At 34.9% G+C, this 62994-nt stretch overlaps 1 protein-coding gene across 3 annotated transcripts; it reads left to right on the plus strand.

Annotated features, from left to right (window-relative positions):
- The first annotated feature begins 11080 nt into the window (after positions 1-11080).
- On the plus strand, positions 11081-51618 carry LOC126972796 (probable cytochrome P450 49a1). 3 transcript variants are annotated; one of them, XM_050819848.1, is made up of 10 exons: positions 11081-11276; positions 15497-15672; positions 24074-24207; positions 31339-31430; positions 38201-38311; positions 38914-39066; positions 46673-46882; positions 48812-48959; positions 50038-50277; positions 50980-51618. In XM_050819848.1, exons 1-10 carry the CDS (start codon positions 11245-11247, stop codon positions 51295-51297), a joined length of 1614 nt encoding a protein of 537 aa, XP_050675805.1. In that variant the 5' UTR covers positions 11081-11244; the 3' UTR covers positions 51298-51618. The 3 variants fall into 3 exon arrangements, with proteins under 3 accessions (XP_050675805.1, XP_050675806.1, XP_050675807.1); XM_050819849.1 differs by having other exon boundaries at positions 46676-46882; XM_050819850.1 differs by having other exon boundaries at positions 11081-11270.
- The last annotated feature ends 11376 nt before the right edge of the window (positions 51619-62994 follow it).

Consider the following 62994-nt stretch of genomic DNA (forward strand, 5'->3'; position numbering starts at 1 on the left):
CTACATTATGTTTTTCTTTTGTTATTTATTTCTATTTGAAATATCTTTTTTCAAGTAAAACTTCTTTACGCACGCTTCACTTGAGGAGTACGCTGGTGAATACGTGACGTTATGAACGTACGCTAGCGTTACGCGAACGGTGATTTCTTCATTATTTCGTAATTTAATTTCGCTCTTGAACAATTATCAAGAAAATAATATTTTGCTTTTCTTCAGTCGTGTAGTCTAAATCTCACTTGTTTTTTTTTAACATAAATATAACTAAACTTAAAATAGACGATAATAATTTTTATTGTTTCAACAATGGTAGAGTTATTGAAAAATGATTCAGTTATTACAATAACCAAAAAAAATAATGAATGTCGCAAACATGAGAAAATTCCGAACACTTTTTTATATTATTTATTACATAAGTAGTAACAAATAAACATATTGTACACTTGGAGATTTTCAAAATATATTACTTTTCAATCTTAAACAATTTTTATAAAACTATTTAAAGCCATTACGTTAGAAGCTTAAAAAATGTTTCGAATGATTTTTTTCTGACGGAAGTTACGTTACGCAACGAAGCGGCTTAGGGCCGGTTGTTTGAATAATAGTTAATTTTTACTAATAGTTACAGTAACCATTAGTTAGTTGACTATAGTTAACGCCTTAACCAGTAGTTAAAGTAGATGTACGTTGTTTCAGCAAAATTTTGACTATGGTTAAGGCTTACTATAGTCAATTGTGTTGCTATACAAATAACCACGGGGAAAACGTCAGCAGCAGCTGATCCAAAGCGCTCACTGCATGATTTCTGCAACATGAAATAAAAATTGAGGTTACTTTTTTACTTTACATAGATTGTTCAAGTTTAAATAAGTACTTACATAAATAACCGTAGGTAGGTACTTACCTATTCGTTTGTCCTTCCACTGAATCCTTCACTTCAGCAACTATCCAAAGTACCGTACTTTTGGACATCCTATACCTTTCGAAAAATGTCTACGTCTGCCTGTAGTCAATTTTTTTTAACTAATAGTTAAAATTATAACTATAGTTATCATTACTATAGATTGAAAAACAGAATTTCGTCAATTTTAACTAATGGTTACTTTAACTATCGAATTTTAACTAATAGTATCCTTAACTAGTGATCAAACAACGGGCCCTTACTCTCTCATAAGACGTTATCACTTCAAAAACAGACAGACAGACGGTCAAATATGAATTTTTGTGTTCAACTCTTTCACCTAAAATTGGTTTTTTAGAAAAAAACTTAGACTATTTATACGTCTAGATAAACTCTCTTGCTGTTAGACAACCGATTAAAACAGGCCAGGAATATTAGTTGAGTGTGCGTGACAAGCTACGTCTTCGCGATTTATATGAAATTTTGTGTTATGTGCGTGTATTGCTTAAAATAGCGGTTAGTGCTTGACTCAAATTTTTCGACGTTTTCACAGCTGTCATAGTCTATCTAGATGTATGATTGCTCTAAGGAAAACATATCCAATGTGCAGGATACGTTGAGTCCATCGTTTTATTATAGAATAGATGTAAGATACCTAGTAATACACCACAATTTTTGTGGCTACCAGTTTGACCTTTAGATTTATATATATATATTTAATATGCAATATTGGGGTTGAGCAGGTTATCAACTGTTATATAGATGGAGCCACAACCGGAGAGTTGAACAACATACAAGACTAACTGACCATATTGCGGTGTTTCCGGGACGATACGACATCCTTAAAGACCGGCAACACTGCTATGATTCCTCTGGTGTTGCAAGAGAATATGGGCGGCGGTGATCACTTAATATCAGATGACTCGTACCTACGCTCGTTTGTCCTCCTTTTCCATAACAATATAAAAGAGTACGTCACTCGAACGGTTGGTTCAGTTGGAAGACCGCTGGGATGGAACCCGAGCGGTCGCAGTTTCGATTCCCGCATCTTGCATAAATTTTGGTCACAAATATACATTAATTAATCTCAGAAGTGGGAGATATCACATTAAAAAATAACAAATTTCTTCAGACTTATAAACAAAAACTCACAACACTAAATCAAAGAGTTTATCAAAAAGCGTTTCAAAATAATTGAAATTAGTCGGTTGGAGTTAAGCCTAATTAATGAAAATAACGAAAACGTAATCCATCAAAGTAAAACTTTTAGATTCCAACAGCTTGAACAACAATAATCTACTCAGTAGACAGGAAAATTGGTGCGGACTGAAAGAAGGTCAGTTAACAACTTTTAGATGAACACGAAAGGGAATTACACTTTTGAACATTACACCAATTAAGATTTATATGGTTCATAAGTCTTTTACAATCTCTTATACTAATCAAAATATTACGATTTTTTTATGAAAATAAGGGACGAGACGAACAGGACGTTCAGCTGATGGTAATTGAATCGCCCTGCCCATTACAATGCAGTGCCGCTCAGGTTTCTTGAAAAAAACCCCGAAAATTCTGAGCGGCACTATGCGCTCGTCACCTTGGGACATAAGATGTTAAGTCTCATTTGCTCAGTATTTTTTCTAGGTACGGCGCCATTCAGACCGAAACACAGTAATGCTTACACATAACTGCTTCACGGCAGAAATAGGCGCCGTTGTGGTATTAATAATACAGCCAGCATCCTGTTGAAGTTAGCCTCCACTGCTTTGAATCGATAAATGTTTTTTAATTAGGCTGCTTATTTTTTTTAATTTTCTATAATAGCCATCAATGTTTAATATGAGATATTTACTACACCTTTGCCCCGTTTTCAAATCTATTCGAAGCTTTTTCCTAGAAGGTGTAGTATATTGAGTATAAATAGTTTCTTTTTACTTGTGTTTCTAGCTACTAGCTTCTGCTACTAACTTCTAGCTCTACAGAGTTTCAAAACAGACAATGTGATTGAATAAGAGTTTTATCCTTAATTCTTATTTCAATAGAATCAGCCACAGTCTCCGTTTTGTTGGAACATTTCAACACCAGTGAGAGTCATTTATTCTGCTTTTGTCGAGTTACGATTCTGACCCGGCCCTTTCTATGTCATTTTTTTTTCACGAAATAACTGAACGCATTTATCAACACCCTTGCGTGTCCTTCGGCTTTTAGCCCTTGGGGCTCTTCAAGTTTTCTCGATATTATTTCGGACGTGAATGTGAAAGCGTATAATAGGACTCTGCAACCAAAACTGAATACTTTTCTCAGAAAAGTTAACTGACAAAATCTATATTTATTTTACCAGTTTTACAATAAAGTGAAATGTACTTCTTAACGAGTGTTACATTTTACTCAGAATGTATTAAATGCAGACAACTTTATATTATAGTCAGACATAAGTAGTCTACATTATATATATAGGTATATATATATATATATATATATATAATTGTAACAACAAAATAAATATCACAGGTACATCAAATGTTTTGTAATGACTAAAGAAACAGAGTTAATGCACACTATCTATGAAAGTAAATCTTAATTTTTACAGTGTACTATTATGCAGACGTCTGGGACTAAACTTATGACAACTAAGAGTAAATTATTTATATTTCCATATCCAAACTGAATCGACAATTGCCCACATAAATTAAGTAAAGAAGGAATGCCTAAGATATTCTAATGTCTCGTATGTAACTTTGTAAAAAGACCGGACAGAAAAATGTGTCAATAGAGTAAGTTCCATGTAACGATTGCATATTACGTAATATCATACGAGTGATCATATTATAATAATTAGCACTTTTCGCATTTATAAGTTCTGATAGTATTAGTTCCTTAGATACAATTGAAATGTCAGTTCACAATAGAATGAATTGTAACTCCATTTGTTAAGCTGCTTCCGAGAGAAGCTGATTTGTTCACTCCCCGTCGAGATTAGTTTCTGACCCGTCCTTTTCTATGTCACTCACACATATGTCACAGGATAGCCTCCGTTTGTCTCGCAGTTTGTGTCCCCGCCCTAGCTAGTCATTTTTTACGCAGCATAAGAGAACAAATTTATCAACATCCTTCCTGGTCTATAGGGAGCACCAAAAATTGTGCAAACAATCCATTCCAGGAAATGCTGATACGTAAACGAGTGTTGCTACAAATAGGTGTAATTTATATTACAGAAACTCTGTTGATCCGCGGAAACGTTTTTGACTGAACGTTTAAAGAATAACTTTTTGTAGATCTGGAAGATAGATTGCAAATTTTATTTCTTTAAATGTTTTGTTTTAGTTTAAATGTCGAATCTGACAAAATGTTTGGGGTGAGCGTTGCGTTAAGTATTTTATCTACACCCATGCTTTAAATCCTCTATTAAAGATTTTAAAACAGTTATTACAGCTTATTGCCAACATTAAAACACCCAATGTCCTTACATTACATCATCCAAACGAGTGTTGTAATAAAATTCAGTACAACATTACATCATCCGTTTTCATAATATGGTTACTAGGACTGGCTTTTTAATGCTAGCAGTAAGCTAACTGTTTCAGAATCTTTAATAGATGAATCATATTATGGGTGTAGATAAAGTCTTGTATGGAACTGTTGATAATTACGTATTAAAACACTCATGTAATACTATCAACCCAACATTCGTGTTTTAATAGCCCTTATTACACAACAGTTGCATAAATAACTAAAATCGATAATGTAATGGGGATTGTTATCTCAAGTACCTCAACAGATCTATTTTAAATACAAAAGCGCACCAGTGGGAGGTCTCCTTTGCACCGGATGCCGGCTACATTATGGGTACCACAACGGCGCCTATTTCTGCCGTGAAACAGAAATGTGTAAACATAATTGTGTTTCAGTGTGAAGGGCGCCGTAGCTAGTGAAATTACTGGGCAAATGAGCTGAATGAAACGTCCTGCTCGTCTCGTCCTTACTGTCATAAAAAAAATTCAAATTACTTCTATTAATTGAGAAAAGTGTAAAAACTTCAATAAAGTAGTAGCCTCTCTCAACAAAGGGACAATAAATGACCCTCACTGAAATTGAAATGTTCCAACAAAACGATGTGTTTTATTACTCAGTTGACGTCTCAATTGTTTCTGAATAATAAATTGTTTTACAAACGCGACAAGGAAGTAATATGCGATGATCGATGTCGTAGTGCGTAGAAGATAATCTATTTACCCTTGTTGGGTTACATGGGACAAAACATTATCAATCTACCAGCTAAGACAATGACTATCGTGACTCATCCATTTCCAAGAAAGGACAGGATGTCTTTACCCTTTAGTTAAGTTGGGTATAAAAAGTTCAAATTACGTCAATTACCATTTCACTCTTACTGAAAACGGAATTCTTTTTTTTTTTTCTAAAAATTCGGGACGAGACGAGCAGGACGTTCATCTGACCTTAATTGATACGCCCTGCCAATAGGCAATGCATTATAATAACAATGCAGTGCTGCTCCGGGTTCTTGAAAAGCCCAAAAACTCTGAGCGGCACTACAACTGCTGTCGTCACCTTGAGACATAAGATTTTATTACTCTAGCCCATTTGCCGTAGCCCTCCAGTCTCACTTGCCCAGTAATTTCACTAGCTACGGCGCCCTTCAGACCGAAACATAATACACATTAGTCTCGTCCCTTATTTTCATTAAAAAAAAAGATAAATGTTCTGTATTTAATCTACATAGGTTAGAATTAGCTACAAAGTGCCTAGTGCATAGCTGTGCTAGTATGCAGTGTTTGGTGAAAAATGATTTTTAATTAGCCTGTAGTCTGTACGGTCTTTGACTTATTCTTGTTTTATGAAACCTTAATTATAATACAAAAATTTAACTAGCGAACTATATAAAAAAACATATAAACATCAAAGGCTTCACAGGACAGTGTCCAACATTTTACGGTGTTAGTGCTTTTTATGAAGGTACAAATGTCATTTTAACCTGACAACTTCCAAGATAATTCATCCCACAATTTTGTTGTATGTGAAAGAAAATTCATTAAAACAGCAATGTGAGAAAATCCCGCTCATCTAGATGGTGAGGATGGTATTTGAATGGAATTTCGCGACAGGAACCATGTTAAAAAGTTTATAGAACTCTATAAACTTGCATACATTGAAAGCCGTGTAAAGCATATTTAAGATGTATTTGTTGTCTGTTAAGAGTGGAAATCGTTCAGGTGTGTGTGCTAACAATAATTACGATATTTTTATAGCTGATAGATGTGACAATTATGATTTTTCCTGCAATAAAAAAAAATAAAAAAAGCTTCAATAACATATTTGAAATTTGCTAATCAAAAATTGTAAGGCGTTATAATATTAGGTAAGCGAGTCGTTTTGTAACAGTTACTAGTTCTAATAATTATTTCATGTATAGTCAGTAATTAAATTTTTTTTTTCATAGCTATTTTTAATCTCATCTGTTCTGCTCCTCTGAGTACTGTACATAGTAAACGCTGTAGAAGATGCAGAGTGAACCCACATATCTAAACAACGCCAAAGAATCAAGCTGATCGGTGATAACTTGGTCGGCGATGATTCGAGCCGCCAACAAGGATATTATCCCCACAATCTGAATGTGTGGCGATCCTCCACAGTCCGTTGTTCAAGAAGCTTTCTCCCTCGTACTACAAAGCTGCGGAATAAGCTTCCTTGTGCGGTGTTTCCGGGACGATACGAGTGGGTATCTTCAAAAAGGCGCGTACACCTTTCTTAAAGCCGGCAACGCTCCTGTGATTCCTTTGGTGTTGCAAGAGAAGGTGGTGATCGCTCGTTTGTCCTCGTTTTCCATAAAAAAAATATTTCAAAAATTATTATCAAAATTCAAAATATAAACTATATAGCGGAAAGAATCAGTAATTCCAAACCATAGTACAGTTATACTTTAATGTTCCTAACAAGCTATTTAGGTACATATTGTCCCTTTCACAATATGAAGATTTACTTATAAAGCCAGCCTAAGTAAAAATTTTTCATAAGTCGAAAATCCTAAATCACGACTCTTTCACGTCTCCCTTGAGATCCGACTTGCAGAGCTTCTACTCTTTTTAATATTTTAACGGGTATATTTGTGTTCAAATGATGTCTGAGTCCTTAATAAAAGCATAAACTAAGTAAGTATATTGTACTAAATATATCATTATCTTGTAAACCATGACACAGGCTATATATGCTTTACTTGGGGCAAGATAATTTGTGTGAAAAGTGTGTCAATATTATGTGTCAATATTATAAGGGCTTCTATTTCCTCAAAATTGATTCCTTTTATAATTCTTTTTGATGTCATTTCTAATACTACTATATTTTAGCTGAACTACAAGCGGCATGATCAAAAAAGAAACTTATGGAGTTAATTAATAAAGTCAACTTTCCAGTATTCAAATTCAAATAAAATTCACAAACCACAGCGAGTTGAAAAGCAACTAAATTAGATTCAAGTTTGGCGAATCGTTACGGCCGCAGTACCAACTTTTACAATGAGAGCTGAAAAGTAGACGTTTTAAATTGCATTCTCTTTATCCCAGACTTTCACAGCAAAATAAAGATATTTCGGTGCATTCTATTAACAAAAAACAAGTGATAGTAATTCTAAAAGTCGTTTTCTCTATACTAAAACGAATTTGTATCTTTAAAAGCGAAATGACTAGAACTCTAGTACAACGAGATTTACCCTGTGTCTGTTTACTATCCCGCAACAATAGAATAGCAATAAGTGTTAGTTAATGTTAATATTTGAATTTGTACCTAACACAAAAAGAAGGAATGGCACGTTATATTTATAGATTAACTAGCCATTAGAAAGAACCATCTAGGATAATAATTCGTCGCATCGAATAGTGGTAGTTTCATGTCAATACAATCAGTGGTTTAGACATGAAAGAGCCTCAAACAAAGACCATTTTGATTATAAATACATAGATAGAAGAATAGAAGTTTTTATATAAAACATAACAATCCTTATAACTAAGTTTACAATTATTAATATAATGGAGGAAGTGTAACAAAAATACTAGCAGCATTGCTGCATTGGATACCTAGCTAGGTTGATCAGTTGGTTTATATTACTCCAATAGTAACTCTATTGAGACACGAAGTAAAATTTTTGTTCCATCTTCTCACCCCTCGCACTAAGAGGCTGGAAACCAAACGGCACTTAGTAAAGACTCACTGAGACCGACATATTTGTGACGTTTGCAGTCTCCGAGAGCCCCTGTGTTTATTTCGAATATTCTAAAAAACGCCTCTAATATTTGGATACATTTTTGGACTTAAGGATTTTACATTGTAATTTTACTATAAATTACTATTGTTGGTATAACGCCGGTTGTTTGGGAATTGGGAAGCAAACTGGTCTGGAACGCGGTTACCACTGACACTGGGTCTTTCTCATGTACATGTACAAACTACTTTCGTTTGTACTGGCTTTTATAATAGTATCTGTACGACTGTGTTTTTTTTGATATATTTCTGTACCTTCTGTTATTTTATTCCTACGACAAAAAGTTTTATATAAAACTCGATTTTAGAAGCTTGTGAGTTACTTGATCGAAAGTGACTACCATCACTCATGTTCATCAGAAAGAGTGCAAAATCATTGGTAACCATTGAATGACTGAATGTTAGATATTTTGAAATTGTAGAAAACCATATCAATGATACAGTTACAAACAAACAAAAATACATACCAAAATCATTAAAATAAGTTAGACTACTTAATTTATTGCATTATCCTTGTCCTTCAAATTAATCCGACATTTTGACGGTCTAGTTCATTCAATACCCTCAAACTAAGTGCTGAGCGCGCTTAAGAAGTCTTAACTTCAAAATAGTGTTTAAATATTATCGCATATAAACACTCATTAGACCATAAAACCACACGGGACACTAACAATTTAGCTTCAAATTAAAAAAAAACATCGAATCATGCCATTGACCTTCACTGTCTAACAAGAATCGCATTTCTAAAGCCTGAAGTTCCATCTTCTAAAACTTTTCAACCTTAAATACAACATAATTTTGTTTGCTATCTGCCACAGCCAGACGTTGCCGCCTATTTTAAAAGAAGATGGCGTCGGTTAAACCTTGGGCTTAAGTAATAATAAAGGCTGAACTTTACGGATATTTTTACATTTTAATTACATATAGGTAGCATTCATATTATTGAGTCTTTTGATTCCTCTCCGGGTATATTTATAACTTAACTTCGCGCCTTTAGTTAACATAATAATAATAGTTAATAAGTATTAGATTCGAATAATAAGCTACATATTTGTATTTTGTTTGTATCTACTTTTATAAACTCAACAAGTCGATAAGTGAGCACAAGTTTATACTAGATGAAATAATAGGTAAAAATGAGTAAGAAAATTAAATAGGAAAAATCAAGAGATACGATTTTTAAAGTCATTTGACAGGCTGCAATATTAGTTTACTTTGGAAAAGATTCTTTTGCCAGAATAGTTTGAAAATCCGTAGTATGGAATTTCAAACTAAATTTGGGTTGACTTGAGATATTGCTCTTGTAAATCTAAACAATTTGTTATGTTTCGAAAGTGATAACCCTCAATTCTAGGATTAATACACAAATAAAATTTCAAAAACAAAATTTTTTAATCGATGCGGGACCCGAACCCACGACCTCTGGCGTTCCGTGCCAGTGCTCTAACTTATTTTAAATAACTTAAATATTTTGTAAGTTAATCGATTGAAATACAAAGAATCACTTAAATGTTACGGGGTTCTGCGACAGTAAATTAGAGAAAACCATTATTATTTTAACTGTTTCGTGGACAGAGAGAGTGACAAGCGGACGAAAATAAAAAAAATATATTTTTTGGCGACGGTCACATATGAACAACATGTTTAAATTAAAGGAAAAAAATTTGGAAAAAAAATATTAATATAACAGACATATAACACGTTTAAAATTAAATGATAATATTATGACGTATAGATTATATATTCTGCGAGAATATTTACAAGTGAAAATAAATAAGGTAGAAAAACATTGGATACGAATAAATATATAGTATAAAATATAAATAATAGCATGGAACAAACTGCAAACGCAGGAATTTTGTACTCTGGAGTCTGGACCTTGAGGATTCATTAAATGCAAAAACGTAAACAAAGACTTTGGTTCAAAGTCCACTACTAGTGATGCTGTAGCGTTTATCGACATGTGTTTGAAATATTTAATATTATGTTAATAATGTTATGTTATGAAAATGTATACTTAATAAATAATTATAGTCCAAGTTATTAAATATTCTTAATATTCTTATTTTAATCCTTTTAATGTTTTAAAAGTGTTTTGTTTAAATGTGTAACTCTCGCTTTAATCAACGAAAATACTATTCTTACTTAACTTATTTAAACATAGAAATAATACTTTCGACCTTTTCATTCATTTTGTATTAGTATTACTAAGTTTAAAGTAATTAAGTATTACTGATTTATAACATCTTTCATGTTTTATAAGGCTTCTAGGGAATTATAAATATTAATTGTATTTATTCAACACTATATTCAAATACAATAAATTTTAATGGAAAAATAATAAAAAAATAACTGAATTTTATCATTAACTTTCTAGATTATAATGGTCACATTAGCAATCCCCGCAGTCATAGATAGAACCATCACGGCGTTTCTTAAATAATTAATATTTAAATTTATTTAAGTCATTTGAAACTATATGAAAACAAATACTGCTTACAAACTATAGTAATAATCAAATGTAATTGCAGAATATATCCTTTAATTATTTATTTTAATTTTATCTTATTTGAATATATAAATATATATTTTTTAATATACTGGGTTACTATGTAGACTTCTTTGTTAACGACTAACAATTATTAATCATAAATTACAACAGAGACTATTGTGTAATACTTAGTAAAATAATAGTAATGTACTATGTTAAAACATTTCACTTGCATCACGTATAAATTAAAAAATGTAAGCATTGCAATATTCGATAAGCAATTCATTCAAATAATAAACTAATTATTGCACAGCAAACAATTATCGACATTTCATATATTGACACGTAGTTTTATCGACAGTGTTTTGTTCGCGCCCATCACTATGTGTTCGAATTAAATAATAAACTCAATTCAACGTCGTAACTCGTAGTTCCTTGTACACAAAACGTGAGCGTCTTGCACCGGCCACTACATTATCGTGTTTATAGACGTTTGTAATATAAACTGTATTTTTAAAAAAGTTAATGTGCTGTGAAACAAAATGAAGGTCTAACAGTGTGGATTTTGTGTTTATCTACGAAAATGGCGAACTCAGTTCTAATGAGAAAGTGCGTGTAAGTAAAAAACTTGTTGTGATAAATAAATGTATAATATTAACAAACTTATATTATTAATAATATATATACTCTAAGTATAATCGATCTAAAACAATTAAAGTGTGATACAAAGTTAAAATTTAAATTCTTTATTATCTATGTAGGTAATGTAATAAATCTATAAGATGTTTTAAAAGCAAAAGTAAGTAGGTAGTTTAACTATAGGTAAGATACCTATGATCCTATCTTTTACAATCTCATAAATTGATTGTCAATAATGCTTTAAAAATAAATTTAAAATTGTTAAAATACTTAGTAAAAATATCTTAAAACAATATTTTTCAAAATCCACGCAGAATTATCAAATGATTTCTGTAGGAATCTAGTAATATTATGAGGCAAACGGCTTAATTGAACTACACTTGATTGCATACTATACATTAATTATAAGCAATATCTTTATATTTTTAATATTAAATTTAATAGTTTGGAAGCCCCTTAGGAATTACCTACCACCATATCCTTTAATACGACGGCATCGAGTTAAAAACATTAAATTGGTTTATTTATTTCTAGCAACCCTAAAAATAGTGGTCTTCGCTCTCTCGACCAGTTTATTTTTAGCCTTATCTATATAAACTTCTGTAGTAGATAAAAGTAGTAAAACCAGTACCCAGTTAGAACAAAATAACGCGCAGTCGGGACCGGTCTGAAATTCGCACGACAAAAGATCGTAAAAATATGACTTGGGTGAGCTAGTCAGAGAATGAGTTCAAATTCGTTCAAATAATCGTAGTGTTTATTTGATTCCCAAACCTACTCAGATCTGTGAGAAAAATTACTGGAGTTTTTAAATCTGCGTGTATTCTTTGAAAACGATCTGTTTTTAAAGTGACAATTATTGTTGATATTGAGCACATTATGTTGCGGGTATCGAATGAGATGACCTGTCCCGCGGCTATGTTCGTTCGGGTAAAATCAACTAGGGGAGTGCGATCAGTCGAGGCAAGATTTACCAAACTAGTTCTACACAATTATAATTTTCATGGAAACAGAACAAATATAAAGTTATTTGTATAAAGTTTCCACTTTTAGTCATGTGGGTCAGTAAGGAATACTTTTAAATTTTTTATTGAATTCTCCTCACGTCATCCCAATTAAAAAAAACTGACGTATAGCGAGCAAATGTGTGTGAATTGAAAAAGCAGCTTATACAGCATGATATGAATCACACCTTCGATCACCCTCACCATCAGTTCAATGAACTGCCTAAATCTTAACGGTACCAATGCACAATGTATACAAACCTTTTTTTATTCGCATACATCTCAAGATGTACGTTACACGAATGTGAGATGTATCTAACATAACAGAATCTGCTTGTGTTATGCTGCTTATGGTTAGGTTAGGTTACGATCACATGATAGTTATTTATGCAACTGTTGTGTAAGACAGGGTATTACAACACGAATGTGGGTGTCACTCGGCTTCGTCTCGTGTGATAATAGTATTACATGAGTGTTTTAATACCTAACAGTTGCATACAATACTTTATCTATACCCATAATATCAATCCTCTATAAAAGATTCTGAAACAGTAAGCTCACTGCTAACATTACAAAAGCCAGTCCTACTAATCATAATATCATCCAAAGAAGTGTTATTATGAAAACGGATGATATAATGTTGTACTAAATTTCATTACAACACTCCTTTTGATGATGTAATGGTTATTAGGACATTGGGTGTTTTAATGTTGGCAATAAGCTTACTGTTTTAGAATCTATAATAGAGGATTTAAAGCATGGGTGTAGATAAAAATAATAACAGCCGCCTCATGCCTGCTTTTTTTAGATAAAAGAGGAATTAGTTGCAAATTTCACTAATACCGTTTTTTTGCAGCTCTGATGAGTATTCTTTATCAAGATATCAAGCGATCTATTGCACTAGTCACTTTCGAACGTAGGGTGTTAAGTCATTAGCCCAGTAATTTCACTAGTTACAGCGCCCTTCAAAGCGAAACACATTGGAGCTTGCAATACCACAGAAAAAGCTACCGACCTAGCCGTCGTTCTGTGCAAAAAATCCTCCCACTGGTATTCATACCATGATACGTCATAGGTTTTTTTATGACAATAAGGGACGAGACGAGCAAGACGTTCAGCTGATGGTAATTGATGCACCCTACCCTACGCCTCTCATGACACCCTTGGGTCTGGAACTTCCCTATTCTTTTTAAGCCCCGGGGAAGCACAGGGCAAATTAGAGTCTGAGACTAAGACTAAAATTTAAAACGAGACATACAGTTCTTACACTTCAAAGTGCCTAAAAGAATGCCACAAACAATTTACTTTTTCGGGTAATACATGTACAACTCATACCAAAATCAATAGAGAGCCTATTATTGAGTTTTGAGCGAGTGTTTTAGGATAATAGTGATTGGTATGGCACAATACTGCCAAAATTATAGTTACCTTTTGGTTTTTTTAAGAATACTTGTAGTTCCTAAATTGTTATTAAATAAATATGTTCACCGTTTTCCTATTTTGTAATAAAATGTTAAAAAATCGAAATTTTTCATTTAGATTTACGGATTTCGACAAGAAAAACAAATTTAATTATTGATATAAATTTATGTGTGCGTCATATTGTAACATCAGCTGGATGTCCAATTATAAATAAATAAATAAATCCAGCTAGATACAGATAGTATAGCTAAAAAAAAAGTTTAATACATATATGCAAAAAGTATTTTTTCTCGACTAATAGGTAAACTAATGTGTAGAAAATAGATACATTATATTATGCTACGAATAGGCTAATATATATAAAGGCTTTCACTTTTATGTAACATACTTTGCTGAGTCCTAGATGACTTTCTAACTGTGCGGAATTCATGAGTGTTTTTGTTGCTTTGAACATTGTGAATGTTCAAAGCACAATTTCCAGTCAACTTACATTGAACTAAAATAAAGTGCACAAAATATTAACTAGGTACATCAATCTTGAATTTTTTTACCATTTATGAATTAGCAATGACAATCTGAAAAATTTGCTATTTTTAATTGATTTTCCTAAATTCTGGGGTTGAATAAATACATTTTTAGAGCAGGTCGTTGTAAAGTTGCTGTATTGTATTTCTTCTACTGCATTTGTCACGAAGAGTGTTGTAAAGAGCTGTTTGATCTGTTTGCTACCGCCGAAATCCACCTTTGCACGACACGTCACAAATTAGGATATCATCCCCACCATTTGTATCTCTGCCGATCCCCCACAATGCGGTTTTGAGGGAACTTTCTTCCACGTACAACCAAGCTATGGAATGAGCTACCTTGTGCGGTATTTCCAGGACGTAACTACATAGGACCAAAAAAAGCGTGTACACCTTTGTACAGGCTGACAACGCTCCTGTGATTCCTCTGGTGTTGCAGGAGAATGCTGGCGGCGGTGATCAAAGCGGCAAGACGCATCAATTATCATCAGCTAAACGTCCTGCTCGTTCCGTCCCTTAATTTCATTAAAAAAATGAGGTGTCGAAAAATAAGCCATCTGGGAGCTTTCAACGAAAACACTCTAAAACCTTTGTGATATAACAAAATAATGTATAAATGTATCTTATTTAGGAGTACAGAAAAATATATGCCATCGTGGGATGGCATATATTTTTTTGCATTGACAAGAAAGCGTTTGTCGGTTCAGCTAGTATTTTTATAAATGTAGTAAGTTAACTAAATAAACAAATAACATTCCAAAGCCTCAGCTACATGCCTTTGTATAATATTATGTATTCCTGGCACCGACCAATACGAAGCCCCGATCAATGAGTCATGTGCAACTTGCAATTATAATTATTATTGTTGTTTTTCTTCATTGCCCTTGAACTTGAGTAACACGTGTATATTGTCAACATCAATTAGTATTGAATGCCTTACAGCGTGTTTGACTTGATTATTCATTTAGAAAGATCTGCATTTTTTTGCAACAATTCTATTTTATCTGATTTAACTTTTTTTTTTTAATATCCGTGAGTTCGCAGTACGAAAGTTACAGTGTAGTTCACTTACCTAGCTCAAATGCGATTCATATACCTATTCAAAAGTACTCGTACTATTGCGATATATCAAAAATATATTTTGCCGTGTTTTTCAAATGTACATGGTCTCAATTTTGTTTTTATGATTCTTTCCATTAGCTATGCAATAAGTTTAAAGGTAAGTTAAGCAATATCTCCTCCCCAGGCTGTCCCGTCCTTCTCGACGGAACATCACCTCTTCGTCACCTCGCAGAACATCTACATCACCACAGCGATACAACGTCGCTGCACCGGTGATCGCATACAAACGGTTCGAGGATATACCTGGACCCATCAAGCTGCCTCTAATGAAGCACCATGAACATATTCTGCCGAGGATAGGTAAGTTATGTAGAGCTGAGAAAGAAAGGAAAAAATATTTAAAACATTAATCAATGGTTTCAATACAAAGTTCTGTAAAGCATCAATACAACTCGGATACAACCTGTACCAGAATACTAACGGCTATATTTCACCGAGACACCACAGTGGCCCAACCAGTCGCGCCACCGTGGTGTCCATAAGATCCCACATACAGATACTAGAGTCATGTCGCGTCCAAGCTGGTCGCGCCACCAAATTGGTTGCTCAACCAAACGGACACTAGGTTACTCATAGGGAGTGTGAGCTGTATATATTTTGTTGGTAGCGGCTACTGGTTGCGCCACCGTGGTGTCTCGGTGAAATATAGCCCTAACTGAAAAGAAGCGGTGTGTTAAAATCATACGATAGACGATGTTTAGATGATGTCTATCATCAAGACGAGCATATTAAAAAGATTTTTTTTAAATTCTATATTCATTACTATCTTTCGTAATAATATTTACAATAACTATAATCTTTACTAATGGAGAGCCGTTTACTTCGGTTCATTCATCATCTACATCAGCCGGAAGACGTCCACTGCTGGACAAAGGTCTCCCCCAAAGATCTGCACCACGACCGGTCCTGCGCTACCCTCGTCCAACATATTCCGGCGATCTTGACCAGCTCGTCGGTCCATCTTGTGGGGGGCCTACCAACACTGCGTATTTCGGTACGTGGTCGCCATTTGAAGACTTTTCTGCCCCACCGGCCATCTGTCCGTCGAACTATGTGCCCTGCCCACTGCTACTTCAGTTTCATAATCAGTCTGTCTATGTCAGTCAGACTTTGGTTCTCCTGCGGAGCTCCTCATTTCTGATTTGATTTCGCAGGGAAACTCCGAACATAGCCCTTTCCATTGCCCTCTGATTTACTTCGGTTATACTGTGAAAACTACTGAACCTATCGGGACAATATTTAAACCATAAAATGCAGCGATTTTCGGAGACGATTCTGAGTATATGTTCGTTAGCGATTACTTATCTGGAAATACCTATAATATATTCGCAATACAAATCAATCAATGACGTTTCATTACATATGACAGCGGGCGCGGGGTACTTAATTTTTACAGGCTAGCGAAACTCTCTAAGAAAAAAGCGATTCACTCGATTGTATGAAACATGCAGTCATTGACAAATTGATTGATGAAGGCTATAATCTTGTAGAAAAGGATATAGCCGAAATCCACTAAGTTATAAGCAAATGTTCACTTTCAAACTTAGCCGAATTATACTTCGTAGCCAATCGCGATACTGTAATTATGTAACTACTATTTCAAACTTATGTCAAATGACTGCACGTTTCATACTTAACCAAATTTCAATTTATTCTTAGGCAGTCTCGCCTCTTATTACGTAGTATTTACATCCTCTTTGAATTTATATGGCAAAACATAGTTTGCCGGATTAGCACTAGTTGTCTATTAATTTCTCTAATAAAGCTCTGTTTGCGGTCCCTTAGCCGACCTGAATAACTAACAATAAACTACTTTAAAAGCGGAAAAATACTACTTAACAAGTACAGAGCGATCCTATTATATATTGAACTGACAATGTGTATTCACTCAATTCAGTAATGGCGGGATGCAAGCAATTTGCATTCGAACCCATTTCGAATACAATTTGTAACAACGAGCTTCAATACCCAACCTAGGCCATGTATACTCAAATAAAATACATTGTACACTTTTGAATCAAACTACATTTTTTATGGAATATTTATATCTTTTATATGCGCAGATAAAAATCTATCAGCTTAAATGTATACATACGTATATAGCGCATCTGTATTTTAGTTCACTTATATCGTGCATTACATGCTTTTTATATGACAAAATATAAGTATCGGAATAAAATTTAAACATATATGTATATTTAAAAGTAAATGAGAGTATTCAAAATTGAACTAATTCCAATTAATAATAATCTGTAGATCTTTCTAACATAATACTTGTATTTTGATGAAGTTTGATCAACTGCGTATAGATTTTAATTTTTCTGTGATAATTTATGATTTGGATTATAGTACCAGATATTATTTCTGTACACTTGAAGAAAAAATGTCTTCAAAAAATTGAATATTATTATATATTATATTTATACCCCATAAACGCTTAAATGTTTCCCCTGCTTTTTTAGCACTCGAATCAATCAATTCTTATCCAGGCCCTTTTCGGCACTTTCTCGATCTGATCGTAATTGCATAATTTAAAAAAAAATGTATCAATAAAGTTTGAAGCATTATTTTAACATTTTCAAGTACCTTTGTGAAAGGTTTCAATTATCTCATTTGCCTTTTCAATTGTAAACATTATCCATTTCTAACGAATGAGTTTTTAATTTTAAACGAAAACGTCATGAATGTCACCACTGTAAAATAAATGGAGGGGAGACTTGTCACAGCGAGAGCAGCAGCCATGTTGAGTGAGGTGAGCCATTATTGGTTGGACGGCCGAAGTGAGCGGTTGTATATCGAATAATAAAGGATAATGTGTGATTTGTACTTGTCTGGTGTTTTATTTACAATTACTATTGGTACTTATTGACTACGCTTACAATTGTGACTCCCATTTGGATTTTTATTTTAATTCTTAAAAATTTCGTTGAAGAAAGTTAGTTTTGATATTATGCAACTCATACCTAGGTAATACTGAAAATGTTTAGAAAATAAAAAACTGCTTAATGTCGAAAACTGCCAATACTTTTATTGTTTTTCGAAGTAATCTCCGTTTCCCTCTACACACCGTCGCATTCGATGGAACCTCTGAGAAAAGCAGTGGCCCATTCTTCCTTAGACCCCTAAGACTATGACATTTTCGTATGCTTTCACCGCATCTTCAGGACTCGTAAAGCAAATACCTCGAATTTTATCTTTAGTTCTTGGGATTAAATAAAACTCGCATGGCGCCAGGTCAGGACTGTATGGCGGATGACTCATTATCTCGACACCTGCCATAGTTAAATATTTAACAGTCCGTTTTGCGGAGTGCGCTGAAGCATTGTCGTGGTGAAGGAGGATCCAGCTTCGAGGGCGCTGTTCTCGAATTATTTCCAAGAAAAGAGGCAAACAGCGATTGACATACCTGTCTGCAGTAACTGTTCTTACATCTTCTAGCACAACTGTCGCGAAATGACCTTTCCGACCAAATAATGAGGCAATCATCTTTTTTCCTTGACTTCTGCCTTTCTTTACTTTAGTTGGCCGATCCTCGAACGGAAACACCTACTGAGCTTTCGTTCGTAGCAATATATACAGCTTTCATCACCTGTGACGATGTGAAATACAGCGTTTGAGTCACCGCAGTTGAACTTATCTAACATTTGGCGACACCAGTCGATGCGAAGGTGTTTCTAAAAATGTTAATGTTTGACACTATTAGTATTTCTTTTCTTGGATTCACAATCTTACTCAGTTTGAGTATCAAAGATAAATAAACTTTTTTTTCACTCCTGTCGCATCCTCGTTTGAAATTATGTGCTCATTTTTTTAGGTCAAAAGTTGAATTCAAATTCAAATATTTTTATTCAAAATAGGATGTGACATCACTTATTGAAAGTAAAAAAAATTAACACCCATTCCAAAATGAATGCCTCAGGCCTAAGAGGAACGGCGCAACAAACTCAGCGGGATTTTTTTTTATCAAAAAATATATTTGCAAAGTAATATTGTACAATTTAACTTATTATTTAATAACCTAAGGGCGGTCGCTCCATTCCCAATCTGTATTAATCATTAAGAAAGAATTTAAAAAAATTAAGAAATTAATTTACGTTATAGTAACCTTAACCACACAAACGTTTTTTAACAATTCTTTTGAATAACGTAATACTCTTGTTTTGAACACTTACTGGGATCTTGTTGTAAAAGCATATACATCGCCCCACAAAAGACTTACTAACTCGACTAAGCCGAGTAGTAGGCATTATAAGCTTATGTCTGTTCCTGTTGTTAACATTATGGTTATGACAGTTTCTATTCATTTTTCCAATATTATTTTAAATTAATACTTTCAAAAGAACATTATTATTGTCTAAATTCAGAAATAAAAGATATGAAACGTTCAGATAATGAATTTCACACTCGCTAAAGCAATCAACATGTTAAAAACGGCGCATTGCCTCACAGTCACGAGGCTATTTGCATTGCAAAAATGCCATTTTATTACAATTTATCAACTATTCGCTAATTTCGTCATTTTGTAGTCTATGCGAGGTCAGGTTCCAAATTTGAAATCAAATGTTATTGTTATACTTACTTTAAATTTTTTTTTATTACAATAAGCGACGAGACGAGCAGGATGTTAAGCTGATGGTAATTGATACGCCCTTCCTATTACATGCAGTGCCGCTCAGGATTCTTGAAAAACCCAAAATTTCTGAGCGGCACTACAATTGCGCTCGTACCTTGAGACGTAAGATGTTAAGTCTCATTATCCCAGTTATTAGTGACAACTAGTCACAGCGCCCTTTACACATTACTGCTTCACGGCAGTAATAGGCGCCGTTATGGTTCCCATAATCTAGCCGGCATCTTGTGCAAAGGAACCTCCCACGGGTGTTGTAATTAATTGTACATTGAATTTGGTTAATAATCTCAATCATTGTATAATTGTATTAATCTGAATGTGATATGGGTCGAAAGAGTGCCAGCATTAAAATAATATTTATTAATGTTAAATCACAAATTTAACATTTCTGTCGCTATAATACATTTATAACTGTGCAACGCAACCCGATGGCAGGATACACGCGTCATCTTATTCTAAACCGTTGGCCAAACACGGTGTGATTTTAGGCATGATAACGTAAAGATTTAAAATTTTTATATTCAAAAATTTTTGAGGGGTAATAATCACGGAAAAACTACTAACGGCATGGGCCTATAAAAGGTTATAGGCCCATGCCGATACGGTCATACGGAAAATTTCTGCATTGACATTGAAAGGTCAATGCAGATATTTTCGTGCATGGCTACTCATTTTTTTGGACTCCATTACCTATACAAATAAAATTTTAAAACAATATTTTATGAACGATGCGGAACTCGAACCCACAACCTCTGGCGTTCCGTGACAGTGCTCTGCCAACTGAGCCAACCGTTCGAGTGATGTATCGTCATAAAATCTTGTATGCTTTGTTAAACTCTAAGGTTGTGGCTTCATCTACAGGATCTTCTTTACAGTTGATAACCTGCTCAACCCCAATATTTGCATATTAGTAAATTGACTTGAAATGTCGCTCTTGTAAATCTAAACAATTTGTTATGTTTTTAAAGTGATAACCCTCACTTCTAGGATTAATACACAAATAAAATCCATCCATCCCTTACCTATACACTAAGACTGAGTTCAGCCGGAATTAACTAGTCTCAAAATCAGTTCACATCTTAGCCTAAAATGTTCTTTTAATATTACATAATAGGTTACTTTATTATTCAAACAAAACAAATCTTATAACTATATTTACAATACTACGACTACATAAAATTAAAACTATCATTACGTGGAAGCGTACCTTGGTACGCTTCCACCAACGCGGTAATGCTGCCAGTATTCTTGGCGCGTAATACTGGCAGCATTACCGCGTTGGATGATAGCAAGGCTGATCCGTTGACCGAAATAGCTGCCAGCGCTTGGGTTTCCAGTAGCCTTATTGAGGCGCGAAGATAGTATTTTGAACATTCTCCGCGCCTCTGGGCCCCACGGGCCAAGTGTCTCCACACCAAACGGCACAAAGATGTAGGACTCACTGAGACCAACATATTTGTGACGCTTGCTGTCTTCGGCAGTCGAAGCAGCAGCCCCAGCACCAACTGACGGAACTTGGACATGAGAAGGAGCCAGAGTGTCGACGCAAGTAGCGTCCCACACCAGTGCCCTTCCCCGAGCCCAAGCCACCAGCGTCATTCCATCAGGACGCTTGCCATCGCGGCGGGTAATACCATTTGGCTCTAAAACAGCTGGTATATTAAGAGCGTTAAATGCCCTGCGGATGACTTCATTAATGCTGGCGTGACGACTGATACGGCCTGCCGATTTTAGGCAGGATAACCCGTGACGTCCAAGAACATCTACCTGAACGCCACATAATAGGTATTTTCAAACTTCTAATGGAGTTCGACTACATTAACTACAAAAGCATTGTTGCAAAGCTTGCTTAATACATAACCTGAGACGAGCCTAAGCAGTTAGTAACATCTTGTATTCTGCTAAAGTGTCTATACGTAAAATTCTAAAGTACGTTACGTAACCTAGATGGAGCAATATAAATATTCATTTCGGACTCAGGAGAATTTCTCCAGACACAAGTTTTTGCGCATCTAGAAGCAATTTTATTTTGCTGTGTATGAATATTTTACTTTCAAGTATTTCTGTGGCATCATCTTGCGTAGATAACATAAATATTTTGTAAAATACTGAAGATATACCTAAATTTTGATTTAAAAGCTTGACGATCACTTTCTTGTCGCTTCTAATTATTGAATCTCAGTCTTTCTTAAGTGGTGGGCATTTGTAAAATATACGTTTTTGACATTTTGGGTTTCGACCATAATATGTGATGCATTCTTATATATATAAGGTAATCGATATTAAATGAGTTGGGTTTAGCTTAGGTAACAAAAGATAAAAGAATCATAAAGAAAAAAGTATTTTCTAGTCAGTGTGACGTCATAAGGCATCTCAAATTTCATCCCACCCCGATGCAGCCATACGTAAATGTGAAATAAATACGTTTCTGGTATCCCTTCCTATATTGTTATTTTTAAAGTTTTGAATATGTTGTTTGTATGGAAGATTTTTAATCAATGACTGTATTAATCGAAAACTTTGGAGAGATCAAAAAAAGAACCAATATTATGTGTAAAAAATAAAATAGCCGTTCATACTGCGTAGGTAAATACTTCACTTGTTTTATTTAAGGCATAAAAGGCATTAACTTTAAAAAAAAACTTTCTTTAGAATTCTTTTTGACGTCCGTTCAAACACCACCACCGTTTCATAAACCCAGAGAGAAGATGATACTCTCCCAGCATTATTTTTTTTTGCGTTATTTAAAAAAAAATTACAATTATTACTAAAGTTATTGCTATAAAATAATCATAATCTAGTCCCAGGCTGTCCGATCGCTTAGATATTCAGCTGTGGTGTAGTAGGACTTACGCTAGAGCCATTTTGTAATAAAACAATTTAATTTATTTATAAATAATGCCTGAACATGGACCGGGACTTTAATATAAATGTGTATATATTTACCCTTAAAGCAATTCCGCGTTGGATAGCTAGGCTGATCTGTTGACCGAAATAACTGCTTGGGTTTCCAGTAGCCTTATTGAGGCGCGAAGATAGTATTTTGAACATTCTCCGCGCCTCTTGGCGCCACGGGCCAAGTGTCTTGACACCAAACAGCTCAAAAATGTATGACTCACTGAGACTAACATAATATTTGCGACGCTTGCTGTAAATAATTAATTATTATAATATTATATCTAATGCTATCAAATACGGTCTAAATATAGTCAGGACGAGCAACTAGTTATGTGCTCCTAATGTCTTAATTAATGCATATTCTCGGAGTAAGCGATGATTATTGTTTTCAGATTTCTTTTTTTATTCTAATTTGAATACCATAAAATAAATACAATATTTTTATCTTATTGCAGTAATAGTTTCAAAGTGATAGCACGCGTAGCTCAGCGTAGTTTACAAAATATAGAATTTGACATATTATTGTGATAATGCAAACACATTATATTTCATTATTGATAAACTGGTTTTGTTTTTGCGACTTCACCTATAAATGAAAGTTGCACGTAGTACTATTTTATTTCAGGCATTTGAGAGGGATGTATACCTACCACCAACTTGTTAAAAACATTTTTATATCCCTAACTAATATCCATTTTTTATTATCTAGGATGTAAGTAATATTACAGAAAATACTGTTGTACGTTTTACTTTTTCAAAATATTATCATCATCATTACAACGGCTTAATAACGACATCATTACAATTTTGGGGGGGAGCCCAAGGTGGTCATGACGATCGGTCCTGCGCTGCCCTCATCCAACTTATTCCGGCGATCTTGACCAGATCGTCGATCCATCTAATGGCCTACCAACACTACGTCTTCCGATACGTGGTCGCCATTCGAAGACTATACTGTCCCAACGGCGATCTCTCGAGCTATGTGCCCTGCCCACTGCTTCTTCAGTTTCGCAAGCATCTGGGCTATATCGGTAACTTTGGTTCAAGTCCAAAGCAAGTTCATTACAAAATGGACGGAGATGATCACCACCACTTAACTACCTAATCCATTGCTGATCATGTCATAAAATGTGAAAAATTTAATGTCACTCAAAAAGTTAAATATATTCGCAGGTTGCTATCACCACACTGTGGGTCTGGGGCTGTTGGAAAGTCTACGCGATAAATACGGTGATCTGGTGAGGCTCTCGAAGACATCCAGGAAGAGACCAGTACTGTACGTCTTCGATCCAGAATTAATGAAACAGGTGAGGTCGTCTGTTAACTACATTACTTGAATTGAGAATAGTTCATTATTACGAGGAGTGTTCAGTAAATAATGACGTGCAAACTCTCTGGAACCAAAACGAAGTAAATACTGGCTGGTAAAGCTGGAATATTGATAAGATTAAGAAAAATAAATAATTATAATATAATATTTGAAGTGAAAACTTCTTTAGCCGCGTTGTGCTCTTTTTGGAAAGGAAAAAATTTATAGGTTTGCGTCACCGACATGCTCATGACTGGCGCATGCGATAAAAATATATATTTAAAAAAATATATTTACTTATATAAATATATTTAGTTAGACATTTTTTGGATGGGTGAAAGCTCGTGATTTCGCGTCACCAAAATGCTTAGAGCAGTATATCTGTAGCTATACAGCTGACGTATTGTGCAACATTAGTGCTGTGTATATCTTATAAGTGAAAACTAAATGAATTTAGTTGATATTGTATTTTATATGATTATCGAAAGTTATAAAAATAAATTGATATTAATAGATAATTTAAGTGTGTAAAGGCCTCTTCCACTTCTTCTACTGTTAAAGATTTCAATAGACCTTAATACTTTATGTATTTATTCATAAAGGCTTATACCAACTAAATACAATTATTAACTTATGCACTGAGAATTAAACAAATATAATAAAATAGTTTAAATGTACATAAATGATACTTAGGCACAACATTACTATACTAAATACATATGATATTTTAAAATCTACAAATTTTGGAGAGCAATATAAGTATGTATGTATGTATGTAATATGTTTATTCATGAAAGTTACAATTTATTTTTCACCATGCCCCGCAAAACTGCTTACGCAGTTTGATGCAGGTACCTCGCTTTACATAAACATAGCTTATAAATTATTAAGTAAGTTATTGATACAATTAATTTACATAAATGGTTATAACGTATTTAACAAGTATCTTTTTAATAAACTTTTAAATTTAACAAGTCTGGGCTCACGTCTTATGTCCTCGGGTAAACTGTTGAGTAAGTATGGAACTCGTTTTTTTAATGTTCTATCTCCATAGTAATTTTGTACCGTGGGTATTTCAAATTTACCTTTGGACAATGACCTTGTGCCAGTCTTATGTTGCACCAAATTAGTGAAACGATCCTGTTTACTATAATTGTTTAAAAGTAGAAGATATTTATGTTTATAAGAGTTGTTGTGAAAATTGGAAAAGGAGATATCAATGTTTTCATCTATATTGAAAATACTATTATATAATTTTAACATTAGCTGTAGAGGAGAGTTTAAGCCATAATTACTGTGATAGAATTTAATATGCATTGGGGAAAAAGTACTAAGCCGACAATTGAAGACAGGCTTTATTTAAATGAACTCTCGTAGACTTTGTCTGCATCTTCTCTAGGTGCAATGACATCTTCTTCTATTCATTTATTCTTTTCTGCTTTAAAGCCAAATCAGTTAAATTGAAACGCTCATCTAAGTAATCTAATCAAAACAATAACAACTGTATGGAAATATAGTTATAACTATAGTTTATCATTCATTGACGTTATAAGAGGTCATGTTTTGGCCATAAATACTTCGATTGCGGTCGTAAACCGTTCACTTATCGAACAAATTATCACGTTTCGTATTTTGGCATGTTCGTGGTGCATGTTGCTTTATCATTTGGCAAATTCACTAAATATTATTGCAGCTTAAATGTCAACGTGTTTTATTGTCAGTGATCATCAACATGGATCAGCGCGTAAAGATATGATAACAAATTGCAGTAGTTAAAGCTGTTTTTGACTTGGATTAATGTAAGTAATGGAGAGATAAATGATGCATTAATATATTACCTTTAAAATGCAGAGTTTTTATCCTTCGTTCCATTTAGAAATCCACAGAAACGACACGATTTTGAAATAGAATTGCTCACAAATAATATATGAGTCAACTTCCTGATCGCTCAATATATAGATCGTCCTGTATATAGATTTAACTTTTTGGGAATTTTAGACATGACCAACTTAAAAAAATCTATAAAAGTAGATTAATTGTTAAGTTTTTGCAACTTACTATTCATAAATGGCATTAAAAAATCAGCTTCATAACTGCTGGAGTCTGGAAATGTGGGTCTAAAGTGAAAAAAACATGTTCGGTAAATTATGACTTTTCAACGTTAAATTAGAAATCTATACAGTCCTCATGGTTACGTGTAGATCTCAAGAATTCGCAACAATATCAGCTATCATACAATGAACTAGAAAATGAAGTATTGATGTACAGATGATATAAACATTGGAAGCGGCCTTTAATCGCACTTTTTCAAAACTGTGAAAATGACTTTATGATATAACCAACCTGAGAGTTGAACAAACCGAGAAATAGACAAGACTAATAAATGAATGGCAACCATTAGACAGCAAAAGAAATAGAGGCAGACAACAGATGAGGTGGAAAGACGACATCATGAAAATAGCGGGGAAACTATGGACTCGTACAGCAAAAGAGGAGAGAAGAAGAGAGAGGACAGAATGGAAATCGTTAGAGGAGGCCTTTGTCGGAAGACAAGCTATACCAAAGTAATGAATACAGCTATAAAGTATTCTTATATTCATTTTTATATCTTAAATAAGTAATAGTTTGTTTTAGAATTGTGAACCCTTCTGTATATTATTATCAATTTATCAATCCGATATCAATTGAAACAATAGTATGACGCCCGCATTAATATTCAGTCAGTGACACCGACGCGACACAATTATAATATATGGTGTTCATTTCCGTAAACATTGGTTAAAGTTTATTTATAAACGATATCAATAATTGTTTGCAATATACAGCAAGTAACCGCAAGTTATCAGCATATAATATATAGAGACTGCAGTTTACGTTATACTACGACTAGCTGATGCCCGCGACGTTGTCTGCGTGCACGCTATGAAGCAGCAAAAATATCCTGCATCTAGCCTGTTTCTCGACATCATGTGAACATTCATGGAAAATTTGAATTAAATATTGTTAAAAATTGTATTTTTATTCTGTATTATCTATCTGTACGTACCTTATTTAAAAAAATAATAATTGACTGATTGATTGAACGCCCCACTACTAAAGAGTTGAAGGAAAAATGTGTCTTTTGTCCATGTAACAAATATAATGCCCAAGTTATTAGCGATTCCGTTAATTTTTTTGGTATTTTTGTGTTTTTTTTTTTTTTTGTTATTTGCTGGCGCGCTCCGCTTAACGCTGAAAACTTGCGAACCGGCAAGAATTTGCCTCATCTGTTGTCTCAGAAGCATGCTGATTAGGTATTAGATGGGCATGCTCTTGCAGTCGAGTACAGATTACTTATCTAGATACAGCAAGATAGAACAAGAAATGAATCTATAGTTGCTAGAACGGGCTGCTAGGCCACGCTTGGAAATTAGCTCCTTAGTATTTCAAATATTAAAATAGCTAACTCACGGACTAAGCCTACGATTGGAAACCTGTTTGATAGTTTTTAACCGATTCCTGCTTCTCAAAAACAAAATAAATAGAAAACAGACCAAATTATATGACAATACAATCTCCCTCTTCAACAAAAATTCATGAGAATTTTCATTTAAATTGGAAAAGATAATATAAAATTGGATCCCTCAGAGGTTCAAGTAATTTAAATCCATGCGATAGAGATTGTACAAACGAGGTGGTTGAACCTGCACTCAATTGAAACTTAGACTACAACTTCTTTTATCTAGTTGATGGAACAAAGTATTGAATAAGTAGTTAAAGTGGGACTTTCGTCACGATCTCATCTATAATATAAGTAGCAGTACCCGCGCGCTTCCCTGGGCGAATTTTAAAAGGAATAAATCAAATTTTATTCATCTTATTACAAACACAGTAAAAAAAATAAGTAGCCACAAACCATCTAGGATAAACTTCGCATCGAATGGTGGTAGTTACGTGTCGATACGATCAGTGGTTTAGGCGTGAAAGAGGCTCAAACAAATATTCGTTATATATATAGAAATATAATTATAAGAATACACTAAGTAAAAATTTCAAAACTATACATTACAGAATATTACCAAATTAAGTTAACGAACAATTATGAGATTTTATTTTAGAGAGCAAAGTTGCTGCCCTTATGAATATCGTTTTTTAAATTTAGTGCGCGCCACGCAAATATAAAAATATTAACTTAAAAATTGTTACGTTAATAATTTTTTCTTTACTTAATCTAATAATAAGTTTCAGTTAATACGTTTTAGATAAGTTTATGAACATAGTTTTCACAATATGTCAGCATTTTTATTGTATGCAAAGAGCAGTCTTCCCTAACACAGGTTTTGCGAACTTAAAACAGAAGTCCTTCAACTTTTACATATCTAACTAAGATATGCTAAAGCAAAAAGCCTGAGCACAATTAAAAAGGCATTGCTGCCCTTTGAGATAGTAGTATGATCTAATCTGATCTGTTCAGGAATACTGCAGACTCTGATTTGTACCAATGATGTAAAGGGAATGCCAGTGGAACTAATAGGAGAAGTATATAAGGATCATAGCATATGAAGGATCTCTGCCTTAACTTACATGAGCCTAAAAGAAATTAAGGCATTACTGCCCAAGATGATTATACTTACTTCGTTTATGAGTTAACGAACCTCTTAGATTTTGTTGAGCACTTTTCTTGGGATGGGTACAAAATATTATCTCACATCAGGACACGTGGCCTATATTTATGAATCTAGAGATCTAGGTACATATCTACCACATTGTAAAACAAAGAAAAATATTTTGAAATCATTTTATTTTTGAAGAAGGAGCATGTAAAGTTACCTACCTAAAATTAGTATACCTAAAGTTAATTTTTACCTTACCTACCTAAGAGATACTAAGATATACGATACCTCTATTAGTTACACACGCCGGACGTTCTAAATACGATAATAACAGTAGCGTATTGTGTATTCAATTCGTTAACACGTCGCCGAATTCAAGTCTAGCTGCTTAGCTTAGCAAACCGCGGCGACCTCGATTGTTGCGAAAGTTGTCAACAGAACGATGTATTTGGCAATCTCATATTAATTTAGACACCGGTTTTGTATCAGTCATCATCAGACGAGCAGGAACTCATTTGATGCAAAGAGGATGTAAATACTACGTAATATAAATAAGAGGCGGGCTGCCAAAGAAAAGATTGAAATTTAGATTAGTATGAAACGTTTAGATTTGACAAAAGTTTGAAATATTATTAATTACAGTATGCCGATTCGCGACGAAGTATAATGGATGTCGACCACTGACCTGTATAAATACCACTGAACAGGTATGTTTGACAGCAAATTTTTTGTGCCTATTTGAAGCGCCACTCGCGAGCGTCTAGAGAACTATCTTTGACGTATAATACAAATGGCTGGGAGAGAAGCGTACAGTACTCTGAAGTATTTTTTCATTTTGAACTAATTACGTTCGTTTTCCGTGCTATTTGTTAGTAATGTACTTTAGTACACAATTTTTTTGTAAACAGTTTCCCACCATCTATCGATGTTTGTTCAGCTGAGGTCGTCATCACTAGTTTTAATACCGCATACTCTCGCTTTGTCCAACAGCGCCATAATGGCGAATATCAAACAAGCACAAAAGCACTTTGACAGCCGCCAGTCCAGTGGTACATAGTAGAGGTCATTGGTTTCGGCTATCTCCGTTTTTTTACAAGATTATAGCCGTCATCTGTCAATCTATCAATGACTGCACGTTTCATACAATCGCGTGAATCGCTTTTTTCTTAGAGAGTTTTGTTAGGCTGATTTAATTATAGGAGATCATCTTCGCTTCTTTTTAGCCGGTGAACTGAACACAATAATACTAATAAAAAAATATTATCCGTTTATCTGTTTTTCAAACAGTTCTTATTATTATTATAACATTATCGAGCTGTCAGTTCGTCTATACCCAATACTTTATTTCTTATCCTTCAACGTGACAATCAAATCTGAGAGCTATATCTTATTATAGATTTATGTGAAACTCATGTGTATTGTGAACGTGATAATGGACAAGTATCACTTCACTACATTGACAGCTGTGATTTATAAATCATAATGATATTACTATCTACTTAATAACAACTTATATAACGTTTATTGCTGATACTTCACAGCGGCTCTGCCGAATTACGATTCGTAATGATGAAAGTTTTTGTCGGTTAAAAAGTGTTTTAATAAAGACTGGTTTTGTGTTGACACTTTTATGACTGAGATGTCTATTGATAAAACGTTGTAATGCTTATGTAGTTAACAATGAAATGAATTTGACAATAATTTTAAATAGTAATTTAACTTTTGTTAATTCGAATGAAATGATTTTTTTAATGAAATCAAACTCAGCCCCTTAGATAAAATTATCTATAGGATGGTATCTAGTTGGAGCGCAGCGGAGACCGATCCTCAATCTAAGGACAGCTCGCTAAGTTCTGTGTATTTTGTGTCATTTAATATAAGTGCATTAGTAACAAGCTTCTTTATCTCGCTATGTTCATATGCATGCAACAGAATTATAAAAGTGTACCTACAACTGATTGAGCTGAAATTTTGCATTCACTTCTATTTTAATATTATAAGAATGCATGGTTAATTTAGTGACGTCACTTGTATGGCTGACTCCCAAAGAAGGCGAAATAGTAATTATTTATGCAACTCCAATAATATTGACAAATCTTGCCCTATGTAATCTGTACTGTTACAAGGCAACGATATGATATTTAATACTTATAAAACATCCATAACACGGAAACAAACATCCATATTCATCATATAAATGTTTGCACCTACCGGGATTCGAACCCGGGACCTCTAACTCTGCAGGCAGGGTCACTAACCACTGGGCTATATGGGTCGTTTACATTAATATCAATATAATAATAATCATGCATTGTCATTACAATGCATGCCCATTGGCAGGGCGTATCAGTTACCATCACCTGAACGTCGTGCTCGTCTCGTCCCTTATTTTCATATAAAAAAAAGACGTCTGGGCGCTTTTATCGCTGAGGATGTGTTCTAGGAAACCTTTGATGGGATACATTCGAGATAATAAAACTGAATAATGTGTTACTGTAATACGATAGCGGATGATATATTTATGTGATTGTCAACAGATTTACGAGAGCCAGGCGACTGAGGTGCCGGAGTGGGTGCAGTCTCCTCTGCAAGCACAGAGGAACGCAAGTGGCAAATGTCCAATGCAAAGGTAGGCAAAATATAAACTAATCAACAATAGCAACCTGATCGAAGAAACTAATTTTAAATATTGTAAAAATAAATTTGATTGAATTGTATAATTGAATTATCTGAAAATAAACCGCATTTAAAATTATTTCATCAATAATTAAAAAAAAAAACAACCCACCTCACGGTGTCCTCCCGCCGCGGCGCCGCTCTCGCTTTTCGCCTTGTCACGTCACACGTGCGACACAAGCACATCTCACCTCTCAACTTTGTATGTAGATACAAAGCTACCGTGGCTGACGTTGAGATATGTTATATCTTTTGGTCAAATTGTCGTAACTCTTTGATGTCTTTAGTAGAGTTAGGTTAAGTTTAAAGACATTTATTTTCTTATTAACTCATTCATCTTCTTTTGTACTACTTGATACTGATACTGAAGAGATAAACAGCATACTTATGAGTCTTGACTCTAGAAGCGCTCCTGGCTGGGACGGAATTTCAATGAAATTTCTAAAGCTCTCTAAAGATTACTTAATCCCACTTATAACAATATTGGCTAATCTCTGCTTTAAATCAGGTATTTTTCCTTCCTCTCTAAAGCGTTCCATTGTTACTCCTGTGTAGAAGAGTGGGACTAAAACTGATGTAAACTATTATAGACCTATCTTTGTATTGTCTGCTATTTCAAAAATAATAGAAAAATCAATTAACAATAGACTTCTTAAATACTTCAATAAATATAATATTATTTCTAATTGTCAATATGGCTTTAGAAAAGGTGTTTCCACACAAGACGCAATTTTAGGATTAACAAAAACTATAGTAAGAGAAGTGGACAAGGGCAATAAATGTCTCGCAGTTTTCCTAGATTTAAAAAAGGCCTTTGACACAGTTTCTATTCCCATTCTTGTGCGCAGATTGGAGGGCCTGGGCATTCGTAACAAAGCCCTCTCTCTCCTAGACAGCTACCTAAATGACCGAATACAGGAAGTTAAGGTTGACCTATACCACAGCACAATGTAAAATGTGAAATTTGGCGTACCGCAGGGCAGTGTCCTTGGCCCGACACTCTTTTTCATCTATATTAACGACCTATGTAACCTCCAGATCGACGGGGCGAGTATATTCACTTATGCTGACGACACAGCCATTGTTTTTTCTGGTATCTCGTGGGAAGCCGTACAGAGGAAGGCTGAGATGGGCCTTGAAAGAGTCTCAAATTGGCTAAACCAAAATCTATTGTCACTCAATATATCAAAAACAAACTATATATGTTTCTCTCCACATGACAGATACCAGCCCGTTCAAGACTTCTATATCAGAATCCATTCATGCTTCAACCCACACGATTTGAATTGTAATTGTCCCTCCATAGAAAAGGTGAATTGTACCAAATACCTCGGCATCCTGATTGACCAAAGGTTAAGTTAGCATTCCCAAATCGAACTGGTCATAACCAGGGTGAGAAAACTTATGTGGATTTTTAAAACTCTGCGGCACGTTATGAATAGCACAGTCCTTAATAAAATATACATCGCTTTGGCTCAATCGGTGATCACCTACTGCATCCCGGTATGGGGCGGTGCAACTAAGATAAGCCTCTTAGAATTGGAAAGAGCTCAAAGATCACTTCTCAAGGTCATGTACTTCAAACCTTTAAGATTTCCAACTGATTCACTCTATTTGACTTGTAATCTTTTGACAATTAGGAAACTTAATGTTCTTAACATCATTTCAGCCGTCCACATGTCACTTCCGCTAGATCACGCCAAATTGATCAGTAGAAGAAATGATAAAGTAGCAGATACCATTAGTGTTCGCACTACTTTTGCTGAACGACAGTTTAGCTGTCAATCAGTGTTCTTATATAATAAAATAAATCGTGTCCTAAATATGACATTACATCTATGCAGAAAAGCTTTAAATAATTGGCTAACTTGTCTTGCTTATGATGAAGTGGAAAAACTTCTGATCAGACTGACATGATAAACACACCCAATCAAAGGTCCAATTCAAACCCACATCCACACACTCACTCACCCACGCACACACACACACACACACACACACACACACACCTGAACACACACAATACAACACAACCGAACTGAGGTGTAAGGAAAGAAAAAGGAGCCTGGATCATTGGCAGGCTCACTGGGACGCCTCCAGTAAAGGTAGATGGACTCATCGGCTCATACCAAAAGTAGAAGTATGGTTAAACCGCAAACACGGAGAAGTTGGGTACTATCTCACACAAATGCTTTCAGGACATGGTTGCTTTCGCGAATACCTCTACCCGTTTAAGCATGACGACTCTCCGGAATGCCCTACGTGCACTGGGACCAATGAAAACGCGGAGCACGTATTCTTTGTCTGTCCACGATTTGAAGCTGCCCGAAGTAAATGGGAAGAGACGATAAAAAGCACAATAAGGATTCAACCAGAAAATATTATAACCATACTGCTGGAATCACAGGAAGCTTGGGATGCTACAAACGGCTATGCAACCGAAGTGCTAAAGGAGCTACGCACCCAAGAGAGGGAAAGATCCCAAATAAGTCAAGCATCGAGTGGAAGTAGCTGCTAACAGCTAAGTCCCTCCCCGTGAAGAAATGCTTGACGGCAATCCCGCGGGGAACAACGAGGGAACAGAAGAAAGAGGCGGTTTTTTAGTCGGTATAGGTCACCAGACCGAGTCCGACATACGGGGTCCCTGGCATCCTGACCCCACGATACGTAATAGTATTTTTCCCCTCAGAAAAAAAACACACACACACACACACACACACACACACACACAATTAATTGTAAATTGTAAAATTTGGTTTTTAATCATTTCTGTTTATTTCTATATTGTTTACTAAATAAAAAGTTATCTGCTAAGGAAGTTGCGAGATATTCCCAATACAAGTGTCCTAAGACAACTTACTGGGAAGTCTCTACCACAAAAAAATGTATATGTAATCTTTGAAATAAACGAAATTTATTTATTATTTAATAACAACATAACGTCACCTACATGAGAAAATAGCAAGATAACTTGATTAAAAAGTAATAATTTGCAGTTCACACATTTTATTTTTATTATTTTAATTTTTTTATACACACTTTTTCCACAAATTATCTTGCCCAAGTTAAGCATATATAGCCTGTGTTATGGGTTACAAGACAACGATATATTTAATACAATATACTTACTTAAACATACATAAATTCATATAAACAAACATAAATACATTGAAACATCCATGACTCGGAAACAAACATCCATATTCACCATATAAATGTTTGCACCTACCGGGATTTGAACCCGGGACCTCTAGCTTAGTAGGTAGGATTGCTAACCACTCGGCTATACAGGTCGTCTTATATACTTAAAATACTAATGACATATCTACTTAAAATACTCTTCCACACAGTTCACTGTCGTATTACCGACTGCTTCAAATATGGTTTAATAAATAAGAATTAATGAAATGAGTGCTATAGTTACAAGTCTAATTGTTTTTATTTTTAGATTTAGTCAATATTGGGATTCTCCCTAAGCTCTTCCGATTTCATAACATCATAATATTAAACTGTAATCATATGATAAGATAATACTAATAATGTTACAATATCTTATTAAGTTCACACAACTACAAATAATGCTAACTTATGGTCGCTCAGAGGGCAATGGAGATAGCTGTGCTCGGAGTTTCCCTGCGAGATCGAATCAGAAATGAGGCGATCCAAAGTTACCGACATATGGTTGTGAAACTGAAGTGGCAGTGTTCAGGTACATACATCAGTGGTCACATAGCTCGACGGACAGATGGCCATTGGGACAGTAAAGTCCTCGAATGACGACTACATACCGGAAGACGTAGTGTTGGTAGGCCCTCACAAGATGGACCGACAATCTGGTCAAGTCCGGAATACGTTGGATGAGGACAGCGTAGTACCGATCGTCGTGGACATCTTTGGGGGAGGCCTTTGTCCACCTGTGGACAATGACGATGATGAGTACTTATAGTACTGATAATACTTATAATAATATAAAATAACCTGCTTAAATCCATTATAAAATTTACAAATATAAGTGTTATTCAAAAACGTATTTGATCTTCGGCGGACCTTGAACTGCGACGGCGACATAAAATGTTGAACTTTAGGTTTAATTGAAGTTTATATTGTGTCGATCCATTAAAACATTTTTATTTAATTATGGTTTAAAACGCTTTCTGTATTTCATGTCTACTACAAAAGGAATCCACTACTAAAAAAGAATTTTTCATTACATGATGAGTTATGCCCCCTAGTTGGTCAACGAGGACTTAAATCTATCTCAGATATCTCTATCTAAGATATAATATAATAATAATAATGATAATATAATAATGATAATATAATATTGACACACTTTAATAAAAATTAAGTATCGTTACAAGACAACGATATATTTATACAATATTCTTACCTACTTAAACATACATAAATAGATATAAACATTCATGACTCGGAAACAAACATCATGATAAAACGATTTTTATTTCACATGTATTTTGATACGTTGTTTGAGGTTAATTAAAACCGAGAATTATCAATTTTATTTCTTTATCTACAAAACCCAAGTTTTTCAAAGTATTCTGCTATTTGGCACACGTTTGTGTATGCGGAACATTTAATAATCTCTACCCATCGGAGTCGGTACTCTAATCTGCTTGCAACACGGTTGTTATAGTGGTCCATCTCTGGTTTGTAATGGGCCCGCCAGATTATGCTTCTTGCGCTACTTATTGCTATGTTTGTGTCGACGTCTCTGTCCACACACTGCTCTACTATTAATCGCGAGGCTTTACACTTGTTACTTTGACTCGCGCTCAAAAATCCGTCAATATATGAGCATAATGTCTGGCATGACGGGGAAATATTTTGCCACACTACGACTCTGCCTCCATTCCTCGCTACTTCCCGTGCCACTCATCGAGTGTGTGGCAGGCCCATATGCCTTGTTATGTGACCTGCCCATTTCAATTTTAGCTTTCTTTCTTTCTTCTTTCTAGGTCCAGGCATTAGTTGCTTTTGTCATGGATCTTATTTTAGATTGAGATATTTTGTGCATGTTTCGTTCCAGTCCTCTCTGGCACGTATCAATTACACGCTTTTTATTAGCTTCACCTGTAGGTATGTTTGTTTGTAACCGTCTCATTTGGGCGCGATTTTGACCCAATTTAAACGTTTAAAAATTTCGTTCAAACTTCGTAGATTTATTGAAGACCGATAACAAAACATTAATTTGATAAAATTATTCCATTTTTCAATTTGCAAAATAAGATTTTCGTTAATTTATTTTAAATGTGGCTCTGCTGTGAACTTCCCTCTCTGACTGCGTATGTCAAACAGGGTACGAGACTTGAGTTGACGGTCTCTGTTATTTTAACTTAGTGCCATGTTACTATTAAAATTATATTTAAGACTCCAGTATTTGTTCTACGTTTGTTTTACTCTTATTTCTATTTTTTGTTATTTTTTTCCGTTAAAACTGATCTATTTTCCTGAGTTAATGTAATTTTCTGCATATTCCAGTATAACCCCCATTTCTAGTTCTATGTAAAGAATGGCTGGCCCGGAATGGATGAGAATGGTTAGAGAGAGAGAGAGATGAAAGTCTTTGGGGAGGCTATGTCGAAGGACGGAAAAATTACAATGATGAATTTGCTGAGGCTTAGATTAAGGATTGGTCTCCGCTGCACTCACAACCAAATACCGCACTACCTATGAACAAAGCGTTTTTATGGCATCTTTCAAATTTTGTAACATACGCTTCCTGTTACTTTACATTAAAATTAATAAAATACAAAATACTTACCGATGATATGTGATGCCAGAGTCTTGTTTATTTCTTGTAGTATTACTTTTTACAAAGTTTTACTACGCAACCCGGCATTTAGATTGAATTATTAGCAAAGTTTAACAGAACATGTGGCACGTCAACGTCACACATTGTACGAGACTGGCTCGAGTTCACCCCTTTGGGTGTAGTATTAGTTGCCGCACATTGCGACTTCGCCTGCGATATCTAGTTGGAGCGCAGCGGAGACCAATCAAAGTGTTAAGTATCTAAAATTTGTAATTATTCATAACAGCAATAGAGGCTTATTTATATAAAAATTATGACAGAGATGTTATGTGGCGTTCAGGTAGATGCTTTTGGGCGTCACGGGTTATCCTGCCTAAAATCGGCAGGCCGTATTAGTCGTCACGCCAGCATTAATGAAGTCATCCGCAGGGCATTTGCTGCTCTCAATATAGCAGCTGATTTAGAGGCAAATAGCATATTACCCGCCGCGATGGCAAGCATCCTGATGGAATGACGCTGGTGGCTTGGGCACAGGGAAGGGCTCTGGTGTGGGACGCGACTTACCTCGACACTCTGGCTCCTTCTCATGTCCAAGTTACGTCAGTTGGTGCTGGGTCTGCTGCTTCGACTGCCGAAGACTGCAAGCGTCACAAATATGTCGGTACAGTGAGTCATACATTTTTCTGCCGTTTGGTGTCGAGACACTTGGCCCGTGGGGCCCAGAGGCATGGAGAATGTTTAAAGTACTATCTTCACGCCTCAATAAGGCTACTGGAAACCCAAGCGCTGGCAGCTATTTCGGTCAACGGATCAGTCTAGCCATCCAACGTGCAAATGCTGCCAGTATTCTTGGTACGCTTCCACGTAATGATACTTTTAATTTTATGTAGTCATAGTATTGTAAATATAGTTATAAGATCTGTTTTGTTTGAATATTTTTCTTATTACAGAGATGAGGCAAAGGCAGTATGGACCGCCCTTCAAGTGATATTACAAGACGATTCCCTGATCAAGTGCTTCGATAAAGTTTTTAATGAAATTGCCGAGGACTTGACGCGAAGGTATCGTATAAGTTATTAATTAATTTTTAATGTTTTTACACTTTATGATGAGTTTTTAAATTTATGTATAATATTATTAATTTCATCATTTTATGAGACTCAAAAAATTTAATTATGTAGTTATTTGTAGACATGTCATCCTAATATCGTTAAGGATGTCATGATGGTTGGGTAATATTTATGGTGTCCCAGCATTAATGCAGGATTTCTCTCCAATGTACCCCCGATTCGATTCACACCCGCAATTTTTCATGAGGTTTACCAGTGGGTGGCTGCTAGTATGCCGCCTAGATTATGGGTACCACAACGGTGCCTATTTCTATAATGTGGAAGCATTATTGTGTTTCGGAAGGGCGCCGTAGCTAGTGAAATTACTGGGCAAATGAGACTTAACATCTTATGTCTCAAGGTGACGAGCGCAATTGTAGTGCGGCTCAGAAATTTTGGGTTTTTCAAAAAATCCTGAGCAGGACTGCATTGTAATGGGCAGGGCTTATCTATTACCATTAGCTGAACGTCCTGCTCGTCTTGTTCCTTATTTTCATAAAAAATGGTACGTTATTCTCACAGAATTTATCAATACAATTTTATGTTATTTACAGGTTGGGTCAACTTCGGCATGCAGAGAATGCCTTGAATGAGGAGTTCTCGACAGAGATCTATCGCTGGAGCCTGGAGACCATTGGTGTGGTCTTGTTCGGCGAGCGGCTCGGTTGTCTGGCGGGGCCTGCACACGTTCCGATAAATGACAATAGGTACTTTGAGCACAATTTGCGAGTTATTTCTCTTATAATATTGTTTTTCTCTTACATAATTTATGCGCATCTTGCTGCTAGGCTACGAATGACAACAGGTCATGTTTATTACTTAGTGTTCATGACAAAGTATGTCACTTTGTTTTAGTGTATGTGTGTGTAAATAGAGGGTAGCCGTTGGCCGCAATTTTATCGACGTGATCACAGCTGTCACAGTCTATTTAGACGTTTACATTATCTAAGGTTTTTGTTCTCAAAATTCAAATAACAAAATCAACCAATCAGGTTCTTCTTAGTCATTCATTGAGCATTGATTTTTACCACATTATGCATAGAAGATTTATCAAAAAAAAAAATTAAAAACTTTTCGTTATATCAGTAAAAGGTAAAAGAGTCCTTCTTTGAAGTCGGTTGAAAAATATTAACGATGGACTGATTATTATACAAATGATTGGAATCTGGCATCGTGCCAGATTTTGGCGAGACAACACGTCCTGAGGATGCCTCGTGTAGAGGCGAAACACGTGTCGAATTGTTTAAAGACAAATATTGGCGGAATTAACACTAAACAAAACTCAAATCATTTGTATAATTCAAATTCAAATTCAAATATTTTTATTCAAAATAGGATGTGAAATCACTTATTGAAAGTCAAAAAAACTACCACCCATTCCAAAATGAATGCCTCAGGCCTGAGAAGAATGGGCGCCACAAACTCAGCGGGCTTTTTTTTTTCATCAAACATATGTTTTACAATTAAAGTAACATTTACAAGGAAACAAAGTAATATTGTACAAAATCTTATTATTTAATAGCCTGAGGGCGGTCGCTCCATTCCCAATCTGTGGTATCATTAAGAAAGTCATTTATGTTATAGTAACCTTTACCACACAAACGTCTTTTAACAATTCTTTTAAATAACGTAATACTTTTGTTTTGAACATTCTCTGTTGTAAAAGCATATACATCGCCCCACAAAAGACTTGTTAACTGGACTTAGTCGAGTAGTAGGCATTATAAGCTTATGTCTGTTCCTGGTCTTAACATTATGGTTATGACAGTTTCTGGCAAATTCACTTATGTGCCTATGAACATACATTACATTATCAAGAATATATTGACAAGCAACAGTCAAGATGTTAATTTCTTTGAATTTTGCTCTCAATGATTCTTTAGGATCTAGGTTATAAATAGCGCGAATAGCCCTCTTCTGCAGCACAAATATAGTATTAATATCAGTTAATTGTCTAATCTTTTTAACCGCATAAGCTGCAGAACTGAGTCTGTTAGCCAATTCTTCAATATGGGGGCCCCATTGTAATTTGGAATCCAGAGTAATGCCAAGAAATTTAGCAGATTCCACCGATTTTATCACCTCTCCGTTTAACAAAACACTTGCATTAACATTTTTGACATTTGGTACGGTATTTCGTTTTCTTGCTATTTAACAACAGGTTATTAGCGCTAAACCAGTACACGATGTCAGATAGAATATCGTTCACTTCGTCATACAAAGCTTGGTTTCTTTTCACTTTGAAAATCAGTGTCGTCCGCAAACAATACTACCTTATGTTTTTTCTCTATAAGATTAGGAAGATCATTTATATAGATAAGGAAGAGGAACGGTCCGAGAATAGACCCTTGTGGTACCCCCATACTGAGAGGAGTCCCAGGAGATCTCCTGCCATTCACGTCGACCTTCTGAATTCTATTGTTTAGATATGAAATCAGAAGATCGAGCGCAGTTGCCTTTTTGCCATAGTGACATAGCTTCATGACCAGCGTTGAATGTTTAACACAATCAAAAGCCTTAGATAAATCACAGAAGATGCCAAGAGCATTCTGCGATTCCTCCCAGGCATCAAAAATATTCTTGATAAGCTCAACACCTGCATCCGTTGTTGAACGTCCCCTAGTAAAGCCAAATTGTTTCAAATGAAGTAACTTATGAGAGTTAAAGTAAGTACCTAAGCATTTGACTTAAAATAATTTTAAAAAAAATTTACCAAGGGTCGGCAAAACCGACACAGGACGATAATTATTCGGGTCAGAAGAGCACCTCGATTTAAATATTGGTGTAATTTTTCCTATATTTCAGAAGGTCAGGAAACACGCCATGGTTAATACAATTATTAAAGACTATTGCAAGATATGGTGCTATGACATCATTTATTGAACTTATTATTTTAACAGAAATGCCCCATATATCAGCATTTTTCATGTCTAGAGATTTAAAAGTATTAATTATTTCTCCAGGGCTAACAAAACTAAAATTGAAACTTTGTTGACATCCTATAACATTTTCTAGAAGAAGTGACTCAGCAACACTGGTGGAGGAGACAAGAGTGTTTGTGATAGAAACTGGAATCTCAGAAAAAAAATTCTCAAAAGCAGTAGCAACTTCCTGCTGAGATTGAATTATTGTATTGTTTATTGATAGATTATATTCAATGTTGCGGTCTTTTAATCTTCCAGATTCCCAGTTAATAACATTCCAAGTCATCTTTTTTTTATTTGGTGCATTTTTAATTATTTGTCTGATATGCATAGATTTTGCAATAAAACAAACACTTTTAAATAATTTATGGTCGGTTTCTGAAGTACTTTTAACGGCAGTTTATCTGTTCGATAGCGGTATTGGTTCGATAACCCACAAAAGTATGTTTCTGAACGACGCAACACTAGTTAAACTCCGTTTAAACTACAGTTAACTTAACTGACCAATGTGTGCCGTTTAACTGTTCCATACCTTTATTTGACGTTTGATTTCAGTTATAGGTTATAATATAAATAATAAAGTACCTACCTCTGTGTTTCAAATATATTAGCAGTATTGTTATTCGTGAAATTTAATTATTTTTTTATTATTCGGATTACGGCATAATGGATTTTCCGAGTAGTAGGAGGAATCCTTTTGAAATGTGTACGGAACAAGAATTTAAATTAAGGTATCGCTTTGATAAGAATACTGTGCTTCATATTAGTAATGTGATTAGCCCTGTTCTAGCTCACGTTATTTACCGTCAATACATCTGATTTTATGCTACAAGTAGATACTTTCCAAGTAGTAATTGGTGATGAGATTAATGTTCACAAAACTCACTGTAGTTTCAAGAGTGGTTCATAAAGTAAGCAAGGAAATAGCTAAGCTGTAGCTGGGTAGGATTTATATAAGTATGCCAAATTATGAAGATACTAGGGATGTTAAAGCACAATTTTTTAAAATTTCTGGATTGGCCTCCACGGTAGTCCCGTCCGTCTTTTTGTTGTCAATAATAAATTGAAATTTTTTGGCTACTTCGATGAGAAGCACCTTCTCTCTTTCGGTGAAGTTTTTGCTATGTTTGATGGATTCCATCTTTTAATTACAGAGAAAAAAACAAGAAACAAAATATTATATTGAATGTTAAACGAAATGCACACTACGAAGTTCCAAATACGAATAACGAAACGAAAACAATTGAATTTCGAAAACAATAGTTTCATATTGACATCTTTTTTAAAAAATAAACACCCAACGCTGTTGTACATACAGCCACTGATAAATAAAAAGTATTATTATGTTTTACCAATTTATTATAAAAGCACTTATTTATCATCACAGAAAATAATATTGTACTCAAAACTGGAATTAATGATGAATTTAAATGAATATTATTAATTTAAACTTACCATTTAAAACAGAGCCCTCTAGTGGCACAATAAGGAACCAGTTATCGATTGCATAACTATTGAAAGATGCGATCTGTATTCAGAAACGAGGTGACAGTTAACCGACACTTATCACATACATAACTTTAACGGACCAATAGCTAATAAGAGTTTATCAGAGAGCTTCAGAAATGCCCGCTAATGCCCGATTAGAGTATTTTTTAACATACCCGAGAAAAGATGCATCATGATTAAACATTGATCTCTCATTATATAGTTCATATAGCCTTTGTCTGCGTCTATGTATGCCAGCTGTTGCCCAATCATTAAATGACAGGAGACCACCTGATTTAACTGTCTTAGAAGTAAATATAGAAGCAAACTCTGTTTTAATTATTTTAAATAACATATCATACATTTCATTGGGATTAATATTATATTTGAATAAATCCAAATTAGAGAGTTTAACTGACACATTGCCTCTATATTTCTCCATTCGCCTATTATTCACAGGAACAAACGTAAACTTTTTAATTTTAGTACATTTATTGACCTCAATATTAAAAGAGGCTAACTGACCAAAGTGGTCTGAACTCAGTTTGTTAATTATTGCCTGAGAAATGGGTTTATAATTGGTAAATATGTTATCAATACAGCTTTTGGAGGTGCCAGTTACTCTAGTAGGCTCTAAGAAAATATTGGTTAAATCATATGATTTGAATAAAGATCTGAATCTAATACTGGTTGTGGATTTTTCTAATAAATTAATATTAAAATCACCACATATCATGATATACTTCTTAGACTCAGATAATTTTAATAAAACCTCCTCCAATACACTTTCAAATAATTCATATACTGCATCTGGGGGTCTGTATATACTAACAACAATGGCGCGCTCGAGCTCTGCACAGGCTATTTCAATTGTACGTTCAACAGAGAGGCCCACAATACCTTCTCGTTCTTTGAATTTAAATAATTTACTTACAAGAATAAGAGAGCCACCACGTGTAGCTTTTTCTCTGCTAAACGCACTTGCCACCTGATGACCACTGAAGTTAAAGATGAGCTCATATTTTCTGAGCCAGTGTTCTGTTAAACATAAAATATGTATATCTTTATGATTTATAAATAACTCCAGTTCAAGTTCTTTACCTAATAATTCCTTGCATGTTTTAGTGCATCAGGTTTGCAATTTTACAATTATTACTTATTCTAGTACTTGTTATATTACATTGTGTTTTTACACTGCTAGAGGAGTCCCCTATTGTCTTATTGTTTAATTTTTTGGAAAATATTCCAAATCTTTGCTTAAATTAGTACACTGCTCAATAGAAGCAGTGGTTATTAAATTAATACTCTGCTCAATAGAAGCAGTGGTTAATAAATTATTACTCTGCTCAATAGAAGCGGAGTCCATCAAGTTATCACACTGCTCAATAGAAGCAGTGCTTATCGACTTACAACTAAACTGCTCAAAAGAAGCAGGGGTTGCCAAATAGTTGGCAGTGTTATAGTATAAATAATATGATAGCGATTTTGCTATCTGTCTTTTACAGAAATTAGATTTTTTTTATTTAAATTATCTCTTCTCCCAATCATTACAATAATACAAGTATTGGAGCAGTGAGTATCACTTAAAAGTCATTTAATAATTTGATAATAATTTGCCCCTGGCATGCAAGTATTGGTTACTGACTGCCCGTTACTTATTTTATGAAAAATCAACCCCATTTCTCTTCCCAGATCATCACTGTAGATCTTTAAATGTTTCTTCTGGGAAGAATGTATTTGTGCAGGTTGGTTTACAATACCCGGAGAAGTGTGAGCCCCCACAGACTGAGAAATAGATTTTCTGTTACTCTTTTTGCCAGAAGGGCCTGGAGAAAACTGAGAGTTGCAATTATTACACATTTTAGAGATTGAATTAAAACACTCTATAATTATTGATTTCCGCAAAGTAACGCCTACTTCAATAAAGATGGACTGATTGTCGATCCTATTTTGTCGTAAGTCGTATTCCCTTCACATGAAAATATAAATACTGGATTTTATTTACTTGTGGTATAGAATGTTCAAACGATTTTAATATATAACGAACAAACATAAACTCAGAGTAAAGCGAAGGTTATACAAGAAACGGCTAATCAAAATTGTACGTGATCGCACCAGCCGCCTAAATGTATTAATAAATAAATTTGACGCAACAACTTTGAGAACTTCTGGATAAAATGTTACAGGCTGTATCTCATTAAACACAAATATCAATATATTATTTATAGAGATAATTAAAAATAAAGTATGAAATTCAAGCTTATGTTATTCTTAAATATACTCGTATGTACTACTCATAAGGGCGCGATTTTGACCCACTTTAAACGGCCAGATTTCGTTCAAACTTGACCGATGACAATACATTGATTTGATAAAATTGTTCCATTTTTCAATTTGCAAAATAAGATTTAAATATTTGTTCATTTACCTATATAATTTATTCATCTATCATCAATAAAGCAGGAATTGCTATTAATTTTAAATTTCAACTATTACCTTTTCAACCAAAGCGTATTTTTTAGATTTTTCAAACTATTTTTTTGTATACTACATACATATCTAATGTTTGATGAATTTTTGTGAACCTAGATAAAGTTTTTTGCAAACTCGTCCCACAAGCCCGGTAATTAAGGTTTCCTTTCAATCAAGAGATACAATCTACATTTACGCTTGGGGAAACAAAAACATGGCGAATTTATGAACCTTTAAGCTTTACATTACTTTACTTTTTATCAATATCAGCACATTTTGTGTTTTGTGGAGTTTACAGATATTTAAAGTCGTGAGAATTTGTATTCAACTAGCTGTCCCGACAGACGTTGTTCTGTACATCCTACTAATATTATAAATGTGAAAGTTTGTATGTCTGGATGTATGTTTGAACTTCTTTAACGCAAAATATACTGAATAGATTTTGATGAAACTTTACAATAATATAGCTTACACACCAGAATAACAAATAGGCTATAATTTATAAAACTATAGTGTGAATTATACAAAATATAAAAGAAGTGTGATTGTTACTAATGAATACAACTAGCGCCATCTCTTATCAACTAGCAAGCACAAGATCAATACAATTTATATGGCGAAACAACGTTTGCCGGGTCAGCTAGTAATAAATAAAACACTGTTTTTCATGAATTTGTCAATAATTTTTCATAACAACACGAAATGTTTTCGTATAAAAAAACTACGTTTAAAAAAACCGTCTTCAAATACTGAAAAGTATCAAATAACTAAAAATGTATAATACAACTCTTATGCAAACCTTTACCTTTAATATTAAGAACATACTATTATTTATATGTGCTACCTATTGATAGGTTTTAAGTCTGTCTGTTATGTCATTAAATTCTCTAATAGAAAATATGTCCATGCAAAACAAATATTGCAAATAAAAATAATTAATAATAGTAATAATTATGGGTCCCAAATCGAATTAAATATTATCCTTTCTCTAAACTTGGACTACATGAACTAATCCCTATTAAAATCCGTTCATTCGTTTAAGCTACTTACGTCCGTTCCCAATATACTATCTACAGATAGAGATAAATTACTACCTTCTACTGTCAGTAATTAGCAGTCAATAATCTGAAGCTGTCCCAATATACCCGATAAGTCATATTAATCGCCTTATATTGGGACGCGTGAATTGCAATTTCAATACAAATTTTATATCGCTGGTAAGCTATACGTTAAACCCATTGACAGACAGCGTGCACGGATAAGGTGAGTTACCCTTGATAAGTTTATTGGGACAAAAAAGTCAACGATAGTTACGATTATTATCTCAAGTAAGAGATAGACTGAATATTGGGAATGGCCGTTAGAATTAGATATACCTACTATATTATATCTTCTTGACGTAATATGATTTATATTTATTTGTTCCCAGAAGACCAGAGAAGACTTCAATGGATGACGATATTAAAGAGCTGTGCTCATTATCTCAGAGATGTCCAAGCAGTCTATCCCCAGCAGAACGACTAGTGCGGTGCACTTTGAGAGTGACTGATGAGAACTACTTAGTACGAAGTGAAGGTACCCTGAGACAAGATAGCGCCATGTTTAAGAACGCTCTTGAGGCCGTTGATGATCACTACAGGTACTTAATTGTTTATATTTTTAGGACTAAGAGAACATAATATGATGGGTCACCTGATGGTAAATAATCACCACCACCCATCTTCTATTTCAACACCAGATGAATCACAGAAGCTTCATTTTGCTTGAGGGCTGGTTCTTCAAATCTTGAGTTCTTTTGCATCTATATTTACACAAGTACAACATCGAAGTACAAATTTTAATTTTCTAGATATTTTTGACCTGGTCTTAAAAGTATAACGTATGTTTTTTTATGACACTAAGGGACGAAACGAGCAGGACGTTCAGGTGCTGGTAATTGATACGCCCTGTCCATTACAATGCAGTGCCGTTTAGGATTCTTGAAAAACCCAAAAATCCTGATCGGCACTACAATTACACTCGTCACCTTGAAACATTAGATCTTAAGTCATTTGCCCAGTAATTTCACTAGCTACGGTGCCCTTAAGACCGAAACACAATTATGTTTACACATTACTGCTTCACGGCAGAAAAAGGCACCGTTGCGTTACCCATAATCTAGCCGGCATCCTGTGCAAAGGAGCCTCCCACTGGTAAATACCCTCTTACGACACCCTTGGGCCTGGGACTTCCCTATTATTTTTATGCCCAAGGGAAGCAGAGCACACACAAACCAAAAACATATAGATATTCGTCAATTCAAACTTAACAAAAATATCTTCGACAGTTCAATATCGTAAGCCATAAGAAATATACTGTCTGTACTGTGCTCTCGTCAAAATAGAAGGGTGCGCGCGAGTTTATAGGAGAAATCGAATTCCAGTGAAGTGCACAGTTAATTCGTATCTACGAGTTAAATACTTAGATCATTTATACATCTAGATAGACTGTGACAGCTGGGAAAACGTCGTAAAAAATTGAGAAGAACTACAAATCGTGATTGTAAGACGTAGCTTGTCACACACACTAAAGTGATAAACCTGTAGCCCGATTCACGTATATTCTAACGATCCAAAAATCTTTGTAGTTCAGAAGTCGTCCTATTGAAACTTGGTCCAAAATTGGTATTCACGTACTGATTCGATAAGACGACAACTCAATAGGACTGAAACTCAGCGACTCATCGACGACTTGCGATAGGACATTGCCAGTCTAATTCTACTATTCCTTTATTTTCTACCTTATTCTTCTAAACATGTTTTTTATGATATCAGAGTCTTTTGCTCAGTTACTAGTACTCAACCTAACAATATTTGAAGCCGAAGCGACGTTCTCTTCGCCGGTCTTCCCTTTCGGAAAGATCCAAAAGTAGCCAAGACAAGCTGATATTCATGTTTATGAAAAAACTTTCAACAACCAACAACTGCAAATTACTAACTTCAGTTCAGCGACTTCTCAGACGTTCGATTTGACATTAAATCGTTTGTAAGAAGATAGCAGAATACCACTGACACAACGATTGAAGTCCGTATAGCTGACGTGAATACATTTAGCGATTTTTGAATAGGATCGTTTCTCGAACGTGCGATTTAAATCACATGAATACGAATCGTAGGTGAATGACAGATGTCGCTGCGATATCGCTCATGTAAATTTACGTGAATCGGGCCGCAGCAGGCCTGATTTCACTGGTTGTCTAGAAGCAAGAGGCTGTATGGATAATTAAATTAACCAAGGTTAAATATTTACTGCCTTACAAATAAAATTGGCATAAAGTTATAACTAGGCATAAACCAAGAATATGTTAAATGTTTACAAATAGACATTTTGCTTACGAATGGTTTGTTCGAACGTATAACGTTTTCCGCGTTTATTTGTTAGGCAGCTTGTCATTCGGAAAACTTCAGAATTATTATTGTATTGACAGTGTTGTCAACGATATTATAAACTTTTTGCATTTTCTTTGTTTATCATCAGTTATAACTTTATACCAAGTTCATTTATAAGGCCGTATGTGTTTTGTCCATAGACTTATGGAGTACTTCTTGGAGAATGCACAAAGAAACCTCGAGGGTGGTGAGATACGATCAGAACAAATACTGATCCACAAGCTGAGGCCGCTCGGAGATAAGATGTTGCCGTTTGTTGCGGATGCCTTCCTGGCTGGGGCTGAACCAGTACGTATTACTTTATTGTTGTAAGGAATAACTGATATAAGTGCAGCTGTGGTAGCCATGTGGTATCCAGCTGCAGTTTTTGTAATAATTTTTTCGAGAGGAGGAAATAGTATATTACGCACCTAGGGAGAAAATGAGGTCATTCTCACCCGCGGAATATTCACATATTGAGTGGCAATGTTCTAATAATCTCAATTTCAATTTTCAATTTCAATTTATTACAATTCCATAAATACAATCTTAAATATAACATTTGGATTCTCACGCGGTGCATATACGATTTTTTTCCCATCTGGATGAAAAGCTCGCGTTTAGTCCCTGGTACGAGAGACAAAAGTCGTCTTGCCGGGAGAGAATTGGCCACTTTTGTCTCTCGTATCAGGGACTAAAAGACAGCTAATCATCGAGGTGGAAAAAAAATACATTTACGTATTTAGACCCCAAAAAGGGGTGCATACTATGTCGGGCTGTGGTATAAACACCCTCTAATGCCTAAAAACTTTTCTAAGCTCGGTAGGTAACTCGAAAGCTTTTCCAGCGAAGCCGGGCTGGACGCTAAAATTGTAGCTCATAGGCGCGGGGCGTCCCGGAACGAGACTCGAACCTCAGACCGACTGCTCGCTTGGCTGGAATTTGTTTTTGAAGTTATACTTCTTTAGGCGCGTTATGAAAAAATTATGAGAATGAAAGTTTAAGATGCGCGCGCATCACTGTTACACAAAAGTAACAGGGTGAAGTTGGTTCCTAAAATTTTCTAACGTTTGCGATATTTGTTTTTTTATTGGTTTCTTCATCCATTATTAGGACAGCCAAAGGGTTCAAGCACATACAGCCGTATTCGTTATTTAATTATTAATTGTCAAAGCCATCTTTGCAAGATTTTTATAATATTGTTCTTTCTACAAGCGTAGAATAGCAGGAAGTATAAATAATTTTAAGGATTTTTGCTTTGTGACGTTAAAGAAGTATAAACTCTTGCGTGCATACATAAGTACACACACACTTTGTTTAAATTTTTTGGGATCATTTTGTTAAAGTATATAATCCCCTAATAAATCATTCATGTCGTTTGGTCCAGCTTGCTCAGTCAGCTGTCAGCATGTGCTATCACCTCTCGCTGCACGCGGCCCTACAGCAGCGCGCGCATGACGAGCTATGCTGGAGCCGAGCGTGCAGGGAAGAGGGGGCCGCGGGGGGGGAGCTACCCTACATCACCGCCTGCGTCAGAGAAGCGATGAGACTCAAGCCGGCCACCGGAGGAGTGGTGCGCCGCGCCACTGAAAGACTACTGCTAGATGGATACGAAGTACCGGCTGGGGTACGAAATTCATTTATTGTTTCGTATATTTTGGTCATTTCAAATGCAGTTTCAACCAGAGCTTTATCTGTGGTTAATGTACCTAAAAATTTCACTACTTTTACTGGGTTGCACCAACGAACTTTAGCAATAACAAACATGTTAAAGTACCCGTTAAGACAAAAATGTGTTGCACCACTTGACAATTTTTCGATTACGTTATAACTTTAACTGTTAGCCGTAACATTCCAATCTTCGCCGGTTAACTATTACATATAACAGCTAATATGATGCAACTCAGCCTAAGACTATTTTTTTAATGAAAATAAGGAACGAGACGAACAGGACGGGTAGCTAATGGTAATTGATACGCCCTACCCATTACAATGCAGTGCTGCTTAGGATTCTTGAAAAATCCAAAAAATCTGACCGGCACGACAATTGCGCTCGTCACCTTGAGACATAAGATGTAAAGTTTCTTTTGCCCAGTAATTGCAATAGCTATGGTGCTCTTCAGACCGAAACACAATAATGCTTACATATTACTGCTTCACGGCAGTAAGAGGCGGCGTTATGGTACCTGCAATCTAGCCGGCATCCTGTGCAAAGGAGTCTCCCAGTGGTAATATGAATAACTAATGAGTGCTAATTCGTGAAGTGACAGTACCGGTTTGGTCTTATACTGCATCATTAACATTATTATTGCATAATAATTAATTACAGGTGGACATAGTTCTGGCTCATGGAGTATCAAGCAAGAATGAATCCGAGTGGGGCCGAGCAAACTCCTTTATCCCGGAACGTTGGTGCCACGACAGCGCTTCACCGCTAAGAGCCACGAGAGCTCATTCCTTCGCATCTCTTCCGTATGGCCTAGACTGCCCTGTGTCTGGCATGGCTGGCAGAATGTTAGCCAAGCTTGCAGCCAATATGCTTGACAAATATAGACTGGAATGGCACGGACCACAACCAAAGCTGGTCACAAGTGGTGTCAATAAACTTCAACCTCCTTACTATTTTGTGTTGCAAAACGCTTCGTGATTTTTATTTTATTACTTATTATTGAAATGAAATTTCTTTATCAACGTATGAGAAAATTTTTATAGCAAATCGACACGATTTTCGGATAAGCGCCATTTTGTTTTTTTAATCCAAGATGGCCGCCGCGCAAAATTATAATTTCAACATTATGGATATCGTATCCGAGGTTCTCGAGGGTGCAGAGAACGAAATTGGGATAATTTTTAAGGTTATGTTACACGGTATTATTAGCTTTATTATCTTTTGTATAAATATAATTAAGATTGTTATTCAAAATGTAACCATATTATTATTATTCTGTGAAATAAAAACTGAAACATATTTTTTTGTTTTTAATTTAATAGTGTATAATCGTGGTTTTGTTAACTTTCGCTAAGTAGGCTTGTTGGTAGAAGAATTAAAATGAAGGCACCTATACGTATCTCTTTTATAATAGTTTCTTACTAATTTTTAAGAGTCTCGTACGTGAACGCGTCCGTCCGACCAACCATCTGGCAGTCAGCGGGCTGTACGAAGAATTTTTTTTTTTTTTTCAAGATGAGAAAAATATATTTTCTTATTTTGGCCACATTCTGAATAACTTTCTAGTGACAAGGGCAGGGCCAAGGCTAGAAGGATTGAAAATATAAAAGCGGTTACCCGCCTTAAAGACGGCAAGTCTCCAGTTTACCTCAGGCGCTGCAAGACAGTGTGGGCAATAACATTAGATGACCCGTACGCACATATGTACTCCTCTACCATATAAAAACATGAAATAAAATGTGCAATGTCCACAGCAGGGATCTCGCAACTCGATCTTAAGATCAGACAGGTTATTTATAGATAAAACAGATGATAATATAAATACTAGTATATTTTCTTAGATGAATATTAGTTTGAAATATGTAGATATTCATATTATGGTATATACCATATCTAGAAGTTATAAACGCAATGGATGATTAATTATCTGTGTTATAAGTTTTCTCTCTTTGAATTTGTTATTTGCCAAAAATTCAAAATAGTCTTTTTTCCATTCCTCCTATACAAACATGTAAAATATTATTAATTGATAATTATAAACATTTTCTAACTATTTCACTGGACTCTAAATTTTTTATATGTCATTATAGTAAAAAATGCATAAAAAAATCACAGTATTTCGTACTCCTGCGCAACTGTAAGAATTAAAAAATATTACCGGGTGATGCGGGTCAACGACCCGCATCGCTCGGTTCGTGTCTCAGCCATGCCCGCGTCTATGCGTATATATCTAATGCTATAGATATACGTTCGAGCGCTTTTTGCCTAAAGTGTTGGGAATCGCTTAATGAACCAAAAATTTTTCGTCGTAGAAAAATATGGAATAATAATAGTCGAAAATGAGGCTCAGAGCGTTTCCATGTGATCTTGAAGATATAAATGTATTTCCTCCAAAATTGCTGCAAAATCTATTAACAATTATAAAATTGCAGTTATTTAATTTATAGATTAGTATGACAATAATCTGTCATACCTAACACGAAAATTAATCTCTCGGAAATAATACTTACTGAAAATTTGAGCTTGAATTGAGCTGGCTAACTTTGTGCCAAAATTATCAGACCTCCTAGTTTTGTGCTGGAATTAATTAATTGTGCGAGGTGCCGGATACACTGAAATTTATTGATGCAACAAATCAATTGCGCGCTTTTATAGATTGCTTCGAATCCAATCTCGTCAGAACGAAATGAATTTCCGCTACTTAAAATATGCTGGTTAGATATTTCAATTGCAAAACCCACAAGAAAGCAGAGTCTATCGGAATTTATTTAAAGACTCATTTTTTCAATTCAGGACATAATAGAACGTTATAGGCTTTCTTAATTCTTTTTGGTTTTAATTCCCAATTATTCATTGCATTATTGTATAGATTCTTTGAAAATATCTGGTGAGAAAAAAAAAATTGCAAATATATTTCTCATATTATACTTATCTTTTCGCCTAAGGTTTGAAATTACTCTAATTTTCTATATTCTTCGTAAAGATAGATAACGTATCACTAGCGAGCGATTTACTTCAGACATACTATTGCATATTTTTGCAAAAGCGAGCTGATGTTGCTATATTCTTGCTTCGAGCTTGGTAAAGACTAAAGACAGTCACTCAAAGAAAAATTTAAAGCAATAAATATTATGACTGTTAATTGTCAGTACATTTTCATAAATGTACTGACAATGAACAGAATATTTTTGCTCTAAATAGTGATTAATACACAAATAAAATTTGAAAAACAAAATTTTATGAACGATGCGGGACTCGAACCAATGACCTCCGGCGTTCCGTGCCGGTGCTCTAACCAACTGAGCTAACCGTTCGAGTAACGCCTCGTTATAAAATCTTGTTTGCTTTGTTCAACTCTCAGGTTGTGGCTTCATCTACAGGATCTACTTTACAGTTGATAACCTGCTCAACCCCAATATTTGCATATTAGGAAATTAACTTGAGAGTCGCTCTTGTAAATCTAAACAATATGTTATGTTTTTAAAGTAATAACCCTCACTTCTAGGATTATTACACAAATAAAATTTGAAAAACAAAATTTTATGAACGATGCAGAACTCGAACCCTCGACCTCCGGCGTTCCGTGCCGGTGCTCTAACCAACTGAGCTAACCGTTCGAGTAACGCCTCGTTATAAAATCTTGTTTGCTTTGTTCAACTCTCAGGTTGTGGCTTCATCTACAGGATCTACTTTACAGTTGATAACCTGCTCAACCCCAAAACCCAAACCGATGCTCTAGTCGAGGTCGTGGGTTCGAATCCCGCATCGTTCATAAAATTTTGTTATTCAAATTTTATTTGTGTATTAATCCTAGAAGTGAGGGTTATCACTTTAAAAACATAACATATTGTTTGAATAGTGATTTTCATGTTTATAACACAATGACGTTCTATATGTTTAGAACATTATTATTATAAGACTAGAAACAAGGGATTGCTTGTAACTATTTCTAGTAGGCTTCCTAAGATACATAATAGCTTTAAGGGTAAATGTATACACTTTTATAATAAAGTCCCAGCCACTGTTCAAGCATTAACTTTAAATAAATTATTAAAAAATAACTAAGCTATACTGCCGTAAGTCCTACTACTCTATAGCTGAATATCGAAGTGATCGGACAGCCTGGGAGTATGAATATTTTATAAAACAACAATGACTGTACAATATTGTATATTTTATTGAAAAGAGCGCCTAAAAAGAATTCTGGGAGTTTCTTGCGCCGCTTCTCTCTTAGAGCGCAATTTGTTTCCGAAGCGGTGGTAGTGTTTGAAATGGCATCAAAAATAATTCTACAGGAATCAGTTTTGACAAAATAAATGCCTTTTATGCCTTTTTACGATACATAGGTAAGTATATTCATATTTTAGTTTAGTTAACTAATACTAATACGAAATAGTCTATTCCTCGTGACTTTGACTATCAAATTAGTAAGCAATTTACCCGCAAAATTAAAAAAAAATATGAAATCTGTGAAAATTTAATAGGTAAGGTCGGTAGGTGCAATAATTAGTCTAAGTTAAACACATGTTTTTGATGTATGCTGTTTGTGTTATTATATAAAAAAACATATAAAACATATTTTAATCAACAGGTAGTCGATCCAGAGACAAGCTCATTAATTCTTTTTGTTAACAAATAAATATAGTATAATATATGCATATATATAACAAATAAATAATATAAATATTAGTAAAGATAACAGGACCTTAATCCTCCAGTTTTCCAGTGGGAGGCTCCTTTGCACAGGATGATCGCTAGATTATGGGTACCGCAACGGCCCCATTTTTATGCCTGGAAGCAGTAATGTGTAATAATTACTGTGTTTCGATCTGAAGGGCTCCGTACCTAGTGAAATTACTGGGCAAATGAGACTTAACATCTTATATCATCATTTCTAGAATCCTGAGCGGTACTGCATTGCAGGGCGAATCAGTTACCACCAGCTGAACGTCCTGCTCATCTCGTCCCTTTTTTTCATAAAAAAAAAACTCTATTAAAGTAGGTTATTGAAGCATTCTTCTAAATTCAATAAAATAAACGTTAAAAGTGACAGAAGAACCTTTAAATCCTCTAAGTAAAATTAATGATCAATTAAGATAGGCCTTGAGGTGTAAACGTTACAGGGATTTGCCGAAATTGCTAACAGAAGTAATTAGAGAACAGATTGAGATCCTCGAACGAAGTACATTAATTAACGGCGACAACTTAATTACAGATTGATCATAAATAAGTCCTGCCTACCAACCAGTGCTTAACAATTTACTTAGTCAATTAGAAGCCGGGAATCTTTATTTTCTTCTAATTTGGTCTGTTGACGTTAATTCATTTTTTTTTATATTTACGGCTAATGCTTATATCATTTATACGTCTAGATAGACTATGACAGCTGTGAAAACGTCGAAAAAATTGTGATTAGGACCAACCTCTATTTAGAGCAATTCACGCACACTATCACAAAGTGTCATACAAATCGCGAGTGTAAGACGTAGCTTGTCACGCACACTAAACTAATACTCCTGGCCTGTTTTTATTGGTTGTTTAGCAGCATAATACTCGATCTAGACGTATAAATTATTTATGGGCTTCAATTAAATCAATTAAATCTAAATTAACAATAACTAACTGTGTAGTCCGGTCTTTGGCCAATGTCAATTAAAATTTATAATAAGTCACCAGTATACTTAAAAGCCAAAACCAATATTAATAAATTAGTGAACTCTTTGAAAAAAGTTATGAAAGTACTATTTCTTTTTTTTTAGGGGATTTTTTTTAATGTCTGATCATTGCTATGTCTTCCGCGGTGTAACGTATTTTTTTAATTAATACAATTAAAAATATACCTTGGACATATTTTCATTTGCGAATCCGATACGCACTTGACTTTTTCTATATTATAGTCATAGGGAACTCTTATTATGAATAACAACGGAGCAATGAACCGTCGGTCAGTATAATACCGGCTCCACATATAAAAGCGAAAGAGAATGTGTATGTACAACTCACTAAGGGCGGCTGAATAAGAGTGGGGCTGTTGTTCTTTATGGATTATTCGTTGTGGCCAAGTCCTAAGAACTTAAAAGTTAGATACCTAATCATATTATTAATACCAGCAACAAATATAAACTTGTAATGTCTGCTAATCGGCTAGCTGCTAGGTCAACATACTAAGGTTAAAAACATGCAGAAGGTGCCTCATTGCGATATGTAGTGGTCGCGGTTTAGCTCGCTACCTCGATGTCACCTCCAGGCTCCATTTAAAAGAAATGTATGGAAAAAGAAAAGCACGAACATGTCGCAGTGTGATACATCGCGGGTCACTTCGTTGTTTACCTAGATGTCTACGTCAAACCAAAATATTTTGTTTTTAAGTCGCGGTCGATGGCATATATTTTCTAATGTGTGGTATATTCAGACTTTACGTGTAATATTAATAATAATAATAATAATATAAGCCTTTATTCAGATAGTATCCTTTACATATATACTTACAAACTATCCTTAATTAAGTATCTATCACTATCTGTTTGTCTATTGACAAAGGCCTCTTCCAACTTCTTCCACTCTTTTCTATCTTTAGCTAACATATACCATGTCTTGCCTGCTATCGTCCTAAGTTCGTCTGACCATCTCCTGTATTGTCCCCCCGGTTTCCTTTTTAAGTTTCTGGGATACCAGTCTGTGATACATTTGCTCCATTTATCTATACCCCGGAGGGTGTGTCCCGTCCAGCGCCATTTAAATTTTCTTATAGCATAAGTGAAATTAGTGATTTTTGTTTTCTGTCTTAAGTCTGTGTCTCCTCTCCATGGCTCTTTGGCAAGTCTCTAGTTTTTTAATCTGTCTTTGCGTAGGCGACCAAGTCTGACAACCGTAGGTCAATACAGAAATTTATTTTGATATCTTTGCTTTTCATTACTTCTTTGAGTCCCCAGTATTTTTTCCAAGCATGTCCTATTCTTGTATCAATTTCTTTTTCTTGACCTTTTTGTGATATAACTTGTCCTAAGTAAGTGTATTGATGTACATATTCGATATTGTTATTGCTTACTACAATTGGTTGTTCTGACTTGTTTGTCATTGCTTTAGTTTTGGCAATATTCATAGTAGACATAGACCCACTAGGCGACTTTGTTTTTCGAGGTCATGTATCATTTCCACTAGTTCCAAATGAGAGAAGGCAAAAACTATTAAGTCATCCGCAAATCTTAGATTGCTTAATTTTATACCATTAATATTAAGGCCCTTTTCCATCCAATTAAGATTTCGGAAGATTTCTTCTAATATTAATATTTAACATTGAATTTAAATACTTATTTGAATAGGAATCATACCAATTAGTTTATGTAAAATATAATGTAGAGTGATCATTTAGGTACCATCAAATGGGCTCGATCGTTGATGACTGACAAATTATACATATTTCGAGTATCTTTTCGGGCTGTGATATCAAATCACCCTACTCATGATAAACGACGCGCATGCTACATCTCATCATATGTGAGACTAGTGATGCGACTCGAGTAGGATTTAGTGACTCGAGTTTTCGAGTCACTCGAGTAAACTACTTACATTCCTTATAACTCGAGTAAGAATTTATCACTCGAGCTGAGTTTAGATTAAGAACTTTTAAATACCTTTAATTAATGAAGTTGCCATGCAAAAAGGACTTTAATTTGCAAATAAGAAGTTTTTAGTTTTGTTGTTCAAAATTAACTTTATATCAAAATTAAATTAAGGACGCGTACTCAAAACAGAGAGGTATCGAATCGCACCACTACACTGACACCGCTCAAACACATACACGTACTTATAGTTAATTGCAGGAATCAAATGAATTTGATACTTTAGCAAGTTTGAATTTTGTTTTTTTTAATACCTATGTATTTTTGATAATTTTTTTATGTATTCGTTTAGTAGTTAAATATTAGAACTTTAGATGGCAATTGTGTCGCATAACGTCGTGTGCAGTAAATGCAGTTTTTTTTAAATCCAAGATGGCCGCCACGAAATATTATGATTTCAGCAATATGGGTATCATATCCGAGGTTCTCGAGGGCGCAGAGAACGAATTTGAGATCACTTTTGAAATACAAGATGGCCGCTGCGCAAAATTATTATTTCAACAATATGGATATCGTATCCAAGGTTCTCGAGAGTGCAGAGAACGAATTTGGGATCATTTTTGAAGTGAAACTTCTTGGCGGGTAAAAATGAGGGTAAAATTTTCACGGATGAAACGGAATAAAGTGTCACGAAAATGAAGGACGTTTTTATCCAAGAAGAGGGAGGAGATTGAGTCTGATTGATAGAGTGAGAAAATGCGAATGTAGCATGAAGCAGACGGTACCGCTATGAAGTAAAACAACTTTACTACTAGCGTTGTATCATACAGGTTTAGCGCGCGGCCGTGATTAAGTAGAGCATCTTCCATACTAGCTTTGTATCGGGCAGGTTTAATGAGTAATAATAATTAGTAAAACATCTAATAATTTCTAATATTGACAAAAATCAATTGGTTTAGAGGAAAGATTAGGATAATTATTAATATAAACGAGATTTAAAAATTGGTTTTCACAAATAAGTTTCACTTCTGACATGTGTATTTTGTACGCACGCCATTTTTTGTGTTGTCTGGTGCTTCGGACGTAGCTTCCCCCCTAAGGACACCTCCCCTAAAAGTGGAGTTTAAAAAAATACTGGGGACTTACCTTGTGGGATATCGTTGGATAGGTCTTAGAAAGTTAGATTCAGGTTTGGTACATGACATTTCCTTTGGTCTTTTGAAAATAATGCGGGATTAAGGAAGATATACGTTACGTTTATGTAATATCTTATACCTTATGATTACAATATCTATTGAAATAACTCTTCTTGACATAATATGGTGGAAATAATTGATAAGAAAAAGAAAGATGAGCTTCTTGAGGCTAAAAAGGGGATGAAAATTTTTTTTGCATGTAGGGTATCATTAGATAGGTCTTTCAAAATCAAATTTTGAGATTTTTTAATTAGATTGGTAACGGAATGTGTTTTGTAATTGGTTTTGTTATTATTGTGGGTGAAAAGTCGAAACGTAAATATTTTTATTAGCATGTTTGACATTATTGTTAGACAGGCCTTTTTTAATATAATTTAAGTTTACGAATGAATTCTAATTTTGACGATGTAAATGACACCCATGAAGAAAATTTTGTAGATTTCATAGGCGCCATCTCGAAATTCGATTTTGACCCGAAATTCGTTATTTTTGACCCCGAAAACCATGAAAATGATAGCCATGAAGAGGTGTTGGTAATTTTCATAGGCGCCATTTTGGATTTCGATTTTGACCCGATATTTGTTATTGTTGACCCCGAAAAGCATGAAAATGACACCCATAAAGAGAAGTTGGTAAAATTCATAGGCGCTATCTTGGATTTCGATTTCGACCCGATATTCGTTATTGTTGACCCCGAAAACCATGAAAATGACACCCATGAAGAGAAGTTGGTAAATTTCATAGGCGCCATGTTGGATTTCGATTTCATATAGTCCTTATATTTAGAGATGAACTTATAAATCACTAATTCTTCAATAAAATACAGAAACATAATTTTCTGAAAATCTAACTGCGTACAAAATATGTAAAGTGTCAAAGACAGTATTGTAGAGCTTATTAAAAATATTCATGTTCGTACAGCGTTCTTTCCGAGTACGAGCTGCTGATTCCAACCGACACAGTGTCTACCCACGACGGCAACCGAGCGCGGACTGACGTTTCGATATATCTCTCTGTGCAATGCGTACGGAGTGAAAAAATAAAATAACCCTTAATACCACTTTAAAGCTCATGCTTATCAGAAAAATATATGAATTTTAGACGATTCATTTTTATTTTTTTCTGAGATTATTTATAACATTTTCATTAATTTATTTCTCGTGTTTTTGAAAATATGTATTATATCTGCTTTCCTTACGTAACATTTAAGAGACAAAATTATGTAGGTAGTAGCAGAAAACTGATCCTGAATGAAGCCCCATTTCGTCAATTTTGTGTGAAGAGGTAACGGATAATCGTTTTTACGACATAAAATATCAAAATTTCAAAGCAAAAATTTCCCGCTAATTGGAGATAAAGAAGTAATCTATTTGTGGCAATTTTTAGTTTTGTTGGATTTAGTTTCATTTCATCACAAACTCTACCGAAAAATATCTTATTTTTGTCGGATTCGTAAACGCGTCTTTAAGCTTTTGATAACTAGTTGACTCGGTAACTCGAGTGCAAACGAACTCGAGTCAAATTTGTTTTCACTTGAATACGAGTTAAACAAATTCACTCGAGTAAAAAACGGCTCGAGTCTCATCACTATGTGATACACATTATAATATATCATCTTAAATCACTCTTTCTTGTTCCGACATGTCCTCGTTAATCCACTCTCGAGGACATTAAGTATTTTTGATATATGGCTACATACAAATTACAAATGTAAGTATTTCGAAAATTAAATCGAAAATACAATATTGAATAAAGTTTATTCAAAGAAAACAAATCTTATAACTATATTTACAATACTACGACTACATAAAATTAAAACTATCATTACGTGGAAGCGTACCAAGAATACTGGCAGCATTACCGCGTTGGATAGCAAGGCTGATCCGTTGACCGAAATAGCTGCCAGCGCTTGGGTTTCCAGTAGCCTTATTGAGGCGCGAAGATAGTATTTTGAACATTCTCCGCGCCTCTGGGCCCCACGGGCCAAGTGTCTCGACACCAAACGGCACAAAGATGTATGACTCACTGAGACCAACATATTTGCGACGCTTGCTGTCTTCGGCAGTCGAAGCAGCAGCCCCTGCACCAACTGACGTAACTTGGACATGAGAAGGAGCCAGAGTGTCGGCGCAAGTAGCGTCCCACACCAGCGCCCTTCCCCGTGCCCAAGCCACCAGCGTCATTCCATCAGGACGCTTGCTATCGCGGCGGGTAATACCATTTGGCTCTAAAACAGCTGGTATACTAAGAGCGGCAAATGCCCTGCGGATGACTTCATTAATGCTGGCGTGACGACTGATACGGCCTGCCGATTGTAGGCAGGATAACCCGTGGCGTTCAAGAGCATCTACCTGAACGCCACATCTACATTGATGTGGTTCATTCAGTTTTATACCTAGCCGGAGTGATTAGCAATTAGTATATATTGAATAGGTATCTACTACCTTTTAATATTAACAAATTTATGCAGCTTGTGAGTCACTGACCTGTATAAATACCGCTGGACAGGCTGTTCCATATGTTTGACAACAAATTTTTTGTAACTATTTGAAGCGCCACTCGCGAGCGTCCAGAGAACAAATTTTGACGTATAAAACAAATGGCTGCCCAGGAACGTACAATACTCTGAAGTAGTTTTGCATTTTGAATTAATTTCGTTCGTTTTCCGTGTTATTTATGCTTCAAGAATCAACGTAATAAAGTACTTACACATTTTTTTTTTTGAAAATAGTTTCCCACCATCTATCGATGTTTGCTGAGCTTGTCATCACTAGTTTTAGTACCGCAGACTCTCGCTATGGCCAACAGCGCCAAAATGGCGAATAACAAACAGGCACAAAAGCACAGCTGCCAGTCCAGTGGTTTAAAGCAGAGGTCAGTGTTGTGAGTTCCAGCAATGATGAAAAATTGGAACGAATTTAAATAAACAAATAAGTAAACAAACTCAAGTATAAAATAATAAAAAATTATAATTACCTACTTTCCTACTGTAGTAAGTAACCAAAATCGTAAATACTTGATTTATTTATTTTTATTGCTCATACATTTACAATTGCAGTTTATCTTTAAATACACTTTCATTTGTTTTTATAAAAATCAAATGAACAATAGTGCCAAAGAATGGTCTTGTCACTAAAAATGATCTCTTCCAAGTTTCAGACAACGCTGGTCAAAGATAGTGTAATTTTTTTTTTTAAATTGGTCAAGCGTGACTCTTATTCGACGGGTGTATATCATCGTACAATATGTAGAGGATGTTTTTTTGAGAAGGACTGTGATGGCCGAGTCTACTGCATTCGGGTCGATTTCCGTTAAAAGTTGAAAAAGTTAAAAAAAAAAAAAAAATATGCAGTTATTAGTTTCTTATAAATCGAGGGCATGACTCCTATCACTTTCCTCTGAGTATCGCAGTTTCCGACTTGGCCATCGTGGCCCTTATCAAAAAACCAAACTTTTTATATAACATTAAAACTTTTGTAATCGAAACGCGTTTTAATTTTATTTGTAAGCACGTAGTTTTTATTAACAATAATTGTTATTACAGCATCAATACAAATTCGCATGGTCGAAATTTCAGCTGACTAGTTTATAGACTTAGAATTAAAGATGAAACGATGATGATGATGTTTTGGCTGGATACCGGATATTCATCAAGCTACGACGAGGCCGGAGCGCCGGATATCCGGGTATATCCTTTATCCCGTTAGACAACGCGATTAGCAACTTCTTCAATATGTGCTAAGCGAATGAAAGAGGATGAAACTATATCTCAAAGAGAATTTAAATACTACGTAATAAGAGGCGGAGCTGCCTCAGTAAAAATTGAAATTTAGTTTGAAACGTGCAGTCATTTGACATAAGTTTGAAATAGTAGTAATTACAGTATGGCTATTGGCGACGAAGCATAATCCGACTAA

This window comes from Leptidea sinapis, chromosome 27, assembly GCF_905404315.1.
Source record: "Leptidea sinapis chromosome 27, ilLepSina1.1, whole genome shotgun sequence".
In the NCBI taxonomy this organism is placed as follows: Eukaryota; Metazoa; Arthropoda; class Insecta; order Lepidoptera; family Pieridae; genus Leptidea; species Leptidea sinapis.

Excerpts from the sequence above, each read along its gene's own strand:
- LOC126972796 (XM_050819848.1), top strand. The coding sequence starts at position 11,245 with ATGGCGAACTCAGTTCTAATGAGAAAGTGCGT. Across the intron at positions 11,277-15,496 it reads GTTCTAATGAGAAAGTGCGT|GCTGTCCCGTCCTTCTCGAC; the intron begins GTAAGTAAAAAA and ends TCTCCTCCCCAG. Across the intron at positions 31,431-38,200 it reads GGCAAATGTCCAATGCAAAG|AGATGAGGCAAAGGCAGTAT; the intron begins GTAGGCAAAATA and ends TTCTTATTACAG.